Source organism: Cyanistes caeruleus, chromosome Z, assembly GCF_971803275.1.
Source record: "Cyanistes caeruleus chromosome Z, bCyaCae1.hap1.1, whole genome shotgun sequence".
Taxonomy (NCBI): Eukaryota; Metazoa; Chordata; class Aves; order Passeriformes; family Paridae; genus Cyanistes; species Cyanistes caeruleus.
In genome coordinates, this window is record NC_141732.1 from 7,456,989 (window position 1) to 7,508,474 (window position 51,486).

General features: G+C 45.7%; 2 protein-coding genes across 5 annotated transcripts; one reads left to right on the plus strand and one right to left on the minus strand.

Annotated features, from left to right (window-relative positions):
* The first annotated feature begins 1,714 nt into the window (after window positions 1-1,714).
* Window positions 1,715-15,597, plus strand: LOC147648067 (RNA polymerase II elongation factor ELL2-like). Its single transcript, XM_086867807.1, has 11 exons — window positions 1,715-1,859; window positions 2,524-2,708; window positions 4,841-4,907; window positions 6,178-6,419; window positions 8,489-8,613; window positions 9,029-9,119; window positions 10,455-10,776; window positions 12,767-12,833; window positions 14,465-14,636; window positions 15,070-15,114; window positions 15,253-15,597. The coding sequence occupies exons 2-11, from the start codon at window positions 2,580-2,582 to the stop codon at window positions 15,349-15,351; spliced, it is 1,359 nt and encodes a 452-aa protein (XP_086723933.1). The 5' UTR covers window positions 1,715-1,859; window positions 2,524-2,579; the 3' UTR covers window positions 15,352-15,597.
* A 9,681-nt stretch (window positions 15,598-25,278) lies between these two features.
* LOC111942806 (serine/threonine-protein kinase PAK 3-like) lies at window positions 25,279-48,015 on the minus strand. Of its 4 annotated transcripts, none has more exons than XM_086867771.1 (16): window positions 45,200-48,015; window positions 44,468-44,605; window positions 38,692-38,729; window positions 38,127-38,249; window positions 35,060-35,194; window positions 34,438-34,782; window positions 33,824-33,991; window positions 33,294-33,501; window positions 31,210-31,273; window positions 30,473-30,521; window positions 29,617-29,729; window positions 28,898-29,015; window positions 28,112-28,211; window positions 27,450-27,646; window positions 25,970-26,107; window positions 25,279-25,548 (listed from the first exon to the last, which is right to left on the minus strand). In XM_086867771.1, the coding sequence occupies exons 5-16, from the start codon at window positions 35,150-35,152 to the stop codon at window positions 25,456-25,458; spliced, it is 1,686 nt and encodes a 561-aa protein (XP_086723897.1). In that variant the 5' UTR covers window positions 35,153-35,194; window positions 38,127-38,249; window positions 38,692-38,729; window positions 44,468-44,605; window positions 45,200-48,015; the 3' UTR covers window positions 25,279-25,455. The 4 variants fall into 4 exon arrangements, 3 of the variants coding, with proteins under 3 accessions (XP_086723897.1, XP_086723898.1, XP_086723896.1); XM_086867772.1 differs by having other exon boundaries at window positions 47,603-47,991; XR_015280332.1 differs by lacking the exons at window positions 44,468-44,605; window positions 45,200-48,015 and adding an exon at window positions 39,626-39,869 and having other exon boundaries at window positions 28,791-29,015.
* Window positions 48,016-51,486: the final 3,471 nt, after the last annotated feature.

The window sequence follows — 51,486 nt, forward strand, 5'->3', positions numbered from 1 at the left end:
CCCAGCGGCTCCTGGGCTGGGGATGGAGGCTGCAGGCCCCTGGCCCCAGGCAAGGGCTGCTGACATCTTGCTGACACTAAACCCCATCCCCAGCCCCCACCGATGGCTCCAGGCCGAGCTGCCCCTCCCAGGGGCTGCCAGGCAGAGAGAGCGGCCCAGAATGGCCTGAAATCCAACACCGTGACTGCCGTGACCTGGGCAAGAAATAACTCCTTCACTACACAGGTGAGACCTGCAGACCTCAATCCTCTCTCAAGGGAGAGAAAAAAGTGACGACACATAGAAAGCCAACATCATAACACCAAGGTCAGTAAAAGAAGGAGTCAAGCCTCAGATGGAAGTTGGATCAGGAGATGCTGAATGGGCTGCAATATTCTTTTGGTCGGACCATGGAGATGGACAATGATATACTGAAATATCTCCCTTTAATTCATGAGAAAAGTATGGGGGATGAAGTATTCAAACTGTAGATGAGAGCAGAGGCATGCATTGATAAGACGCCAAGCAGGTGTTGGAATAGCTGTAATCCCATGAGAAGCTTGAACAGAGAGAGAGAGAGATGAGAGTGAGGAAGACCTTTTTCCCCCGGGGAGAGAAGAAGAAAAGCTCTGTTCCCAGAGATGATGATAGAGACAAATGAAGGGAACCTTAGCCTTTGAACAACTCATCCTTAAAATAATACCCCAAGAGTTCATGGCCCATGGACAGCCCTTTTAGGAGGCCTGTGGAAATGGGAGGAATGTCACAATGCAGCATTTTGGCCTGGGTAGCCCCAATCTCGGGAAATGAAAAGCCACGAGAGAACAGTTTCTTGTAGAGAAGTCTCCATGGCATGGCAAGAGAAAACTCCAGCCCCTACAAGAACTGATGGAAGACTATTGTCTAGTGGGTACTGTTTTAACATCCCAGGTTTGGTTTCTACGTGGTCAGTTGGGAAAGACAAATGTTGGGTAAAAAGAAAAAGACAATATTTCATGGGAAATAAGCTTTGGCAAGTAATATTTGACAAATTTTCAATGACCTGCTTTTGTTCCCTCTCCTTGTTATGACTGGACAAGGGTTTATTTGGTGCATTACATAAGGAATAAGCTTGGCTATGGGGAAAATGCAAATATAAACACAGTGTAAAATATTTTTCCAGATGTGTCAGTAACCTCAATGGCCACCAGTAGTCAGCACACCTATCAACCTGTAATTGTGTTCAGGATCAGTGCAGGCTCTTCCATGTCAGCTCCTCCTGCAGGGCATGTGGGGGCCTGGGTGTGCTGCTGGCTTGCTTTCTTTTAGGAGGCTGGGATGAGGAAGGCTCTGGGGGTTTTTGTCAAGGAGATGATATTTGAGTGACCGTGTATGTGCTCAAAGGCTCACAGACTGACCAGCCCATGGCAGGACTGACCAGTGCTGGGAGGGCTGCACCTTGCTGCCCTGCTTAGAGGTGTTAAGCTGCTCCTTCACCTCTGAGGCAGCCAAGTACAGCACTTTTGTGCAGAAACACTCTGTTAGCCCTGGTTTGCACAGCTGCAGCAACTGGGATGGTTGGAGCACCCCTTTCTGCACTTGGAAACCAGCTGAGTCATTCATGGGACAGGGCTGGGAATTCCCCACATTTGCCCATTTGGAATTCCCTCTGCCCCGAGCGTGTCACATCCCACTCCTCAGTGACATCCCACCCAGCCTGGAACATGGAACTCCCCGTTTCCAAGGACACGTGGCCATTGTCACCGGCACACAGCAGGCCCGCTCAGACCCTTCCGTGGCTGCAGCGAGAGCGGAGGTGTCACAGTGCTAGGGAGTGTTGCTCCAAATTGCTTGGTTCTAGCACAAGGTGATCAAGAGGCCAATCCATGCACTGAGTGGAGGTAATTCTTTACAGTTCTGTGCAGAAAGGGGGGCTCAGTGATAAATCCACAAAGCCACCGTGACAAGAATCAGAATGTTTTAGTATTTATACTATTTATCAACTGAAGCAATTAGTGTTCTTTGTCTCCAAGTTACCTAGTTCTTCTCATAATTACTATTCCCTCTACTATTAGATTATGATCCTGTCACTTCTCATGCTAATTAGTCTGCATGTTCTGTCTCTCTGTTCTTTGTGAGAGCTTTCTGGAGTGAGTGGCCATGGTTTGCCCTGCTGCAATTCCCTTTTACCCCACCAAAGCTGATTCAGCACAGTTGCTGCTTTGGCTTTAGTAGTTGGCTCCTTGTCTTGGGGGTTCTGTCAAATGTCCTTGTGCCCATAAGTTCTGCATTCTTTGTGTCCACCATCAGTGGTACTTTCTTCTGCCCAATCCTTGCTAAGCTCCCCTAGGTCGGAGATAACTCTTGCCTGTCAAGCCCGACACCTTCAAAAGGCAATTCAGCCAAGAAGTAATTTGCCTTTCCAACACCTGGCCATCACTTAGAGCTTGTTGGCTACTTTCTGTTTCATGGAAATAATCTCCCTTCTTGTTGATGAGCCTTGGAAGCCATAAAGGCCAAAGAGCAAAGAACACCTTTTCCTAACATCAAGTTTACATTTCCCAGATTTTGTGACAGAAGCAGTGGCTGTGTGGGAGCGGGAGCAGCCAAGGCAGAGCCGGATGGCCGAGCAGAGAGCCTGGGCACGATCCACCATGTTCCACAGGGCTCTAATCCACACTGCGCCCCGCAGGGCCCCCAGCATCACTGCCATGCCCGTCAGGGTAACCCAGAGGTCCCAGGACCAACAGGTGAGGGGTGGCTGTCGGGCTCTGGGCGTTGACACCGTGGGGGCTTGGCCGTGGTTTTGGTGCCAGGGGCTGCTGACCCTGCGGGTCCTGCTGTGCAGGGCTGGGGCCCCACTGGTGCTCCAAGGGCCCCTTTGAGGCAGCCGCCCCGCTGGAGGCGATTCACAGGGATGACATCCAGGAGGTGCCAGTGGAAGTCACAGGTTCCCTGATGGAAGTGGCTCTCAAGGATGACATGGAGGAGGTACCAGTGGAAGCTGGAAGTACCCCATGCTGTGACATTCAGTAACCTCATGCTCTGGGCATGGCTTTAGGTCCAAATGCATGGATTTCTCATTGTCCCATGTTTTTAATGGGGTCACTGAAAATGTAAGGATAAATGAAGCCCTTGAACAGGAATTTTTTTTGATATTAGGAGTAGCCATTACTTTATTCCTGGCTCTGGTGCATAGTGGAGAACTTCTGCCACATGCATGCCACTTCCAAAGCTTTTCCACTTATTCATACCTTTTTATCAAACCAAGAAATTACTGTTCATGGCTTCTAAATGACATCATTCTTCTCATTAACTACTTTTCTATTGTATTGGCTTGGATATTGGTGTCACCTTTCTCATTTCAATTAGCCCACATTTTTCAGACTGTTGAATAACTTTTTCCCAGACAAGTTGTTTTGAGCTCTGAGGCAGAAATGTTTTTATTAGTGTTTGTCTCCTGGTTACTCCAACATGTTCTTGGAGGGCTATGAAGCGTAGATTCCAGGTGTCCAGCCTTTTACACCTCAGGCTTTGTTCATTGAAGCTTATCAGGGTTAGTTTTGGAAAACGACAACTTCTGGTGATCTAACAATCCAGTTCTGACAGCTGACTGCCAAAAGGTTCTTAGCTACCTGCTCTCTAAAGTGGGAAATGACAGCGCTTAAGACTGATAGAGTGCTTATGATTAATATACTGCTTATGATTAATTAAACAATTACTTACAAAGTTAATTAAGATAATTAGGTAGGAAAAAATGCAGGCTAAACAAACAATGAACAACTGCATAAGTAACTCAGGCTCATGTTTTGGTCGCTTACATGATTGGTTTCCCTTCTTCTATAAAATGCACAGATGCTCTTAGAGCATAGTCCTTTGTTAAGCTGATGTAAAAGGATGTGAAGTTCAGGTGGCTCCCTGTTCCCTTTCATGTCCTCTCCCTGTCCCAAGCTCTGCCAGTACTGATGAATGAAACAGAAATATTAATGGAATTGTGTTGAGGCAGCACTTTGTGCAAGTGATGAGCAGTCTCACAAGCAAAATGTAGGATTTCTAAAAGACTGCTGAATATTGCTTTCACAGATGTTTGCAAGTGATCCTCCTATTTCTTGAAAAGTTCAGGCCAATTTCAGATGAGCAGCTTTTCAGCTTCACTGACAGCCAGTTTTGCCTTCAGAATGAAGCCCTTGCATGGCAGTCAGGTGTTTTTGTTAAAAAATATGATTATGCCAAAAGACATTTTAGTGATTTTTAAGCTCCAGTGGAATGCAGCACATTCAGGACTAAGTGATGAGTTCAAGCCAAGCAAGCCAAATTTTGTCACATCTGACTAACTTAGGATAAACTGTTTCCATTCTAACATCTATGCAAATAATTGCATCTTGAGCTGAGGAAATGAGCAAGGGTTTCCATGCCTTTTACAAATGAAGTTGATATTTTGCAGTTGAAGTTGTTCTTGGAGCTGACTCCAGAATGGGTTTCCTAAGTTCCAAATAAATCCCAGTGTGGGGTCCTGCCCCAACTTTGTGATCTTTCTGTGAACCACTCTTGCCAGGTTTGTTAGCTGAGCGCTGGCCGGTTCAATTGCACTCAGGCACTTAATTTCAAGGGAAGCTGGTGCCCAAAAATTCCAGCAACTGGGAAAGGATGACTTGGTACTTGAATGCTTGGCTGCATTAGAGGCTAAGTGACGGTCACGCTCTCAGGGCAGTTTTGTAGCTGGCTGCTTTCAGAGGGAGAATTGTGTCAAAGCAGCCCTTTGTAGTTGATGGGAGAGCAAACCTTTCCAAATTCAGCTCTTGTTTAAAATTAAGGGCCTGCTTAGTCAGCAGGAATGGAGTGCGGGCTGAACGTTTTACAGAAGATTTCTTTTTCTTTTTAGCCAAATACCGGGGAGGCGTCACACACTGGAAGTGCGCAGGTTGTCAAATTGTCTAACCGACTTGGAGGTATGGTTGCTTTTCATATTTTGCTCCATGTCTGTAAGACTTGAAACATGGTAACTCATTTTTGCAGCATATTCTTGAGACAAGGGGAGAGTTGAGACAGAGATCTCAACTGCGGGTGCTTTGCTCTTAGGTCAGCTTTGCAATCTCTTGTCACAATGGCATTCAGCCATTGGCCTGTTTTCCCCTGAGGAAGCCTGCTCGTTCTTCCTTGTTCCCATGCTGATTGACGGCTTGGAATTTTGAGCATTGAAGTCAAGGGTTGCACCACTGCAAGCACACTGGGCTAAACCATTCATCTTAAGTGGAAATTGAAAGAAAATGACTTTGAGGAAGTTGCATAGACAATTTCATCAGGTCAATATGTAAAACTTTGCTTGATTTCATTTTTTGTCTTGGTCATTATTAGCTGACTAATTAGGTTGCCACAATACCCTCTTGGGTTCTTTTCAAGGCAAGTGAAAGGAAAGTCATGATGTCATCTTCCCCATGGATTTTGTCATTGCCCACAAAAAAAAACACTCCAATGTGCTTAGGTGGTGTCGTTTGTTTTTTATCTGTTGTGAGTGCCGTTTCCCCAAGGAGCCTGGCTCCAGGCACACACAAGGTGGACATTGCCGTTGCAGGCACTCAGTGGTGCTGCCTGCAGCAGTGAGCTGAGCCAGGCACAGCCAGCTGCCCTGAGAAAAAGGAGCTCTCACCTGGCTGTGGCTGCAGTCCCCTGCCTGCAGGGACATGCCTGCCACTGGAAGGGCAGCTCTTGCCCTACTTTAGCTCAGTCTAGAGCATTTTATGGCAGCATCATCCTGGCTTTTTGGAGAGACAAAATTCACCTTGCCAATTTCTCATTGGGGATGTTCCGTTTCACATGTGAATGATGATTTGTGTGATTCTTGGTGGTGATTTACATAGATCCTAAGGGCATATTTAACATTTAGTGACTGGGGTCTGAGGACTGGCAGTGGTGGGACAATCATGGAACTTGGGGCCACTTTTGCTTTGGGCTGGCACTGAGAAACACAGGTGAGACAGAACTGGTTGCTGGTAGGCTACAGGGTGCCTCTGCAGCATGCTCCATGCAGTATCAGTTAGGGAGTGGGATTTGTCACAGAATCAGAGAATGTGCGGAGTTGGAAGGGATCCACATGGATATTTAAGTCCAGCTCTGTCCCCAAGAATTCCATCATCCTTTGAAATCAAGTTTCTTGACTTCTCCCAACCTCCCATTTCACACTTCTTTATCTCTTTTCCTTTCCTTTGGGAAAACAAGCAGATGTCAAAAGAGCTGAACCAAGCACTTCATGTCCTGAACCAGAGGGAAAAAAAGCAAAGCCCATGAAGCCTGCAGACAGTGAACAAAATCCTTGCACTGCTGTTTATCACCGACCCTACAAGGACAGGGTGATTCACTTACTTGCTCTGAGGGCTTACAAGAAGCCAGAGTTACTCGCTCGCTTGAAGAGAGATGGAATCAAGGAAAAGGACAAGGGTACCCTTGGAAAGATCCTCCATCAGGTGAGATTGTGGAGTTTGTGACAGCAATTTTTCCACAGTACTACTCTCTTCTTCCTCATTTTCACTTGTTTCTTTCATCCCTCTTTCAATTAGAAATTAGAAACTAAGCAGTGGCTTATAGAATGCTCCATACACCTAAGTTCAGTTTGTCCATCAACATAGTCCAGATGCCTCAAGCTGCAAGTCCATGTGAGGAAAAGGAAAGAAAACTTCAAAATATTTGAGGTCTTGGTGTTTTGCTAGAATAGCTGGCAATGAGTAACACTTTGTAGGGTTGTTGCTGCTCATGCCTCTTTTAATCCTCTCTCTTTTCCTAGCACTGTTGAACTGTTTCATGCAGTAGCTTCACAGGGGTTCCTTGATTTTGTGAGGTGGTTTGTAGTGGTACCTAAAATTTCCTAGGATAAGTTTGAGAGGAGAGAAGTTTGGAAAATGCACAGGGCAGCATTTCCTTTTAACAGAGTTGGTGACCTCTCAAAGGTACTTGGCTTCTGCTGGGATCTGTGAGGATTGCTTGCCAGGAAAAGGTGTTCCAAGCAAAAGCTCCATGATAAAGGTGGTAGCCCAAATTTGAGCACAGGGTTTCTTTCCTGTCATGTAGACTGAGTCTTCATCTTGCTTGGAACAATGTTATTCAGTGCCTTCTCCAATGCTCCTCTAACTTCCACGGGTATTTCTTTAGGATAGCCAGTTAGAAAATGCACACCCATGGAAAGATGCAGTGGTTCTTTCCTGCCATTTTAAATATTCCCTCTTCCCCATGGCTATATGTCAAATAGGAATATTTCCTTATTAGGGATGAAAAAAGTGTTTGGAACATAGTCAAGGCAGGAAAATTCAGTATGGACACAGTTTCAGTTGATCCCACAGGGACTTTTTAAGAACTTGATTGAAGAATTTCATTCCTTGTCATTCTGAAGCTTGTTGCTGTGGTTGCTCAGGGCAGTGGCAGGGTTTTTGCCTGCTGAAGACACAAATTGACAATTTCATGAGAGCCATATTCTACCATCCCAAGTGAGGAAGCCCATTTAGATTTCAAATAGATTAGAAAAATTTCACAGCTCAGCTCCTTAGAAGGTAGAGGGTGAAAACATTTTCTCCTGTTCCACTGCAATGTTTAAGATTGCTTTGGAGGTAATGTCCTGTAGGAGGTGTGAACTGCCTCAAGGTACTGGTTTGCATTCTGAAAGGGCTGTGTGAGCACTGCACACTGAGCAAGCCTGCCTTGCTCAGGCTTTTCCAGATAGCAGAGCAAGTGGGAGTTTCCTTTGTATAAATGTAAAATGGGCAGCCGGAGCTGGCTGAGATGTGGTACACACCCTCTTGCTTCCCTTCAAACACAACCTTAGTTCTGATTTTAAGACAGGAATTCCTAATTCAAAGTAGCTTTGTTACTTTTACATTTTTTTAAGCTGTTGACAGACAGACATAATCACTGACCCAAATCAGCAATATTTATCATGTTTTCATGGAGAAAAAAAGGGTAAATTTTTACAGATGGTGGTGAAGTGTTGATCATGTATTCAGTGTGCTGTAGGGGTCAAACTTTCCTGTGGGCTTTTCTATGGAACTCTGAGCAGGTGTGAAGTGGTGAAGCCTAAACCAGCCCTTTTGATATTAGTGATCTTGAGGTTTTACTACTGCATTTTACCTTTTTGAGTAGACTTGGTAGTTGTCTTGAGGAAGATATGAAGCTCGCTGCTTTTCAAAGGAATACAGCAAGGCATGTGCATGGTCTTCTCATGGCAGCACTTTGCTGGAATGAACCCTGGCTCTGCCACATGAAGAGGGACTCTGGGCCTGACCACAGTTCTATCTTGTAGCACTACATGTTGGTTTCCAAGGAACACTTGCTAGATAGAAATAGAATTATGTGGTTGTTTCTATTTGGTGAAACTTTAATATAGCTGAAAACTCATGCAATAAGGGAATCATTCATCTCTCTACCAAAAGACGTTGTTTAGTTCAAAGTGGGTGTTCACAAATCATTGTTGAGGACCAATTCTATTGCTTTAGTTTACATACAGCACCCATCATGAATGGTTGTTCTCTTAAATGTCTGCCTGTAGGTAGCCAACCTGAATCTAAAGGATAATTCCTACAATCTGAAGGAATATCTGTTGGAAAGCATTCAGAACAATTGGCCTGGCTATACTGATGTAGACAGAGAGAATTTGAAGTTGATACTTTCCAGGTAAGTTCAGTCTTTAGGGGAAGGATAAGAGTCTTTTCAGAAGAAGGCCCTAGGAAATGAAGCCTAGATTCTTAGAGTACGCTGAGGTAGCAGGGACCCATTGGGATCCAACTGATGGCCAACTCCTGGCCCTGCACAGGACACTGCAAGAATCACACCATATGCCCAAGAGTGTTGTTGAAACACTTCCTGAAGCCTTGCTGCACTGACCAGTGCCCTGGGGAGCCTATTCCAGGGCTCAAGCACCCTTTGGGGCAAGAATGTTTTGCTGACATCCAGCCTAAAGCTGCCTCAACTCATCTTCATGCTATTTTCTTGAGTAATGATACTGAAGGTCAGATTTACCAGCAAGGAAAGACTTATGGCTGTTGACCATTTAGACCTTGTTGCTTGAACTCTTGCACCATCCTTCCAGAAAAACAGCTCCATCTCAGAACACAAGCAGCACCAGCCAAGAGCCATCTCTGGAAGCTTCTAAGAGAGATGCTTCAGCAAGGCCTGCTCAGGTAGTTTGTGCATTTTTAACATTCTGGAGTGTGTATGAAGTTGCAGCACACTTGCTAAATAGCTTTCACACACTTGCTGCTGGTGTAAAAGCTGTGCTGGGAATGTGCAGGACCTGGCCAAAGCACGTTAGTCAGTAATTCTGACTGCTGGCACAGGAAGGTTGTGATCAGAAGAGAGGCTCCTGCAGGGCTCGAGCAGCAGCGTCCTGAGCCAACTTGCTGCTCTGCCTGGAGCCTTGAGCTCAGTCTCCACCCTCAACTCATTCCCTGCAGAAGGGCTCAAAGGATTAGCTGTGCCTGTATGACAGAAGCACATGAAAAATCTACTGTACACAAGAGGCTGCAGCATGGTGGAGCAGATGGGGCCCTCACACTCTCTTTCCTCTCTCTCTCTCTCTCTCTCTCTCTCTTTCACTCTCTTTGTTGACTCCAGCTCCAGACTATGCACATGTCAGGACCAATGCAGGATCTCCAGACCCTTGATATTCTCTCTTGTGTCTCTCTTTTCCCTGCCTTTATTTTTCTCCTGTCTCACTCTGCCTGGGCACAGCATGGCTGTCCTGTTCTGCTCCATCCTTGGCCCTGAAGTTTGCAGTGGGAGTGGGGAGCTTGTGGCCGTGTGCTGTGGCTTTGGAGCCAGCACCTTTGAGAAAGTCCTTGGGAGGTGCTGAGAGATGATTGAAGGGCACTGAGGAAAAGTGAGGGCTCCTTAGTCACCACTTGTGAAACTCTCTTATAAAAATTTCAAGATCCCCAGCTATGAGCTTTTGAGTGTAAAGTGTGGGGTGGCTACTGGAGTGAAGGTCACTCTTGTTGAAAGCACAGGAATTCCTTACATGTGACTGAGGTTTTTGTTCAGCCTGATGAGAATTCACAACCATCCCACCTTGTACTGACAGATTGTGGCAGTGAAGATTAATCCCGTCTTTACCACATAAAACCTGAAGCGAGTCAGATGCCTCTTTAGTAAATCATGTGGGTGTGTGACAGCAAAAGCTGAGTCTCTTCCTGGTGTGTACTAGTGGAAATTGAGAACTAGACAAAACAGACCAGACTCCCCCTCTTTGGGGAAACCTTTGATAGAGCTGCTGAAGGGAGTGTCTTTCTCCCACAGCTTGGAGAAAGACTTGCTAAGTCTTAAGATGAGAAAGTAGGAGTGAGACAAGGAATGTATTTACCTGCAGTATTTCCTGGTTTCAATGCTGTTTTCAGTTAAGATGTATTTTCAAGCACTGCCAGTTCAGAAATGCTACTTTTTCAGAATGGGTGAGAAACCTGATCTAGATAGATAAATATATGGACATAGATGAATGAGTTCTTTTGTTATTGTTGCAGAAACGGCCTCTGGCTTCTGACTTTAGCGGTCCTGTGATGAGCAAGAAGCGGAGAATTGCTCGCCAGCTCAGTTACAACCAGCCAGCAGCTGATGGCCACTTCTCTTCCTTGTTGCTGCCTTCCACATCCACTTCCACTTTGAACATGTCTCCAAGTGTTGGCTCCGTTTCCCCCTGCACCTGTGAGGTGCAAGAACAAGACAAATTTCAGAGTTCTAGCATCCCAGAGCCTTCTGGGATGCAGGAGGAGATCCCCAATTCTAATGGAAAGAAAAACCAACTGGGGAGGCTGAAGCAGTTGTGTCCCTCAGAATTCGATGAAGGTATTAATGTGCTGCCTTTCCTAAGTCCTGGGTGGATAACCGTGGTGTAAAGATTTGGTTATTAAGAGAAGCTTCTGCCCAAATTAAGGTGTAAGTGCAGTCCTTTTCCAGTGTCAATAGTAAAAATGTTATTTAACAGGAAATGCAAACTTGGGAGATAAAAAGAAATTAGGGGAGAGAGGCAGGGTGGGAGAAGAGTAAGACATTAAGTAGGAAGATATCAGTACCACCTGGATTCTCTGTTGTCCAATTGGTCCTTCTTCACTCTGGTCTTCTTGGTGGTGGGGGTTCCCAAGTTGCTCTGAAAGTACCACCTTTATACTGGCTCCACAGAGTGCTCACAGATGTTCCCACACCTTGGGCTAGCAGGGATGGAAGTATTTATTCCCTTACCCACAGACTCTCCAGTGGAATGTTTGTCTGGTGTCCTAATTGCAAACCTTCAGCACTGTTAGGCCAAGGCTTGGTGCTTTCCTTCATGCCATCTGTGCTTCTCTTAAATTCCCCTTGTGCTGCCTTATCTCTTATGGGAACATCCGTCTTGGACAGTGTTCTCAAGTAGATAATTGTGTTCTTGCACCTGCTGAAAAGGCAGCTTTGAAGGCTGCATACATGAAGGCACTGCTCTACATTTCTGTTCTACCATTATTCCTTGCTTTATGGTCATGAAAAACCAAGACTCTTTTTTCTGCCATTGCATTCCATTGTAACTCTTGGTTTAAAAGACAGCAGCAGCAAAGGCCAGAAATCTGTGCTTCTGCAACCTTGTCTAAAACTCTTAATTTTTAGAAATTCTCCCTCTGTAGTGCAAAACCAATCAAGAAGAAAGAAATGTCCAATAGATTGCTGTTGGGAGAACCTGGTTAAAAGGAAGAGCCAGGCACTAGAAAGTCACAGGGATTGGATTTTTTTCTTTTCATTTGATTTCTAGTACACACACAGTTGACTCAGACAGTTGATTGAGCCACCACTTTTTCCATCAGCAGCTTTTCAAGTCTGCATGCTGGAGATAGAAACCTGTCAGACGTTTACTGCAGACTAGTTTACTGAAACATGTAAGCATCTCAATGATTTCATCATTGTTTGTTGAACTCAGCCTTTCCATGGAAACTCCATGGAAGCTACAAAACCTGGCCTGTGGTTTCCTGGAGTTGTAGTTTGAAGTGGCCTGGGAGCTCCTCTCCATCCTAGCTGCAGAATTTCTGTCTTCAAAAGCTCTAGAAACGGTACAGACTGAAAACAGCATTGAAAAGCTAAACAGAAAATCCACAAGGAGCACTTGATTTGTCATCAGAGGGACACACCCAGTAGGGCAGAGTTCAGTTGCTTTGTTAAATCTATGTCTTGTCCCTTTTGGAGGTTGAGCTTGCAAATGACAAGGGTTTTTTAGCCTGGAGGCATGTCTGCTCTTGAAGTGGTGCTGTGCTTGTAGAGACAGGTGCCTTGAGACGGTCTTTGCACATTTCTTCTGAACATACACATGGTAGCTGCAAACCTTGCGATGTCTTTTGGAAAGATTCCTGCTTGAGTCTCTAAAGATGTGAGCATTGTTCTTCAGAAGCCTGTTAGAAAATTCTGCCCAGCTGCTGTTGGAAAAATCTGTACTGTGTTTCAAGCTGGGGCTTAGGCTGAAGATTTTGTGTGGACTGAGCCATGAGAGCAAATGCACTTTTGGAAATGAAATGCCCACCCCAAAGCTTACCAGCTCTATTGAACATACTGTGATTATTGCTATTTCTGTCCAGTTTAATTACCCCTTTGACACTTCTGTTTATACTTCTGCTATACCATGTAGCAATGCAGAACCTGTAGAACAAAGTGACCATCCTCTTTCTAAACCCTGGGACTTGGCTACTGTGGAGAAGGTCACATGTGCCCTCCTATGATAAAATGCTGTGAGAAGGAAGCTCTAAAAGGACTTGTTCAAGCCAATACAGTGGGTGTTTTTGGATATTTAAGATTATGTAATCAAGATCCTACTTTTCTGCAGGCGAAACAAAAGATACTTCCATTGCTTCTACATGCTCTGCAACAGCCAACCAACCAGACGACTTGAGGTGAGTAAAATTGCCATTAACCCTTGCCACTCTCAGTGGGGTGCAGTGTCAAGCTGTTTCCTGTGTGGAAAGGATAAGCTGGGGAAGGTTTGGCTGGGCCTCCAAGGCTCCGAGCTGAGATGAGCGCCGAGGAGGGTTAGGCCTGGAAAGGCCCTTCCTTGCTGCAGTGCAGGTGCCCAGGGCCAGCTGCAGCAGTGGTGCTGCATCCTGTCATGGGATTTGCAGTGCAGGAGGGGAGGGGGAAGTGTGTGTGTGTGTGTGTGTGTGTGTGGTATAAAGCAGTGGGAATTGCTCTCAGCTTCTGTCAGAGCTGTGATGTTGGCAAGGGCAGTCAGGCCTCCTGCAGCCCTTGGGCTCTGGGGCAGCTGCGGCCTTTGGGGCAGGCGCGGCAGGGCCCTGGCTCATATTGGATACAGCCAGGGATGTTCCGTGGGGAGGGCAAGGCGGGCCCTGCAGAGGAGCAGCTGAGGGAGGCCTGTGGTAGGGCTCTTGCTAGGGGATGTCCCTGGGCAAAAGCCAGTAGTCCAGGCTATTGCTTCTCCGCTACCTCCCAAAATGCTGAAAGGCCTCTGCAGTTCTCTTTTCAAAACCATGCAGCACACCAGTCAGGTGCAGCTGGCCTGGGGTGCATCATTGGCACAAGTTGTCTGTCTCGGTACTGAATTTCAAGTTATTAAAGATTTCCTGCTTGTAAATATTAATCTCAGATGCTTTGAAGGATTCATTCCCATGAGGAAAGGGTTCTTGTCATCCAAAAAGAAGCCTGTCTTCAGGGCCAGAGGAGCAGAAGTACTGGTGTGGCAGTGTTGAAGTGATATCTATTATTCTCATTGCCACTTCATCTTGGATTTGTGTCATGAGTTTGATAGAACTGCACTTGTGTTGATTTGAGGGGGAAGGGAATGAAGAAGGCTTTACTCCCATCAGCGGCTTCAAGCATTAATGACTTTTGCCCTCCTTAAAAGCTGATGTGGTTTGGGGTTTAGCTGTGGTTTCAGACCAGTCTGCAGTTTGTTCTTGTGCCTCTGATACAAGTGCCTCTTTTCAATGGTCAGTGATGTAACTGCTGCTCACTAGAAAAATGAAATTTTATCCTTAACTCTGCTTTGCTGTTAGACAGACAAAAATGGAGCTCAAAAGTCCAACTCTGCACCCAACTCAATAGAAATGCAGTCCCTGCCAAAATAGTATTGCAGATGGATTTTCAAAACGAAATGTAAATGAAAAAGTTTTCCTACCCAGAAAGAAAGAAGATAAAATTAGGCAATGTTTCTCCTCTCCCTGAAGATGCTGTGTTTGTTAGTCCTTTGACATTGGAAATCAGTGCTGATATTTCCTAAATGTGATCCACTTGCTAATGAAGAGAACCTCTACAATACAAAACAGTGGTTACTAGGTGTCATAGAAATGTGGCAGATTTTTAGAGCTACCTGACTTCATTCTCTTGAAGCACATCAGCTTGTATGTAGAATCATTGAGTTCCAGAGTGACTGACTGAGAGTTTGGGGGTCTGTGTTTGACATTCACCACGTGCTTGGTGTAACAGTGTAAGTGTGCTTTCTGGAATAGAAACATATCAGAATGTTCTCTTAGAGTACGCTCCTAGAAAAATAGTCTGATTTTTCCGTTAGAAAATACGTAGCCATAGTCTCCTTGGACCAACGCCAGCGCTACAAGGACGACTTCAATGCAGAGTATGAGGAATACCAAAATTTATATACTCGGATTGACAAGATCAGAGAGCACTTCACACAGCTTCAGGAACAATGGAAGTCTGTGACCGCAGGCTCTGAAGCCCATCAGGTAGAGAAGGATAAAGCCATGAAGACTGTGCTTCATCAGAGCAGTCCTTTGGATTCCCTGGAGCTGCTCAAGTGAGATGCAGGGAAACTGAGGAATTGGCATATATGCTCAGACACTGCTTGGGCTGGGTCAGATTTTGGCAAGACCCTGCCCATAAAACGCTGTTTGAACTGTCTGAGAACAATCCATAGGGTGAGAGGTGTCCCAAGCAGAGTCTTAGAGCATGTGCTCCTTCTGGTGCCTGTTGAGAGGCTTAATTGCAGATCTTGGGTGATACTGGGAGTTGGGGATTTGTTTTTGCAAACCTCCCAGAAGAGTGGTGGCTCACAGAGAAGAAAATCTCGGGAGTCAAACGGAATGCATTTGTAGTGCTTTAGTAAAGTTTGCATTTCATGGTGGTAGTGAAACATTCTTTGTGTGTTTTTTCTTGAAGATGCTGCTTCATCGAATCCTAGCAGATTATCAGCAGATACAACAGGTATGTTTGACACCAGATCTGCAGAGCTTGGTTACTGCTGAGTCAGGCTCAAGGCTTTTTTAAAGCAAAGCACATCTTGTAAACTCTGCAGAAGTCTTTGCATGCCCTAATTTTTTTATTTTTTTTTCTCCTTCATAGGGTAGCCCCAGCTACTTTGAAATGAAGAACAGGTGCCTGTACCTCCACAACAAGCTGTCACATATTCAGAGCCTCATATCTGAATTTGACAAGCATTAAGTGGAGTCCTGGCACCAGGCAACTGCTTCAGCCAGAAATATCTATGAACTCTGGATTTTTTATTACAACTAGAAGATTAGGTTTTTAGGATTATTTACATTAGTGTTGAACAGTAGGTTCTGCTAGCAATAAAGAGTAGGTTAATTCCAAAAAATATAGGATTAGTTTAAAGAAATTTAATAAGTTTAAGAATTTCAAATATGATAGTATTGAACTTTAAGAATAAAGAAATTTCTCTTGTGACAACTCCTTCTCTCATTGTTACTTGTATCATATTGGAGAGGCATTTTTCTTCTGGTCATTTATTTTCTCCAAGATGTAGGTTTGTTCACTGAAATAAATTTATCAGGAAAGTGTTGAGGCCCAGTACCTCCACTATGAGGTTGCCCACATTTTAAGAAAATATTAGAGGAAATGGCAATTCTTTATGATACATATAGGGGTGTTTTCCAACCGTTCTCCTTAATGCACACTCTTTGCCTTAAGTGGTCCAAAGAGTAGGAGTTTGGACAACCCCCTCCCCCAGTCAGCTTGTCTGGGAGGGTTACAGAGGAATGTGTTATGGGCTGCTCTAAGCTGTCAGCTGAAGCAGCTGCCAGGACTGCCTGGAGATCATGGCCTCATCTTGTCAGTGAGCCAAGGAATATCCAGATCTTTTGCAAGTGTTCTGTAAAACACAAGGAGAAGTGTTGGAGGCAAGGCTCTTCAAGGGGTTTTAAAGAGAAATTAGTTTAATGTATCCCTATGAATACTCTGTCTGTTTTGTAGATTTTTCTAACATAATAGGTCACAACCAGTCTTTCTAGAGAGACACAGATATTGATTCCTGCACAGACCTAAAGGGACTTTGAAGTCTTGTCTTTTACCTAAGTCTCGTGCCATTAATTTCTTCAGCTGAAAGGGTAGAGGTGTGTCCAGCAATGCCATAACCTTCTTTTGGAGAAGGATATGAAATTGACTGAGGGAGGACAATATCTGGGAACATTCAAAGGGGCTGTGAATGCCCCTTTCTTTCTTGGAGACTACTTCACCAATTCTTCAATTGTCTGCATGCCAACAATGTTAAGCCTCCTGTATGTGAGACATCTTGGTGTGTTTGGTCATTGAACGCCTGATCCATTGTTGCCCTTCCGTTCAAGTGCAGTTCAAGAAAATGTCACCTCTATAAACCCTGAGACTTGGGTCTTGCTTTGTCAGGGCCAGGGGCTGCTCCTACAGCTCGTCAGTGCAGCAGCACAAGGAACGGTGATGTGGGGAGCACGGGGTGAATTCTGCTGGGGTGCCTTCCCTTGGGCACTTGGGGACTGCTGCTGGTGGACGGAGCATGCAAGAGTGCTGCTGTTGAGAGTGTGGGCTGAGACAGAGGTTTTACAGGCACATCCTTATTCTGGGTCACATTTCACTCTTGCTGTCAACTGCCTTTAGGATGTGTAATGTCCACATACTCCTTAGACCTGTGTGTTTCTGGCTGTCATTTCTGTCCACATCCCTAAAGACCAAAGGAGAAATAAAAAAACGCTCTATTCCAAACAGGAAGAAATAAAAAATGCGACAGTCTTATATGGAAAATGACCTTCTGAATTTTACAATTAGAATGACACCAATTCAGTAAATGATAGCTGCTGGAAAGCTGCTTTATATACCTGTTAAAAATGATTGTATGAGCTCAGGGAATTTGGTGTAGCTTGGATCTAACTCTGCAAGGGGAACAAAGTAGGAGCATACTACCCAAGGCAGTATGGTTCTATGATTCTAAGAAGCTACAAAAAGTATCTCCAGTGTAACAAACAAGTATGCTAATATATATCCATAAGTAATCATGCGAGACTGATTAGAGAAGTGGGGTTTTTTTTTATTTCTTTTTATCAAAATTTTACATATTCAATTTAAAAAATACATCATTTAGTCAAGGTACACTAGAAGAAAAACATACAAATGTTTCAGAACATGCCTATTTAAATAGTTATTCTTTATTCTAACTTCCTATTTTCTTTTCTGACTTCCTAATTTTTTGAACTTTTCTCAATTTTTCTAACTTTTTGTTTCCTATTTTCTAGTGGTTTTTTTTTCAAAACCAATACACCATGGCCTAAGGACAATAACCAAGGTTTTCCGACTTTCATGTGGAAAACTTAACTAGTGCTGAAAACTTTTTTTCTCAGTCTCTATAAAGCTTAGTGCTACTCTGGGAAAAGGACACACCTATCTAGGACTGCAAGAATGAGGGGTGTAACCTGTTTATCAAAGCATTATTTTCTAAAAGTTAATTTTGAGAGTTATCCTGAATGAAGGGCTCAGGAGTTGCATCTCTACTTCAACTTAAGCCTGAAGATATCATTTCAAATGCTCTAGGTACTGTCCAGGCACATACAAATTCACCACTGACCTCTTTCTTTGATCCCAATGCTGCCAGTGCCAGGGCAGCTTGGGAGGTGTTGGAACCAGTGGAAGCATTCCAGAAACATTTCATTTGTTCAAAACCACTTCCTTAAATAACTTTATTTTACAAATTGGTTTCTGATTTTTAATTTCTACCACGATATAAGGTGGGGCGTTTATACATAGCAGTTTTTCCTTTATGCCTTACACAGTTATAAATACCTAATTCTTCTTATTATTAATCTAATATCTGTGATAGATACATCACAGCCTCCACTAAAACCAGCTAAGAATAGCAACTCACAAAGCATCATTATCTACTTTCAGTCATATTTCTAAATACTAAAAGTAGCTAGTTTAAAAATAATTTTAAAATACATACATTTCTACAGAAGAACACCTTAGAGAATGCGGTAGTTTGGCATTTAGAAAAAAAGTGGAAAACATCCATGGACAGGATTTCTCTGAGAGAGGCTGCTGGGAGTTTTTTCTCTACTTGAGACCAGGCCAACAGCTGGCCACTTCTGAGACTGACAGCTTTTTGCAGCACTGAAAACTATGTTCACCTTTGTGAATACCACCTTTGAAAGCCAAGCCCGGCAACTTCTTGTCTCTTTGTTTGCAGCCTTGAAAAGTATCGGAGCTCTGGTGCGGCTGGCCCGGTTCCCCCGCGGCCTGTGCGGCCTGGGGGAGGCTGGGCCAGACTCCAGCAGCTCCCGGGCGTGGGATGGAGAGTGCGGGACCCCCTCGCCCAGGCCAGGCCAGGCTCTGCTCTGGCCCCTCCTGGGAAACCCTCCAGCTCCCATTCCAGCGGGGTGGCTGAAGCCATTTCCAGGGGGACCCCTGGCCCCGGCTGGGCCGGGCCACGGCTGCTGACATCTCGCCCCCCCTTGGCCCGCACAGACGGCTCCAGGCTGAAAACCATCCACTGCCTTCCAGGGGCTGCCCAGCTGAAATCTGACACCATGAATACCTAGCCGTGGCCTGGGCAAGATTTAACTCTTTCACTGCACAGATGAGATCTGCAGACTTTAATTGCCTCTCTAGTGAGAGAAAAGTCAAGAGTAATCGACAGAGAGAGAGAAACCATAAAGCATCATGGTCAGTAAAAGAAATTCAAGCGTCAGATGGAAGGAGAATGAGGAGATGCTCTTATCAGCTGAAATATTCTTTTGGTGGGGCCATGGAGATGGACAATAATGTTCTGAAAATAACTCCTTTCTTTCATGAAAGAGTACTGGGGAGAATGAAGTATTCAAAGTGTAAATCTGAGCAAAGGTATCCATTGATGAAGCAGAGCAGACAGTGATCCCATGAGATGCTTGAACAGAGAGAGAGAGAGCTGAGAAAGACCCTTGGCCCCCAGGGAAAGAGCAAAACCTCTGCTCCCAGGGATGATCACAGAGACAGATGAAGAGAACCTTTGCCTTTGAATAACTCATCCTTCAAAAATACCCATTGAGTTGATGGCCCATGAACACACCTCTGAGTGGTGTGAAAATGGGAGGAAGGCAGGATGGCCGAGTTTTTTCCTGGGAAGTTGCCTGTCCTGGAAATGAAAAGCCATGAGAAAACTGTTTTCTTGTAGAGAACTCTCCATGGAATGACACGAAAAATCTCCTTCTCTCCCTACAGAGACTGATGAAAAGACAAGTATTGTCTAGTTGGTAGTGCTTAAATATCCCAAGTTTTGTCTCTATGTTGTCAGATGGGAAAAGAAAGATTGCGGGGTTGTGGGGGGAAACTTTCTGGAGGTTTCATTCTGGTTTCTTATTTTTGTAGTCCTCTTAATCAACTTCCTTTATTCCTTGTAAATTTTAAGCCTCTTTTGCTCTTTTCCTAATCCATATCTCACAGCAAGAAATGAGTAAGTACTCTGGTGTCTTTTAGCTAGAGCTAAAACCCACCCCATTATTTGGTGCATAGGCTGGGAAATGAACACTGACAAATCTAAACTAGTACAGAGAATGAGAATAAAATTTCTAGCCAGATTTCTTTCTAAGAATTAAAATTTATCAGATAGTCTATGTCTGCAAGTACAGCATATCTGCACCTGATACTGGCAGCATGATGGGGATGCCCAGTAAAATGGAAACAGGGTTTATTGTCAGAAGAGTAGTAAGCATAAATCTCTGAAGAAATAATAAGTATCTCTATACTGCCTGAATTCTCTGTATAAAACCTGTGCCTATCACCGTCTAAAATGCATACTGCCCAGATATTGCTCTGGTTTGGATATCATGTTTTCCACAAAGCCTGTTCTTGAATACCTATAAAACATTTCAAGAAAATGAAAACCAGTACTTTCTTATGTGTTGTAAATACAGAAATCATTGGCAACAGACTAACTCCTAGTAAAGAAACTGGGGAAGCTTCTAAAATCTTGAAAATGCAGGACTACAGGCAGCTTAGACTGACATTCACAGAGCTTTTGTGTCACCTTTGCACAGCACGTCATGGTGAAGCATTTAATCCCCACTTTTGATACTTGAGCTGTCTTCTGGTAGAAACATACAAGGATGCTATCAAATGTCTAGACAAGCCACCGTTTAGCTGTAGGCACAAATTTTTCTATGAGTTTGAGCTTCAAAAATATTCATTTTATTCACATCTACACAGTAATTTAAGTTTTGCTTTAATTTTTGATAACTATAGAATGATAAAAACTACTTTTTTCACATGTAAGTTCCATCAATATTATTCCCTACTAATTTTTGTTTAACAATTTCAGTTTTCTTTCATCATCTTGAAAAAGCAGTGTAATACTCTATATTTTAGACTCCTGATATGCAAGACATAGATAATTATATTCATCTTCTAAAGAACTTTAGGATCTGCAGATGCCAAGTTTTAAGAAATCAATCATTCTAAAACTAACCATCAAATTTTGAGTCTGCAGCAGTCAGCTGAGTCATAAATTGTTTTTTATTTTGTATGTATGTATACAAAAATAAGGAAGGAAACACCTTCTCAAGTTCTGAAATGTTGGAAAGGTAGAATCAGAAAGGAATTATAAATATGACTCCTTAGCAACAAAGGCTAAGGAAGAAATACAAATGAAAGCAAGGTTTGAGTAATTCAAAGAAACCAGTCTGCTATGCCAGAACACATTCTTTCCCCCAGTAAAACTAAGCTGAGACCCCTCTCCCCAACCTCATAAGGAAAAGTCCAAAGTACCCCTGAGATAACTAAAAATATGCAAAAGCAGCGATTTCTATAGGTCACACACAAATGTTACTGTATTAGTATACTTTTTAAGATTGGTTAGTAAAGGAATAGAATATTCAAATGTAGAGGTTATAGAAGTAATTGTAAAGGAGAGCCTGCTCTCTTGCCTCTCTTGCTACTCTCTTGTCTCTCTTGCCTCTCTTGCTGCTCTCTTTCTCTGCTCTTGCTACTCTCTTGCTTCCCTCTTTTCCCACCTCTCTCACTTCTGTTCTCTTACTCTCTTTCTTAGCCATCTTAAGTCTTGAAATCATGTATTCATCTTTTACCCCCTTTTGTCTTGTTCCCTCTGAGCCTGCTTTGAGCTTCATCTGCTGGCTCCTAGCAGGGCTCTATCGCCCACGCCCTGAAATAAACTAACATCTAACTCAACTATAGATGTCTCTGCCGTGCCCCAGACCGTCCACACCCCAAAGTACCTCTTACACTGAAAAGTATCACCAAAAAAATAATAAAAATGTCTATGACTTTAGAATGGAATTTGAAAAGAACAATTTAGCTATAAAACTATATTGAAAAATATAACAATTTTGATACCTTACTAAAAGAAAAAAAAAATCATCTCCAGCAATTTGTTTTTCCACCTTTTTCTCCCAAGTGCAGTTTCCAGGTACATTTGATGTGGCAGAAATGCCACAGTCTCAAGTTACATACCAAATTACAAAGGCAGATGAAAAAGCAGAATTGAAAGTACAAGAGTGATCATGAGGGATTGAGTTCCTTCATTAGATTTTGCTTCTAGAAGAGCACCTATGCTCAGGTAAAGGCTGGGTTCATTTTGGCATTAGCACATACAGTGTACACCCAGGTCAGCAGCATGACAAGTTCTTTTGGTCAAGAAAATGCTAAATAGCATCTGCAAGGATCATGCCAGTCATAAAATTCTGGGGTTTTCTCTTATGTCTCAGAAAGCATCCACAGCTAGGTTTGTCTCCTGGGGTGTAGCTTATGAGCACACAATGATAACTAAAATTGAACTGAGTCCCCGCTGGGGAGGTTTGAGCTCAAAGTCCCACCACAAAAGTCAATATCCCTGGCAGCACTAGCAAATCTGGGAGGGTCATCACCTCCTCCATGAGCAGCACATCGAAGATTTTTGTTGCCAGGTATTGTGGGGACAATGATTATGATTACCAGACAGACTTTTCCCAAAAATGTCACTTCTGCTAGTGAGGTTTTTTGCTCAAAGCCCATGAAAGGCTGTTGACCCCTCTGCCTTTCTTCCCTGGCCATCAGTACCGTAGAGACATGCTCTATTTCCCTCTCTTTATTCTTGATGGGGAAAAATACAATACAAGCACACTAACAAAGGTGTTCTGCAGATTGTTGCAGCAGGCTTTCTTCTCCTACTTAATAGGAGGGAAAATGATGTCATTCTTTAGATATTTGGAGACACTAAAGAACATAGTGATGCATAGGCATTCCTCTGGAATGAAAAAAAAGATCTACTCATAGTGTTGTGACAGAACTACAGGCTTTCTCTGATGTCATAAATTAACAGTAACTCCATTGCTTCTTAATCCTACCCTTTCTATTGTGAACTAACAAATGCTGCAGAAAATGTTTGCATCCTGAAGGATATGAAGAATTTATCACCTGGCTTCTCAGCTTCCCTGCTCTACTGCTAATGTACTCCTATTCTTCTCTTATACATAGATTTACAAAACCTGTTTACAAAACCTGTTTTCAACAGATTCAGTTTAGCAGCCAAAAATATCCATGGAAAAGAATAAAATAGGCAAAAAGGAAATTAGAAGGGGGAACAGATGTCAGTCATGCCACTGTCCTGTAACACACAACCTCTGTACATATGAAGTCCTTGTGCTTAAAATCAATCCTCAACATACATTTCTCAATGCTTCAAGAGAAAAATTAGAGTGATTTCCTACCAAGCAGGGCTTGATCCCCACGGCCAGCTGAGGATTAGAAAGAAGGCATTACTTTATTTCAGTGCTGGGTGTGTGGGGAATCCCTTCCTGAAAAGGTGCACTCCCAGCAAGCTCACCTACTAGTTTGTATTTTTGGAACAAAGACATATTCAATACTTTGCTGAAACTCACAGACTAAACCTTTCCCCGGATTATTTGACATATTTGAATCACCTCTCAGAATTTATTGACATGAGAGTAGGGTTGACCTGAGGCTCTCTGGTAGTCATTGTCATAGCTTCAGGAGGAGACCCATGTAGAAAAGAAGTCAAGACACAACTGGGGTTGCAAAGCACATTGATTCTATTAGTTGCAGTAGCAAATAATACATACCAATCCCTGGATTCCCAGAAACCTGTTGAACAGGAGAAAGAGATGAAGCATGGTACTCGGTGGGAGGGGCAGGAAGGCAGTGCAATTTCAGGACATCCCCAGCATCAAATCCATCTGCCCTTCTCACCCCTCCAAGCCAGAGCCAGGCCTTATATCTCCTGCTCAGGAGTGCAGTTTTCCCATTGACAGCATCAGTTCCCACATGGCCGGCACGTGAGATGAGACCACGATGGCTCAGAATACCGACTCCATGCCAACAATGTCTCCATTATGAACTGTTCCTCTTTCAAAAGTTAACTGCCCACCCATTGACCAATCCATTGTTTCTCTTGCAAGGGTCAAGTTCCCACCCTTTAAATGATACAGTTTTCTTCATTGTCTTGTTGACCTGCTCAAACATGGATCAAATATGGCAGGGCCTCAAACCTGACTCCGGTCCCTGACACAGTCTTTTGGAAACACCCATTCCTCATCTTCTCCTCTGGATGTCAAGACACTCCTAAAACCACTTTGTTCTCTTGAATGCCTCCCAGCTACCTTCTTAACAGGACCACTCTCTTTATTCTCAAGGCTAAGATAGTCACTTGCACACATTAATCTCTGCAGTGGAGGAATACAGGCCTCAGCACTGTTTGTTAAAATGAACAGAATTCACAAGATTAAGCCCTATTGTTTACACGTCAACATTTTCCCAACACCTCTCCTTCCTTTTCTGGGAATCAAACACAAACTTATAGTCAAGAAGTTCTGCAAGTGCTCTTGCTGCATGAAGCCACATTGTGTCTTTCATTCAGAAATGAAGGAAGAAAACACAAATTGCCTACTGAGACCCTTCTCAGGTCCCTTCTTTGCTCCCTTCCAAATCACTACTGAAGGAGACGCCTCAGGCACATCCTCACTCTCTCTCTCCCAGCAGCTCCCAGCTGCATTGCACAGTGCTCTGCACCAGAGAGCACAAAGCAGGCTGGCCTGGTGCCCCTGAATATTTCTGCAAAACACACTGCATTTCACACCTTTGCTGTGGCTCAGTGCAGAGCTCCAGGACTGCAGGCACTTTGTCCCAGAGCTGTGTGAGGCATTGGCTCCTGCACATCTGACCTGACTTGCTGTCACTGCCTCATGCTGGCCTCGCTTCCCGTGGCAGAAATGCCGTGCCTGAAGGACACTGCCCTGTGCTGGAGCCTGCGGAGCAGCCCGGCTCCCTCCCCTTGTGCCCAGAGTGCTGCACACACTGCTGACCATTGCCAGCAATTCCAGGGCAGCTGGCAGAAGAGCAGGAATGGTCAGCCAGGGCACCAGCCCTCAGCTGCTGTTTGCCTTTCTCTCTCTCCTCCTGTGCAGACTCCAGATGGCCAATGGCACCAGTGTGTGCTGTGCCCAGCACGGCTACGCTTCCCCTCAGGAGCAGCCAGCTGCCAGCTTGGCTCTGAGAGTGGAGGATTTGCCCTCTCCCAGCAAGAGGCACCCAGGGCCGGGCTGCTGCTTCTTGCCGCTCCAAGGGCCTCCTTCCAGCCTGTCTCTGCCGAGGCTCAGGCTGCTCCAGCCTCTGCCAGGGCTCTGCTGGGGCTCCAGCCTGGCCAAGGTCGGGCCCGCTCTCACCTCCCAGTCGCTGACAGCTCTGTACCAGAGGAGACCTTGCAGAGCACCCTCACTGATCTTTCTGCTTTCTCACTTGAGCAAGACTCTCCTCCAGCCAAAGAGATTGCATTTGAGACACAAATCCAAGTGGCAGGAACCCAAATACTCTCAAGTCACATCTGCACAGCCTGCAACTGCACGGAATGTTTGCGTTGCACCACTCCTCCTTTGGTTTTTCCTGCGAATGCCATTGCTGTTTCTGCCTCAACTGGAAATTCCACAGCTGGGCAAAACCTGGCCACTGGGCCATATTCCAAAGGCAGTGTGATCTGGAGCAGATGCATGAAGAAGAGCTTTCCCCACTTACAAACAATACCAAAGAAGCCATCAATGTCACTTTTCACCTCTAAGGAAAAACTGGCAGTTCAGAAGGAAATGTTGAGCTTTCTCAAAGGGTCAGAAGGGAGGGAATCATCCAAAGGAGTTGAGGTGTCATAATCTTTATTGATTTAAAATCCTACTCTATAATCCTGCTCTACAATCCTTATCTACATTCCTACTCTACAATCCTACTCTACACTCCTACTCTACAATCCTTCTCTAAATTCCTACTCTACAATTCTATTCTAAGATTGCCACGGCGAAAACTGTTCTAAATTGATTAGAACATTATCCTTCTCTCCTTCCACTGTTTCACTGAAAGGATGAGTGGCACTAGGCTGGAGCCAGGCTTGGCCAATGTTACAAATTGATGCTGTAGAAAGGAAAAGAAAACAAGAAGAAAACATGATTTTCCAAGCTAAGAGCTTCAAAGGCAGGGGAATATTTTTTAAATGCAAGGGTGATTGAGTCAGAGTAGGTCTAAGGAGAATAGGGCAGCAGTGGCATAGGTTGGCCCAAGAGCTGGTAGGTGCCCCACCCCTGGAAATAGCTCAGGTCTGAGTATCCTGTTCTCTTTAAGGATGTCCCTGCTCTCTGCACGGCACTCGGACCACATGAGCTTTACAGGTCCCTGGCAGCCCTGCCCAGTCTAGGATTCCTCATCATTCTCAGTTGAACAGCACCAAGATTGGAAGGGAGGAGGAGGGGGGGCACATCTGATGCCTTGGAATTCAGTGGAGAAGGAGCCACCATCCCTCAGCCACTGTTTCACCTGCAGCCCCTTGGCATTTTACCTGCAGAAGCTCCTCAGCAGACCAGCGCTGTGCCTCGTCTGTCTGCAGGCAGCAGCTCAGGAAGTCACGCAGCAAAGCTGAGAGGAGTTTGGGCTGCCGCAGCTTTGGGGTCCCTCCTTTGGCTATCAGGAGTTGAACCTGGAGCAAACAGAAACACAAGGCTCCACCTGCTTCTTTCCCATCTGCAACTGCTCTCCCAGAGCCCATTGTTTCAGCTCCACTCTGCAGTGGCAGATTTTGCTCTGGCAGAGAGGCAGAGATGACTTCCCTGTATCATCAAAAAACACAAGCCCCAAAGCAGCCCCAGCTTTTCCAACATCCTGTAGGTCTGGCTTTGGCAGCTGATTTCATTGACTGATCTGGTTAGTGGGAAAATAAAGACATGCAAATACATGTTTCCTTCTCTGAGGATTCACACTAGCTTGACAGGCTTCTTGGAAATGGGATTTTGCTATTCTAACTAACTCTACTCTTTCCAAGGATTATTACATAAAAGGCATCTCTGCAGTGCTTGTTTGTCCCTTAAGCACAGCTGCCATAAAACAAAACTCATCAAGCTTTTTGTCCTGTTGTTGAAAACAATGGTAATTGGAAGAAAAGAAAGGAAATTCCCCTAGGTGCTTTTCAGGGAAGGAAACAAACATTTGGGATCCCCTATTCAACACAGATACATTAAGATGCCTCCCCAAATGTATTGAGATAAAAATGCCTGTTTGGGCACACAGGAGCTGCCTGCAGCTTTGTCTCTCTGCAGTCTGAAAATTTCAGGTTCCCTTATGTGGAAATAGGAAAACATTCCTGGTGAAATCTGAAGAAAGAGAAGTGTCATCCCTTTGCTAAGCCTCTGCTCGTTGGATACTCAAGTCAATGCATAAATGCTGGGCCCATCCCAGAAAGTGGCAGGAAACAAACTGGAGGTTTTTGGCAGGCTTTCCCCATCACCAGGCTCCAGCTTGCTGATATGGAGAAAGTGGCTTGGCTTACGAACAAGTATGATCACTAAGTGTTTCAGCAGCACGGCACAAGAAGCAGCAGGGACTCTGTGGCTTTAAACCATCCTCTCCATGTTGCAGGCAAGTTTCTCTGAGAGAAGAATGGGGGTGCACTTCTTCTCTCAAAACCACTATTTTAGAAACTTTGTTTGGTTTGAGTTTCTTTCCTTCATTGCTGGAAAAATAATACCAGTTCTGAGGTGCTTGTTTCCTGTTATTAGGGCCATCTACACAGCCAAAAGAGCTGGAACAATAACCCAAAGCAAAAGGTTGCCTGAGAATGGAGATCGTTTGCGTGGGCTAAGGCTTGAATTGCCCCACTGATTCAACCAAACCTGGAGCTGATGCTGATGTGCTGCAGGGATATTTCTAGAAGGGGGCCACGGTGGAAGTACTTGCAGCAGATGGCAATGGCATTTTGTCCAATGGCACAGAGAACATGGGACAGGTGAGAAAGAGAGCAGGATCAGAGAGTATTTGCTCCTTACCGAGAGAGAACTTCTACTGTCATGAGGGACGTGTCGTTCCACCATTTCAATTCCCACAATTCCAAAAGACCATATGTCGACTTTGGGGCCATATGGTTGACACAGCACCACTTCAGGTGCCATCCACCAAGGAGTCCCAGCCACTGAGCGACGATGACTTTGCTCAGGGGTGAGCTGAGCAGAAAGGCCAAAATCAGCTGAGGAGAAAGCAAAATACTAATTTTATTTGGATCCTGTCAATTAGGAAACCAAGCTAAAGAATTTCCCAGTAGAAGTTGGAGAATGTGCTGTTGCATTTCCTGGACAGCAGTCCCTGTTCTGTTTCCATGGCGTTTATCCAAGGAAATATGCCATTGGCTACTTAAAACATCCCCACAGTTTTTACACTTCCTCCAGCAGCACTTTTTGTTGCCCTGAAGGTTTAGATTGTATCTCACTCACTCTGGAAGGGACACACACAAACACACACACACACAGCAATACCACTCTTGACTGCTTGTGGTACCTTGTCATACCTCTGTGCACATCACAGCTCTGCCTTCAGCTCACAGCAGGGGCCCCTGCACTGCCAGCAGCACCATTTTTGGGGAGCTGGCAGTCACTGAAAGCAGCCCCACACCTCACATCCCTGGGAGGCTGAACCTCACCAAGAATACACTGACCCAGCTTGACAGAGCCGTCCGTTCTGAGAAGGATGTTGCAGCTCTTCACATCTCGATGGATGACATGGTTGGAGTGAAGAAAATCCAGTCCTTGCAGGCACTGAGAGAGAAAACAGAAACAGGGGGGCAAAAATGAGTGATGTGATTTCATCACACAAGCAAGGAAACAGCTGTAAAAATTCCCTTTGCAGGGGAATGGGGAGTAATGGCAGAACACAGTGCCACTGAGAGGAAGAGCCTGCTGCTGCAACAGCAGCAGAGCAGGACCTTTGTCAGGAAAGGCATGGCAGCTTTTGAAACAGCAGCAGCAACTGCTGTTGTAGACTGTCCCCTGCAAACCAGGCAGAGTGACTGCAGCTGCAGTGGGTGTGCTCAGACGCAAACAGCATTTGGGCTGCACTACTATCCTTTTCAGCTGAGACCTAAAAGAAATTAGTCTCTCTTTATTTCTTTGCTGTTTGTTTCAAATCCTGCCACCAGCATCTTTGCTTTAGCGGTAAGGAATGCAGTGCAGACAGGCAAAAGTTTAGATAGGCAGGGTGGAGAACAGCAAATCCAAACAGAAGCAACAGAGCTAGAATACAACAGCAGGAGATAAGAGTACAAGGAGTGAGTAGAGTGAGTACAGGGACACTGGCAGGAAGTTCACTTGAAAGTCTCTTGCTTGCTCATAGCATACCAGCAACACAGAAACCAAGCTTGGCCCATGAAATCACTCCCATTCTGAGCCCCAGTTTCCCAGACAATCTTGCTCAAGCCCTTGGAAGCACAGGTGGGATCCTTGACCTCACGACTGACAGCTGCAATCTCTCCTTCAGACATGTAAGTCTTGCTGATGACATCAGTCAGAGTGCCTCCGTCCATGTACTCCATCACCAGCCAGAGTTCCTCATGCACAAGGTAGCTGAAAGAAGGAGGAAACAAGGCCATGCAGATGAACATGCATGGCTACTTGTTTTTTTGCTCAATTCTTGTTTCTGGGTCCCTTTGAGACAAGGACAGAATAAAAGGAAAATTGCCTCTGGACTGTGCAGTGTTTGCAGTCTGTGCTGTCTCAAGGAGAAAGGCATGTATGTAACAGCCCAGATAAAAAAGCTGCCACGCATGGTATTTCTGGAAATAAACACCTAGTCTTCATGGCATGCACAGCAATGGGAAAGAGGGGTAACAATCCAAGGGAAATCCTCTCTAGGACGGATCATCAGCATTTAAGAAACTTGAAAAACTCAATCCCGAGAAAATGCAGATGCAATGAACATACAGGGTATTGAATTATTAAGATAGGGCTGATGCAGGTTTTTGAACAATTTTCAAACTGCCTTTACCAAGGTAGATGAATGCAGACAAACTACAGTCTCTTCCCACCCACTGGAGATAAGTAGAGAAATAATAATTAACCAATAATTAAGAGCTCTATTTTCTGCCAGTGGCCAAAGCAGGTTCTTAAGCTCTCATGCTTGTATTATGGAAACAAACATTAATGGGATAAAACCATGACCACTCACCTGTCTAAATAATTCACAACACTGGGACTCCTATAACTCTTCATGATCATGATTTCATTAACAGTTAATTGCTTCCTCCTCAGTCCTTGAAGATTGATTTTCTTTATGGCCACCTAAAATGATATTGAAAATGAGTAACTTTGGAAGTTGGCATGGAGCTTCTCACATGGAGTGAGTGATTCTGGAATGGCACAGCCAAGCTGTGCCAAAGCACCTTGTGATTAGACATTGGAGTAATTAGGAAGTGACAATCCAACAGCCCATTGCTCTGCTCCCTTGGGGACAGTTACATGACACCTGACCACTGACACATTGCCTTGTCCACTTGGTAACAAAGGTGTATCAACTCTCACCCACAAAGCTCTGACCACACTCTCTGTTGCTCTGCCTGGACTTCCAAAGAAGTAATCTGTGCCTTGGTACTCTGTGGATACAGGCAGGCCTTTGGGCTTTTAGGGACACCTTGCAGATCTCTCCCTACGTACAGCTCCCAAGTGGCTAATGAGCTACCAGTAACATTCAGATGTATTTGCTGTCAGCCAGAAATGAGGATTCAGGACTCTGAAGCTGTAGCCCCAAAGAGCAGTGAGATGCTCTAAGTGACATGCTAAACCTTGGTTTTAGCAATTGAGAGCAAGTGGGCACGTCCTTCTCTGCAAGGAACCACTGCCCTCCTTGCCTTCCTACTGGCAGCTGAGAAGGACAAAGACTGTCCCAAGTGCAATTTGCAGGCTGGCACCAGTCTGTGCTTCTTGTGCCTTTGCTGCACAGCTCTACCCAAAGCTCCAGGCACAGATGTCACCTGTAGGGAAAGGCCTTGAGAGCAGCAGAGTCTGAAGGGGCTGTTGACATTTACCTCTCTTCCTGTGGCAATGTCAAGTGCTCTAGAAACCTCTCCAAAAGCCCTAGAAACAAAACAGCAGCAAAGAAAGGAGAAGCCATTTAGATCTTGCAGTGAAAGCCACTCCAGACAGGAGATCTCTGCTGTAAATACCTAAAAGCTGCGGGTCTGCCAGAAGGCAGATGATACATTTTCCCTTCCAGTGCATGGGCACTGGGCCTGTTTCTGAAGTGCTGGGCCTGTTCCTGCCTCAGCTCAAAAAGACAGCTTATTCCTTCATCTTGGCTATCAGTTTCTAAACTGGGCAGGTCTAACCTTGAGCACAGAGAATTTCCTTTAGCAAACTCTTGGACAGAAATGTCCCTGAGGATTGTTATCTGACAGCTATCATAAAGGGGCAGGTTGCTCTTTCAGGTAAGCAAGGTTCTTCTCCTGTCATTTGTGTGGCAAAATTCTATGATCTTGAGACATACACAAATGCTAAGGAAATTACCACAGAGCTGTCCCACACTTGAGAGACAAGATCTACCAGGTTCTGTTCCTTGCTGCAGGCAAGACCTTGGTTGGCAGCATGGAGATGTCTTTGGCAATGCCTTCTGAGCACACTTACAAATTCTGGCCAGTATGGAGAGATGGGGCAGACTAACCCTGATGTCTAAACATGTTTGCAGCTTGTCTGACTTCCCACTTGATGGATATTCCACCAGCAAAACACCTGGCCCAAGGCTGTGTAGAAGTATCTGTGGACTCACCCGCTGCCGAGATTTTCCAGTTCAATGTATTTTCGTATGGGATTTTCCACATTCACCATTCTCCCTGAGGGAAACAAAATGCAAGATTCTCACTTTCATGCAGAAATATCACCTTCCAGGAGATACGAAAGGCAGCCCCACTGTCTGGGGCTCTGAACCCTTTGTGGTCAGCTGGGCAGCAACCACAACAACAACAAGAGCAAGAGCAATAAGCCAGGCAGTTCTGCAGTCCAAATGGCCAGCAGAGAGACTGGTTTTGTCCAGTCCTTTGAAGACTTCTCTTGTTAGGAAATAAAGCCCAGGGAGATGCATTCCCAGGAGAGGAGGGCATCTTCTCCAACTTGCAGCTGTTTGCCAAAAGAATGAATGCCTTTCCATCTGTAAAGCAGAGCAGCTGATGCTATACCCCATTCCAAGGGGGCTTTCAGCATCAGGACCCTCACCCTGTATGAGCAGGCTGAGCTCCAAGACGCCCTTGCCCAGGGCCCATGGGAAGAACCCCAGTGCTTCCCTTCACCCTGACAGTGCGGATCAGTGGCTGCCATTGGACTCGGCCTCTCAGCACCACACACGTCCCCCCCACCTTCCCAAGTGGGCACAGCGGGCAAGGGCAGCGAGGACAGCAGTGCTGCTCAGGCGCCACTGTGACACGCACAGCTGCCCAGAGGAGATGCTGTCCCTCTCGGGAGTCCAGGCCATGCCATGCAGAAGCCGGCCCAGACGAGGGGCTGCTGCCTCGGGCCAGCTCGGCTCTGCAGCGGCCGGCCGGGCGGCAGCGCCACTCTCCCAGCTAAGGAAGGCTCCAGCCCCTGCAGTCACAGCAGCCCTCAGGGCCAGGGCACACAGCAAGGCTGCCAAAGGCCAAGCATGAGCACTGACAAGCCATGGCCACAAGCCACAGCCAGCCTGAGCCCCTGACAAGCTGCTGTCGCCATTCAGGACACAACGGGATTGGCTTTGGCATCAGACACACCGAGGTGTGGATCAATGCCCTTTTTTGTCTCAATAGGTGAAAGTACACACAGATGAAATGGGATCTTTTCTCAGCCCCACCAGGTCTTTATGGGAGGGCACAACACTGGCAGCTCTTATGGGCGAGAAGCAGATTAAATGGGTTGTGCTGCAGAATCACAGAGGGCTTGATGTGTTTTCCTAGAGACTGATCTGAGCAGGGGTTGGGCCAATGGGTAGCATTCTAAGAGTCATGGGAATGATTTGAAATCAGATATGAAATAGTGCCATGGATCTGAGGAATACACAGTGGAGGGGCTGGAGGCTCCCTCCTGAGAAACGCCTGCGGTGAAGTTTTTTCTGATCACACCATGTCTGTGTGTCTCTTGGAGATATCTTTATAAGAATAAAAGTAGGATATTAATTTCAGATTGTTATACAAGTATCTGTTTTTTCCTTGTGGGCCCAGTGAAAACTGCTCTTGCTCTCTGTTTCTGCTGTCACCTGATGTTCTTTCAAAGGAGTCCTCACTGACAAAAATACAGCATTCTCATCAAATAATGTAGTAGATGTAATAGTGGTAATAAGAATGTTCATAAAAATGACACCAGTAAGACACATGGGGCAGAACAGCTCCTTCAGGATGGAGAAAATCTCTACAAAAAAACCCCCAAAATAAGCCAGAAAAACCCCAAATTAAAATCAGAACTGCAACAAAACCACAAAACCCCGAAAGCATTCAATTTCTCTGAAGCATTTCGTTTCTGACAAGTGTAGGGAAGCCTGGAGTCTAAGATGAATTTAGGAATCAAATGTTCTCTTCAGTTTGGCCACTAGCATGCAGCACTTGCATAGATAATTTGCTAGGTTACAGCCTTCTGCTGATGCAAGAACAATCTCTGCTTCTGCCTTTAGGAGAAAACAAAGCCCAGGCAGACCCGAGCCAGTCCAAGATTCCCTCAGAGGCAACAGGAACACCCAGAGTGCTCTCTCACTGCCTTGAAGCACAGCAGTTCCTGTGGGGAGCCCTAAATGTCTCTGTGACACCAAATTGAGGAGGAATATTTGGTACAGCTATGTTGGCACGTGCACACAATTCACTGTCCCTCAGACAAGAAATACACAAGCCATACTCAGAAGCTCCAGGAAGTCGTCCTGTAGCTGAGCAGCATCTGTGTCAGTGCTGGAGATGGATGAACTGCCCCGGCTCCACTTCTCAGGTTGGGGAACCAAGGCTCCTTTAGATGATGCTGCTGCTGCTGCTGCTGCTTCTGCTGCTGCTGCTGCTGATGATGATGATGATGATGATGCAGCAGATTCAATAGAAGAGCCTGTGTAGATCTGAGAGTAGAAATGAGTTGGTGTCAGAAAGATGACCGGCAGAGATTGCCCTAAGTTATCTTTACAAACACAAGCCCGTAGGAAGTTGCTCTTAGCCATATGCCAAGCTCATAAACTGGATTATTTTGGATGCCCGCTTCTGAAACCAAATGGTCAAAACCAGAAGTTGGTTTTAATTGAGTTCATAGACACCTTCATATTCCATTTTCATGGATTTTTTGAAGGATGACTGCAACAATGACCATTTCACTCCCTCCCAAGGATCCCTTTCCCCCTCCAAGGGCTTCAGACACCATTGCAGCTCTTTGTCCAAATGTTCTACCTCCTCCCACTGAGTCCACTTTTCCTCCACCATCTTTGAGACACGCTCAACCTTCAGTATCTCTGCTTGGGACAGTTGCTGTGCCTCATGTCGACCTTGGGTCTCTTCATCACCAGTCATTTGCTGGAAGCCTTTGTGGGCTGCCAGGTGAGATGTCAACACTCCAACCTCAAGTCAAACAGAACAAAGCAGTCAGAGACTACAGCTTGTCCCTTTCTGCCAAGGCTCATTGACTGTGAGGAAAGGGAGAGAGCTGGAGAGGAGCAGATTCAACAAGGGATACAGACAGCTTGTGGCTTGTGTTCAACATCTATCTGGGTGACTGTGTTCACTTGCAAAAACACCTGAAGAAACAAGGAGAGCAGGAAGAGGCCAGCAGGAATGCATTCAGATTAGTGCTGGCAAAAGGGGAAAATGACTTGTGCCACTGTCCAGAGCAGTAGTTGGGATTCAGCACACCAGCAAGTTTCCTTCAAAGCAGCTGTGATAGACACTACAGCAGGATGGCACTGAAAGGCATCACCCCGGTTCCCTGCTGCTCTGCAGGGGCAAGGCAAGAGGGGCTGAAACCACCAGACTGCAGTGACTGCAGTGGCTATCGCTGTTTCACTCACTTGTTTTAGTAGAGAATCCTTCTTCTGAATCAGGTGGTTAATTTTCTCTATGACAATTTTCAGTTCTTCCTCCAGCCTCTTCTCCTTTGCGTCGATCCTAGCCTCTGTTTCCTGCAGCTCTGCCTGGAGATTTTCCTTGATGTGCTCTAAAAAACACGAGAGAGACACCTTGATGAGTGGAGTGACTTCTACTCTTTCACTCACCTGATTCTGCTGATCTCCACTCTGCTCATGGAGCCTCATCTCCTCTTCGGTGCTCCTCATGTCTTCCTGGTGCCTCTTCTTCACCGCCACAATGGCACTCTGAGCTTCAGGCAACTCTGCCTGTGGCTCTGCCTTGATGTTCTGTACACACAAATGGAGAACAAGTGACTGGGGGCTGCCATCAGGCTCAGCTTTTCCCTCTTTCAGCCTCAAAATCACACTCATTCAGTCACTTCTTTCTGCTTCCCTACCCACCCCTGTTTCCACTGTAACCCTCCTGTCCCAGAGCTGATCTCTGCAGATTACAAGGCTCTGTGCTTTCAGTGTCTCTGGGACTCCTGGCCTCCTCAGTCCCAAGAGCTGTGATTTATGCCCCTCTTCCTGCCCGGCACTCTGTCACCTGCTGAGTCAGGCTTACCTGGCCATTCTCCAGTGGCTCTTCCACCTGCTGCCCAAGCTGCTCTTCCTGCTCTCGGGCTGGCAACAGCTCTTCCTCAGTTTGGCATGGCATCTCTGACAAATCAATCTGCTCCTGCTCTTTCTCTAGAACAATCTGCACAGAAAGCAAGAGAACATGGCCTTCAACTCCCCACACAACATTTGTGGGCCAAGACTCAAACAGTGATGGGCTCACACGTTCCGAAAGCACTGTGCTGCTGCTCTCCTGGCTTGTTCTCTGCCCATGGGGAGACCCAGATTCCAAAGTGACACTGGCAGTACAATCAGGGTCCAGCTGGGTCTGAATCCCCAACAGACTCTTGGGCAGCTGACAGGAAATGTGTGCCATTTCTCAAGGGTCTGCTGAGGGCCTCCCTCCCCTTCTGCTCTGTCCTCTTTGTCTTTCCATAGTCACTCACACTCAGCCCTGTCCCACAGCTGCATCCTGGCCCTGCAGGTGGCTTCCTGTGTGATTCCATCCCTTGTGAGAGACACTTGTGGAGTTCATGTTCTCCTCAGGCCTGCACCACCATTCCTGCCTTTCTGACATCTACACTCTTGTTAGAAATCCTGCTCGTTCAGGAGATAAGGATGTGTGCAATTTGATCCTCTGATGGAGGTCAGGGAGCCCCTATGGCCACCTGAGTATGTGGAAGAGGACCAAGGTGTTTATCCTCCCTCTTTTGTCAGCTGAGAATTCTGAGCAGCACTAACAGAGATCCTCCAAAGGCCCCATCAACAAATGAATTGACACACCCCTAGGGATGCCAATGAAGGAAACCATGTGTCATGTAATGCATGTATGACCAAAGTCTCCAAACTCCACCTAGAGCTTGAGATTGTTCCACTCCCTTAGGACATGCAGCAATTTGTTGCATAAAAAGAAGGTTTCACAGCAGAAGAGAGTGGAGGAGGAAAAGAGCTCTGAAGAGAAAAAAAAAAACATCTCTGCAGGGGGAATCATCTCTGCCTGCTCCAGAACAGTCAATGGAACCTGTCTCTCCTCCTCTCCTCAAAGGGATGCCTTTAGATGACCTTTATACCACCAACTGCTTTGGAGCAGAGATGGGAAAATTCAAATGGAATATTTGATATTTATCAAATCGAAATAGATAGATAGATAGATAGATAGATAGATAGATAGATAGATAGATAGATAGACAGCTAGATCTCTCTATTATAAACTCTCTTGCTATACTTTCTATCCCTACACACATCAACATTTGGTAAGCAGTGCCCCCATCAGCAGCAGTGCCCCCATCAGCAGCAGTGCTGAACTTGCTCTCCGGTTGCTTCAATAAATCACACTCTTGGGGAATCTGGATTGTGTTGGTCCTTTGCTGTCAGACGCAGAGCACTGCTCTGGGAACTGCAGTCTTTGTGCATCTGTGCTCAGACAAGTTCTTCTCTTGGACTCAACCACACTGGTGGTGCTGAAGTGGCTGCAATCAGAAATGAAGCCCAGCCCCTCCCAGCCTCTCTGATCTCTCAGCACCATCTCAGCTGGAATGCAAGGCCATTGATTTCCTGCTCAATTCCCAAACACAACACCTATTGATCAACCATGGGCTGCCAAAAGGCATGGGCACTGTTCACCTGAAAGTCATGTGCAAGCCCTGCTGTCTGGCCTGGCACCAGAACAGCTCCTTCTGCCCCAACATCCCCACCCCAAACTATGTGTTCTCCTGCAAAAATACTGCATTTTCCAGAACTGCCATCTTCCAAATTCAAATTCTAACAGAGTCTCTTCCAGTGCTGCAAGTGGGCAGGAAGGGTTGAGCCAAAGCACCTTTAATGGCTGCAGAAGGAGAAATTACACAGGGTTCTTCCTACTATCAAACCAATAGACAAATAAACAAAGCAAAAGATGAAATTGTCACCCACTCCAGGGTCTAATCCTCTTGGCTGTAGGGAGGGGGTGTTTGGCAGGAAAGTAGCCCAAGTGGTGAGCACTGTCATGTCGGGATTGATGGAAGTCTGCTTGAAGCAGACTTGAAGCACCACGGCGCTGCCCAGCACAGGGGGACGCTCAGTGCCCTGCTCCTGCTTCCCCACTCTTGCTGACACATGGCCAGCATGCCCCAGGCCTTCTTGGCCACCTGGGCCCAAGCTGGCTCACGTTCAGCTGCTGTTGAGCGACACCCCTGGGTGCTTTGTCCCAGGCAGCTGCTCAGGCACCAAGTTACACATTTGACTTCAAAGACACCATCCAGAATCTGGAGATGTCCTTCCAGTTCTTAGCAACACAAGACAGCACTCAAGGACTTGCAGCTTTATCCCAGCCTCCAGGCTCCTGGGGAGTTTTCAAAGCTGCAGACTACAGAAAGAAAAGTCTCAAAAGACATATGGAGTCTCTGCTTTTTGCCTCAGAAGAAGGATTCAGAACTGTGCAGTTTGTGTCTTTTGCCACACAAGAGAAGAGTGGCCCCACATGGATTCACGGACAACAAAATCATCTCTTTGCAGCTTATCAAAAGCCAGAAGAGACGTGGGCTCAGAGAACCTGCCAGCTCTGCTACTGACTGCTCTGCCTGAAGAGGCAAAACAACAACCCAGCAACAAAGGCACCAAAATCCCTGATTTCAGTCAGAAATTCCACATCCCCAGTGTGTCTCTGAAATGCTCCCAGGTAAGGACACCCAAGAAGGCCATGGGGACAAACCACCCCAAAGCGCTTGTGTGGTCAGATCCACATCTTTTGTGCCTGCAGCTACTTGGCCAGTCTGCAGGGCACAGGACTCTCCAGACCACAGTGTCCTCTCCAGAATGTGACATGGCTGAGCAGAGTGTCTTTGAAATGCTCCCTCCTCTGGGCACAGGGAGCCTTCATGCTTCAGGCTGGCCCCTCTCAGAATCCCAGCAATTGCGGGCCTAAACATGACAGATCCAAAGTAATTTTTCAGCTGCCATTGCCTGGGGTGACTTGCTAGGTGCTGGCACGACTCCAGCACTCAGCTGCCTCAGCTACCAACAGCAAGTGCTGGCTGCTCAGGAACTTGCAGCTGTGCCTTGCACTAAAGACAACACCAGCCAGAAGTGGCACTTACAGTCTCTGAATGTTCAGGCTGGGGTGTGACCACTGCTGGAGGCTTGTGGTCATTTTGCTTCTCTTTGGCCTCTTCTCCAGGAGCAGAGGGAGCCAGAGAAGAGTCTGCTGTTGGTTCTGGGCTCTGTGCACAGATAGTAGCGTTAGGGACAGGCAGCTACCTATCATTTATAACCTTACTTCTATTCAGCTCTATTTCTACAACCAGCTCGACTAAGGACAAATCATTCACTTTGATAGCAATGGGATTCTAAGTCACTCCAACTAAATGAAAATGGCTTAATTCAACTGGACTGCAAATTGTCTGAATTAGATCTCCCACCCTGGCTACTATCAAGAAGCAGTGTTCTTTCTGCAAAACTGGTCTTCTGGTTCTTTTAAAGCACTGAAGAGGAAAATGAGGAAATAGGCAGCAATGCCTTTGCTATCACTGCTGCAGACGTGGAAATGGATTTCCTTTCAGCCTACTCAGCTGGCCACCTACACTCTACTGCCACAGGCCAAGCTCCCAGCTTGCTCCACAATTCTCCAACAGCAGGAACATCAAAGGTTCCTTTCTCACTCACCTCAGGATCGGCATCTCTGATCACACGCCTCAGGTGACCTGCAGTGAGCAAGAGAAAATGAACGCAATGGGGTGAGAAAACTGCCTGGGCTGCTGAATCCCATAGAATAAGTGAACCCAAACAGAGGGTATTTTCCTCTGACAGCATCCCTCAGGGGACACCTTTCTTTCACACATCCAACAAGGAACTGGGCAATATTCTTGCTTGTGCCTACACTTTGGCCTCTTTTGCCAGTAAGTGAATACAAACTTGATCAAGATCATGCAAAGTGTTCTTTCACACTCAATGCTCGAGTCCTGTCTGACAGATAAAGTAGCTTTTGCTCTTTTTCATTTCAGGTACTATTTTAAAAGGTAAGTTGCATGCAATAATTCTCATTAACTTGCTGAAAACATTGGCCCAGAAAATCTTCCCCCAAATCCCCCTGAGCTGTGGCAGTTCTATTGTGCAGCACAGCAACAGCAGCTCCAGCGTTCAGGAGCACACACTCACTGCTTTGGAGTTTGCACTTCATTGCAAAGGCTATTGCTATTCTAGCACTCAGAAAAGGGTGAACTTAGTCAAATCCTTTCATGACAAAACTGAGAACAAAAGAAGCTTTCCCTCATTTGTGGGGAGAACCACAAAGTCTTAAGAAGGCCTTCTGAGAAGGTCTCTGCATTTTCAAAGCTATCCTGCTTGAGCCAGCAAACTGAGGAAAGGACAGACTCTGCTGCCACAGACTCTCCTGTGCAGGGAATGGAACCCTTGCAAATGCTGCCTGCAGACCCCTGGCTACAGGCATCCCGTTTTTTGCTAAACTTGTTGACAGGAGCTTTAGCAAAGCAGTGGCATCCTAATGGTCCTTCTGTTTCAAATCAACCCAGGCACTAAGAAAAACAGGAAGACCTACAAAAGCCAGCTTAGGTTACATCCAGGGAAAACCTCTACTTACATGCCAGGTTTGTCAGGTAATAGCCAGAATAAACAAAGCCATAAACAGTGCAAACTGCAGCAGCGAGTGGCTCCATCACTGGAGCACTGCTGTGGCAGTTTGCAGACACTGCTCCAACTCAAGATACACAAGGCTCCTGTCAGTGTGCAGCTGCCCACTGACAAACGCCTCAAGCAGGAGGATGCTCCTGCACTGAGCAAACCCAAGAGCTGCTCTGACACTGAGGCCTTCTGTGCACCAAGGCAACCTTCTGATGTCACCACAACAATGTGGCAACCATGCCCTGACATCACAAAGCAAGTGTTCTGCCTTGGAATTTATGCAAATTTATGCAAAGCAACCCAACCTCCCCTACAGCAAACACCAAATAGCCTGGGAAGTTCTCCTCTGTCACAAAGCTGCACAAAGTCCCCTGGTGAAACAAACCCTGTTGTTCAAGGGATCCAAGAGTAAAAGCAAGAGTGGCCCAAGTACCTACAGCCTGTTCCCCAGCTGAGCACTCACATGGGACCAAAGACAAGGCAACCATACCAAGAGAATGGCCCAAAGCATTGCACAGAACCAGGGAAGAAAACACTGTTGCCATAACAGCTGAAATAATTCTTAACAAATCTCTCCACATATTTGCATATTTATTGGACTTGCCCAGGGCTCTTGTGTACATATATATCTGCCTTTATTCCCATTTGGAAGCAGTCAGACTGGCAGGATCTGCCCACCAGCAGCAGCAGCAGCATCTGCTCCAAGCTGGGAACATGAGTGGCAGTGCTGATTTCCAGAGGCTTCTGTCCCCCAGGTGAAGCCAAGGCAGGAGCAGGTTGAAAAGTGCTGGCGCTGCTGCTGCTGCTGCTGCTCAGTGCCAGAGAGCTCTGTCTGGGCAGGGCACGGTGCCCACTCTGCTGTGGGCTCTTTCTCCTGCCAGATCTGGACACACCTGGGAACAAGTGATAATGACTTCTGGGAAAAACAAGGGGTTTTTTGGGAGCTGCATTACTCTGCACACACTCGGGGGACCTACAGTACAGAGCTTTGGCCTTCAAAAAAGGTAAACCAGAGAGAAACAGCTGGAAAATGTTTCATTTTTACCATTTTCTTTTTCTGACAGATTTAAATCACAACTCAGAATTTATTGACATGAGAGTAGGGGTATCCTGAGGCTCTCTGCTAGTCATTGTCATAGGTTCAGTGCCAGGGTCTTCATTTCTTCATGCAGGAACAGGAATAACACAGCACCAATAGGAGGATCAGATCATTTGTTTTTTCTCTAAGCTTGGTTACTTTTATACTGTATACAGATCTACTCATACAAGTATCTCCTGTAGAACTGGCTGCACACATCCTTGTAAGCATTTGTATTGGATAATTACATTTGTGTATATGGGACCACAACTTGTGTGTTCAACTTCTCTATCTCTCATCTCCTTTGGCTCTTCCTTTGTGTTCTTTTGCTGACCACAACTGTTCCTTCCCTGTCTGATAACCTTGCCCACCTTCTTAACTCTTTCTCTTTGAGGTGAAATTTGTTCTAACGCAGCTCAGGGTCCTACATCTCCCCTTCTTTTCTTTAAAATTGGAGGAACTAAATGGTGCAACATTTGTTGAATGCATTGTAACAAACAAGGAAGGATCAGCAGAAAGCTTAGAAATACAATCAGTAACATTATTGCCCTCTTGACCAAGGTCTGCCACCAACCCCTTAAACCCAAACTAGCAAGAAAAAGGATCATGTCATTCTCTAATATGCTTCATGTTTTCATGTAGTCCTGCCATTTGTTTATCAATATTTTGGGAGTGCTCAGATAAGTTAAAACAACACATTCCTTCAAAATCTTCACACCCATGTCCATGTGGTAATAACAAAAAATCTATAGCTGCAAGATTCTGCATGGGTGTCATGACTAATACTATCAACATCAGTTAGCAATTCACTCAACACTTTCTTAGTCAAATGCAACTGTTTGTCAACCCAACAGGCAAGACGAGCTTTATTTTTCACATTCCTGGCAGCCATTCCCTCTGTTAAATGGAAAGATGTTGCAATGACAGTCACCAATGATGGTAATTGCACATTAGCATTACAAGTCTCATCAAAATTCAAATGGATCGATGTGATCTTTGATGATGACTTTGACTGACATTCAATAAATTCCTCATGTAGGGGGCAAATAATTTTAGTGGACCAAGAGAGCATGGTCCACCAACAGGCCATCTTGGAATTCCAGGCCATGCTCGATTCCCACAAATCAAAAAGAATCATGGTGGGAGTTCCCACTCTCGAAGTGTTTCCTGTCAGACCCCCTGTTTTTAATCTGTTCCATGGAGATTGTCCTGTAACATTTGGATAACCTTCAAACAATGTTTTTCCTCCTTGCTCTTGTAACCAACTAATCCAAGGATCTCCAAACCAAACTACTCCTATACCATTAACTGCTTGCCACGGTGGGGCCATACTGTTGCAACTAGGCAGAACAGTAACATTGGGAAACAATGTTGGGAAAACACTGGCTAACAAATCCAGTTCTTGAAATGGAATAGGATATGATCAGTTCAAATTTGCAATTACTCTTTTCTGCCAGGCTGCATTGCACACAGACAGCCAAGTATACTGTCCCTTTGGACTGAGACAGTCATCACTTTTGCTGCTTCTTAAATTTACAATTTTCGGGTCCCACCAACCAGAAAAATCTGTTTTGTTCTCCTGAAGGGGAATGCCAATTAAGCAAGTTCAAAAAGGGTCATTGGCCTGCTGTAAACTGAGACAAAAATCCTGCATACCAGACACATTAGCCCAGGTTACCCAAACATTTCTTTGTGCTTTGTCCAAAAACACCCCTCACCATACAATGAAAAACCCCCAAAAATCAACATTAACATCGCCATGGGCGTGCACGTCACCATCATCTTTCTGCCTTGTCCCATTCAGGACTACTTGCCAACTTTGGGCAACTCCAACACCCAGACCACACTTGGTGTTCACTACCTTATTGCCTTGCCTAATACATAATAATGCGAAGCGTTTAAGAAGCTCAAAGCTAATGTCTGCTAATACTCTCTGTCCAAAATCTTCAATCTGTTTGAATGAGTTTAGAAACTGTTGTTGTTCACGCAGTACTCTGACTGCACCCCTTGGAGCATTCCCTCCAGACAACTGATCTAAGGATGGACCACAAAAGTCAGTCAACCATCGTGCTCTAGAGTAGGTAATAACCCGTGTGATACACGGCTGACACTTATACACCTCCTCTCTTTCACGTGCCCGAGTGACTCTCCAACTCTCTTGTTTACACCAAGTTAATAACTGCATTGGGCCCTCCCATAATCCAGTCAGAGGAGGAAAATATTTAACTTGAATATTTTTAAAAGTAAAATCAGGTTGGTTTGTTTGCATGTGTACTACTGCAGGAGGATGGTCTTGTCGTCCACCTACACTCAACCAATTTATAACTAATAATGGTTTTGCCAATATTTCATGGGGGGAGCCCTCTATTTTCCCCTGTTTTTCCAAAGCAGTAAAGTGACTTTTAAGAATGTGATGAAAGCATTCAACAATTGCTTGGCCAGACGAACTATATGGGGCTCCAAGGAGAAGTTGAATACCCCAATGTTGTAAAAAATTAGCAGTAGAAGTGGCTCAATATATGGGACCATTATCAGTTATGATCCTCTTGGGGCATCCCATCACAGCAAAATTTGGAGTCCTTCTCCAAAGTTGCTGAGCCGCAGCAGCTGAGGCAGATGAATGGGCAGAAGCCCACACAAATGCTGAGCAAGTATCCACTGACATATGCACATAATGTAATGGTCCAAAAGGTGAAAATTCAGTAACATCAGTTTGCCAAACTCTTGGGGCTGGAGTCCCCGAGGATTAGCTCCTCCATCTTGTACTGGTGTCAGAATAGTGCTCTCAGGACATGCTGCAAGCACCGCTCGAGCCAGTGTTTTTCAAATTCCAAATTGTTTACAGAGAGCAGCAGCAGATTGATGAAAGACAGTATGTGATCAGGATGCCTCTTGAATAGTGTGACCTTTGGAGAGGATGAAAGAAGAAGAGCCTTCCCCACTTACAAACCATACCAAAGGAGCCATCAATGTCACTTTCCAACTCTAAGAAATAACTGGCAATTCAGAAGGAAATGTTGAGCTTTCTCAAAGGGTCAGGAGGAAGGGAATCATCCAAAAGAGATAAGGCTTCAGAAACTTTATGGATTTATAATCCTACTCTAAAATCCAACTCTACATTACTACTCTACAATCCGACTTTCTAATCTTACTCTACATTACTACTCTACAATATTACTCTAAGCTAGCCATGGAGAAAACAGTTCTATATTGATTAAAACATTATTGTTGTCTCCTTTCACTGCTTCACTGATATCATGAGTGGCACCAGGCTGCACCCAGGATTGTCCGATGTTACAAATTGATGTAGCAGAAAGGAAAAGGAAACAAGAAGAAAGCATGATTTTCTAAGCTAAGAGCTTCAAAGGCAGGGGAATATTTTTTAAATGAAAAGGGCATTGAGTAGGTCTAAGGAGCATGGGGCAGCAGTGGCATAGGTTGGCCCAAGAGCTGGTAGGTGCCCCACCCCTGGAAATAGCTCAGGTCTGAGTATCCTGTTCCCTTTAAAGATGTCCTTGCTCTCTGCAGGGCACTCGGACCACATGTGCTTTACAGGTCCCTGCCAGCCCTGCCCAGTCTAGGATTCCTCATCATTCTCAGAAGAACAGCACCAAGATTGGAAGGGAGGAGGAGGGGGGGCACATCTGATGCCTTGGAATTCAGTGGAGAAGGAGACACCATCCCTCAGCCACTGTTTCACCTGCAGCCCCCTTGGCATTTTACCTGCAGGAGCTCCTCAGCAGACCAGCGCTGTGCCTCGTCTGTCTGCAGGCAGCAGCTCAGGAAGTCACGCAGCAAAGCTGAGAGGAGTTTGGGCTGCCGCAGCTGTGGGGTCCCTCCTTTGGCTATCAGGAGTTGAACCTGGAGCAAACAGAAACACAAGGCTCCACCTGCTTCTTTCCCATCTGCAACTGCTCTCCCAGAGCCCATTGTTTCAGCTCCACTCTGCAGTGGCAGATTTTGCCCTGGCAGAGAGACAGAGATGACTTCCCTGTATCATCAAAAAACACAAGCCCCAAAGCAGCCCCAGCTTTTCCAACATCCTGCAGGTCTGGCTTTGGCAGCTGATTTCATGGACTGATCTAGTTAGTGGGAAAATAAAGACATGCAAATACATGTTTTCTTCTCTGAGGATTCACACCAGCTTGACAGGCTTCTTGGATGAGGGATTTTGCTATTCTAACTAACTCTACTCTTTCCAAGGATTATTACATAAAAGGCATCTCTGCAGTGCTTGTTTGTCCCTTAAGCAGAGCTGCCATAAAACAAAACTCATCAAGCTTTTTATCCTGTTGTTGAAAACAATGGTAATTGGAAGAAAAGAAAGGAAATCCCCCCAGGTGCTCTTCAGGGAAGGAAACAAACATTTGAGATCCCCTATTCAACACAGATACATTAAGATGCCTCCCCAAATGTATTGAGATAAAAATGCCTGTTTGGGCACACAGGAGTCACCTGCAGCTTTGTCTCTCTGCAGTCCGAAAATTTCAGGTTCCCTTATGTGGAAATAGGAAAACATTCCTGGTGAAATCTGAAGAAAGAGAAGTGTCATCCCTTTGCTAAGCCTCTGCTCGTTGGATACTCAAGTCAATGCATAAATGCTGGGCCCATCCCAGAAAGTGGCAGGAAACAAACTGGAGGTTTTGGCAGGCTTTCCCCATCACCAGGCTCCAGCTTGCTGATATGGAGAAAGTGGCTTGGCTTACGAACAAGTATGATCACTAAGTGTTTCAGCAGCACGGCACAAGAAGCAGCAGGGACTCTGTGGCTTTAAACCATCCTCTCCAGGTTGCAGGCAAGTTTCCCCGTGAGAAGAATGGGGGTGCACTTCTTCTCTCAAAACCACTATTTTAGAAACTTTGTTTGGTTTGAGTTTCTTTCCTTCATTGCTGGAAAAAATAGCACCAGTTCTAAGATGATTTTTTCCTGTTATTAGGGCCATCTACACAGCCAAAAGAGCTGGAACGATAACCCAAAGCAAAATGTTGCCTGAGAATGGAGATTCTTTGCATGGGGTAAGGCTTGAGTTGCCCCACTGATGCAACCAAACCTAGTGCTGATGCTGATGTGCTGCAGGGACATTTCTAGAAGGGAGCCTCGGTGGAAGTACTTGCAGCAGATGGCAATGGCATATTAGGGCATCTCCTCATGCTCCTTTGATTTAGGACTTGATCTTTTTTTATTGAGTTTTATGTTATCTTTTACATATCTTTATATTTTTCTCTCTCTTGAGAGAGGATTAAGGTCTCTAGGTCTTCTCTGTGCAGTGAAAGAGTTAATGTCTCACCCAGGCCTGCAGATGGTTACCATGATTTTTGCTGGGTAGTGGTTGAAATAGTTACGGTGATGGATTTGAGGCCGTGTTGTGGTTGTGCTAAGATCTCAGGGATCTGATCACAATGGTCATGGCTGTTCTTGCTGTGTGGCTGGTCTTTGGCCCCTGTTTTTTTTCATTTCAGCTGCAGACTGAGGGCTTCCCCTTCCCACTGATGGCAGCCGCTTGTGGGGGGTCGCGCTGGAAGAGGCATGGCTTGGCCAGCAGCTACTCCCAGGGCCCAGTGGACTCTGGCTTGGCACAAGCAGACAGGGCCAGGGCTGAGGCCAGGGCCTGGTGTTAGTAAGATGTTAGTAGCTGTGAATTGGCTTAGCTCTGGCCAGGACCCTGCAGCCTCCCATCCCCTGCCTGGCTCCTGTTGGGGCCTGGCCTGGCCCCTCCAGGCCTCGCAGGCTGCGGTGGAGCGGGGCAGGCCCAGCCAGAGCCCAGTTACCTTTCAAGGCTGGAAACAAGAGAGAGCCCTCTTGGGCTTGCCTGTCTTTTAAAATGTAGAATGCACTGAGGCAGAGCCAGCTTCTAAAATTATTCAATAGGTTGTCACTTCTCAGAACTAGACAGCTATTGGTTTTTTACTAGGCACAGAGGAAGCTCTTAGCAGCTTCTCTCAGAAAAATCATTTTCCTGGGTGGCTTCTTCCCTCCTCACTGAGTAATAATAAATGTAAAACCAGCATATCCACACATGCTCAGAGTCCCCAGTGTCCATGGGATGGCCAGTGATTGGGGAATGCTGGCAGCCACAGTGATGTCGGTCATCCCTCCTCGTTACCCATGGGACTCCTCAGCCCCTTTTGGGATTTCCTACAGTGCCAAGGCCATGGGGAGGAAATGCCTTTGCTGCCATCCTGGGCAGGATCTTGCTCGGCACATTATGGCCTCATGTCCCCCGTGTCTCCTTGTCCTCTGACAGCCCCTGTGTCCCTGCACTTCCCTCAAGAGCAGGACTTTGGTGTCAACACCCCAACACTCCAAATCCATGCAATGGCATTGTCCCTATGGTACCCCCACACTTACTAGATGGAGGAGAATGCCGCTTAGTTGATCTAGGAATTGATCCCTGGGCAACAAGATAATGTTGCCCTATCACCCTACCAACTTTTCCCCCTCCTCCCTTTCCTCTTTTGGATACTGAGGCAAAGAGATAATGCTTGAGCTAAGGGAAAAAGCTGTAGCTCTGAGGAAAGTAGTTACTTTGTAACAGAGTATGGGAATCAAGCACTTCTCAGAAATCAGCAAATTTAGCACAAGCCAACTGCATAAAGCTAACCACTGGCTATTTGAGCAGACAATCTTATAGAGCACGTGCAGAAACAGAGATAAAGAAGTTCATGCCTGAGGAACACTTCTGAGCCTTAATCTGCAATGACCACCAGGAGCCCTTGTGCAGAGCCCTGCTACAAGGGCTTCCATAATCAAGGAATTAGAAAATATGAAGGTCAGGAAAGTAGAATGTGCCCATTAAGTTAAAAATGTTTAAAAGTTTGTACTGTGCTTTTTGAATGGACAAGTGGCAGAGCTATTCACCTCACTCATGGTGTTGAATAAACAAATCCTTGCTCTATAGGCCCTGCACTATGGAGTACTGTTTTCTTCACTCCTTTTTGTGCATCATAATCCTGGTATGACATTCATTTTCTTCCTAGGATCTTCTAATCATAATAAGAGTAAGAGAGCGAGTTTTGTATTGACAAGGCCAAAACAGGGTAACCCAGGAGAGAAGCATCATTTCCAAATGCCATCCCCGAAAAGGAAAGGACACAAAACAGCGCTGGGGAAGAGCATCCCTCGCACAGCCCTCAGAGCTGCCACAATGCACAAGATGGCGGCTGGGGCTGAGTCAGCCACACACAAGATGGTGGCCAGAGCTGAGGCTGTGCTACGCACAAGATGGTGGCCAGAGATGAGGCTGTACCATGCACAAGATGGCGGCCAGAGCTGAGGCTGTGCCACGCACAAGATGGTGGCCAGAGATGAGACTGTGCCAAGCACAAGATGGCGGCCAGAGGTGAGACCGTGCCTCTCAGAGCGTTCTGCAGCCTCTACCAGCCCAGCCCCAGCCCCAGAACAGCGCAGGGCAGTCAGAGCCCCCCCTTCCAGCCATCTGTTTCAATAGACATTGACAGACACCCAGGGAACGGACACAGGGTAGCATCTGTGGTCTGTGCACACAAACACGTACCAGCCAGTTTGTAACCTCAGTTGGCAGTAGTCTCAGGTGAAAATAGAAAGAAACTCCAGGGTTTGAATGTTTTAAAATAGAAAATTTCATTTTCCAAAAGAAAGTACCAAAAGCAGAAAGAAGCATCACAGCCTGGTTCTTCCATGCAGGACTCATAGTGAGTGTGAGCTGTTGAAAATGGAGATGGAATTTAACTGAAAGCAGACTGTGCAATGGGTGCTCACCTGTGATATCTATCCCTCAAGGTACCTATTTATTTAGAACACTATGAAGACTATGTAGGAATGAAAATAACCCATCAAACTACAGCAGGAAATGCATTGTGGCTTAGGTTCTTCTTTATGAGATTCTTTAGGTTGAGCAGAGATTTTGTGTTCAGCAGATGCACAGGCAGAGGCTTCTTGGGCTGCTGCTCTAGCACCTGTTATTTTAAGTAGGGGATTGCAGGAAAAAACTAAGAGAAACCCATCAACTACTGAAGAGAAAGAGTCACTGACAGGAAGCAGTGGGTGAAGAAATGTGAGAGGAAAAAGGCAGAAAATAGGAGGTCACAAGTGTGAGAAATGTGAGTGAGGAAAGGAGAGAAATGGGAAGGTGAAGTCAGCTGTGTGTGAAGGTGGGGTGGTGAGAACTTCAGGGCTCGGGCACCTCAGCAGCTGCTTCTGGGCTTTCAGCTCTTTAGCCCTCAGAAGGGCTGCTGGAGTGAAAACAGCTCTAAAGGCAAATACAGAAGAAAAGAGACAGATCTTCGTAGCTCTGATCTCTCAGGAGGTTTGAATTCAGATTTCTCCTCCAAGAAATTCCAGTCCAAAAGCTGCTAGGGTCGGAGAGAACTTGCTTTTTATCCGCTGTGGAAAAGGGTGGGTCAAAGGGAATAACCAGTGAGAAACACAGAATGTATGTAAAACCGGAGGCATGCCAGGGGTGGCTTTTTGACCTCAGCACACCTGTAAAGGTGGCCAGCCAGGGTCTCTCTCCCAAGGAGAGGGCAACCATTTGCAGCCTAAGGGGTCTCCTCCCTCCAGGGAAGAACGGCCACACCGCTGGCCAGATCCCTGGCCACTACAGGAGGGAAGAAAAGGGTAGGAAAGCTGAGTGGCAAAGGGTGAGAAACATGAGGAGCAGCAGCTGCTCCAAGCTGGGAACATGAGTGGCAGTGCTGATTTCCAGAGGCTTCTGTCCCCCAGGTGAAGCCAAGGCAGGAGCAGGCTGAAAAGTGCTGGCGCTGCTGCTGCTGCACAGTGCCAGAGAGCTCTGGCTGGGCAGGGCACGGTGCCCACTGTGCTGTGGGCTCTTTCTCCTGCCAGATCTGGACACACCTGGGAAAAAATGATGGTGACCTGTGAGGAAACTGATGGATTTTGTGGAGGCTGCATTGCTCTGCACACACTTGGGCCACCTGCAGCACAGAGATTTGGCCCCCCGAAAGGTAAACTAGAGGGAAAGAGCTGGAAAAGATTTTGTTTCGATCTTTCTTACCTGCTCAAGAGAAATGGCCAAAATGAAAGTGACCAAAGAGGGCCCATTCCCCACAGCCAGCTCAGGGTTTGAAAGGAGGCAGTACTCTATTTCAGTGCAGAGTGTGTGGAGAATCCCTTCCCTAAATTGTGCACATGTAGCAATCTCACCTACTAGCTTGTATCCATGGAACTAAGACATCTTCCGTACTTTGCTGAAACTCACAGGCTAACCATTTCCCCAGATTATTTGACATATTTAAATCCTGTCTCAGAATATATTGAAATGGAAATAGGCTTGTCCTGAAGCTCTCTGGTAGTCATTGTCATAGCTTCAGAAGGAGACCCATGTAGAAAAGAAGCCAAGACACAGTGGGGGTTGCAAAGAAAATTTATTCCATTAGTTGCAGTAGCAAATAATACATACCAACTCCTGGATTCCCAGAAACCCACTGAGCAGGAGAAGGAGGTGAAGCATGGTACTCGGTGGGAGGGGCAGGTAGTGTCATGGTTTTAAACCAGTAACTAAAAAAAAAATACTTATTTTTTTACTGTGAGATATGGATTAGAACAAGAGCAAAACAGACATTAAACTTAAAAGGAATAAAGGAAGTTTATTAACAAACTCCAATAATAAGAACACCAGAATAAACTTCCAGAAACCTTTTTTTATCCCCTATCTACTATTCCCTTGTTCACATGACAACAGAGACAAAAACTTTGGAACTTTGGTGGTTAAAACAGTCTTAATTCCTGCTACAGTCTTTTCACCAGTCTTTGTAGAGAAACACAAGTTTCCTTCTGTTAATTTATGGAGTTTCTCACAAGAAAACTATTTTTTGTTATAGTTCTCCATTGCCCTGATGTCAGCTGCCCAGAGCTGCTAGTATCAGAGCTCACTTCTCCCACTTCACATCACTCTGAGGTGTGTATCCAGCATCACTCTCTGCTGGAGAGCAAGTAACACAGGATTTGCTGTCCTTGTAAGGCCATAGTGTCTCTTTGAAGTCACTGCAAAAAGTGGTGTCAGTATGAAGACACAGAGAGCAGCCAATCCAGGTCTGCTCCAGAAGCTTCAGGCTGAAGACAGAGAAGTCAAGCACCTAAGGCAGCAACACTTCATCCCTGAGTCTAGGGATGGTATTTTAAGGATGAGGTATTCAAAAGCAAAAGTCTTCTTCATCTGTTTCTGTGAGCTTCACCAGAAAACAGTTTTTCTCATTGTCCCCCAAGGCTTCAAATTTTCGCTTCACTGTTTCCAGCACTTCACTATATCACAATCACTCTACTTTTTACTCAAAATTTTTGCTTTGAACACTCTATTCCTCCCTATATACTGTCATGAATTAAACGAGTTCTTTCAGGACCTTATTGTCCATCTCCATAGCTTTAACAGAAAGATATTTCATCTTAATTAAAGCATCTTCTTAATTCTCTACCTTTCCTCAAGCTTCTTTTCTTTCTTGTCACTGGTAGTTTATAAAGTCTCTTTTCATGTTGATCACTCTCTCTCTTTTTCCTTCTCTGGATAAAAAAAATTAATCTGCAAGTCTCATCTAGGTAATGAAAGGGTTAAAATCTTGCCCAAGCTTTGTAGATGGTTCTGTGACCTCTGCCGGTGCAGGAGCTGGAGCTGTCTGCGATGGAAGATTCTTCATGGCTGTTCTGGAAAGTGTAGTCGCTGCTTTAGCCCGCTGCAGGTTCAGAGCCTCTTTCTTTCTTCACTCGGCAGTCTCTAGTAAATTTAGTCACAGTAAAACCTGCAGCCGAGC

Excerpts from the sequence above, each read along its gene's own strand:
- LOC147648067 (XM_086867807.1), top strand. The coding sequence starts at position 2,580 with ATGGCCGAGCAGAGAGCCTGGGCACGATCCACCATGTTCCACAGGGCT. Across the intron at positions 4,908-6,177 it reads ATTGTCTAACCGACTTGGAG|ATGTCAAAAGAGCTGAACCA; the intron begins GTATGGTTGCTT and ends GAAAACAAGCAG. Across the intron at positions 10,777-12,766 it reads TCCCTCAGAATTCGATGAAG|GCGAAACAAAAGATACTTCC; the intron begins GTATTAATGTGC and ends ACTTTTCTGCAG.
- LOC111942806 (XM_086867770.1), bottom strand. The coding sequence starts at position 39,701 with ATGGAGCCACTCGCTGCTGCAGTTTGCACTGTTTATGGCTTTGTTTAT. Across the intron at positions 29,730-30,472 it reads ACATTGCCACAGGAAGAGAG|GTGGCCATAAAGAAAATCAA; the intron begins GTAAATGTCAAC and ends ATATCATTTTAG. Across the intron at positions 27,647-28,111 it reads GGACGGCTCTGTCAAGCTGG|CTGATTTTGGCCTTTCTGCT; the intron begins GTCAGTGTATTC and ends CTTTCTCCTCAG.